The 72,089-nt window shown below is 43.5% G+C and overlaps 4 protein-coding genes, 3 long non-coding RNA genes and 2 pseudogenes across 13 annotated transcripts; 3 read left to right on the plus strand and 6 right to left on the minus strand.

The window, feature by feature from the left end:
• Positions 1-8,780: 8,780 nt before the first annotated feature.
• On the minus strand, positions 8,781-9,618 carry LOC117183517 (NADH-ubiquinone oxidoreductase chain 6-like; annotated as a pseudogene).
• Positions 9,619-21,702: 12,084 nt separating this feature from the next.
• LOC26532242 (NADH-ubiquinone oxidoreductase chain 5-like) lies at positions 21,703-23,484 on the plus strand. The gene is given in 3 exon segments (XM_033377507.1): positions 21,703-21,718; positions 22,268-22,986; positions 22,988-23,484. Coding segments are annotated over 3 exon segments (1,098 nt in total). The 3' UTR covers positions 23,351-23,484.
• Positions 23,485-26,532: 3,048 nt separating this feature from the next.
• LOC26533224 (cytochrome c oxidase subunit 2-like) lies at positions 26,533-27,234 on the minus strand (annotated as a pseudogene).
• Positions 27,235-27,291: 57 nt separating this feature from the next.
• LOC117183516 (cytochrome c oxidase subunit 1-like) lies at positions 27,292-29,029 on the minus strand. The gene is given in 2 exon segments (XM_033377501.1): positions 27,292-28,535; positions 28,537-29,029. Coding segments are annotated over 2 exon segments (1,338 nt in total). The 5' UTR covers positions 28,633-29,029; the 3' UTR covers positions 27,292-27,293.
• A 1,315-nt stretch (positions 29,030-30,344) lies between these two features.
• On the plus strand, positions 30,345-45,404 carry p120ctn (adherens junction protein p120). 6 transcript variants are annotated; one of them, XM_033377337.1, is made up of 4 exons: positions 30,346-30,559; positions 32,412-33,245; positions 43,641-44,197; positions 44,255-45,365. In XM_033377337.1, exons 2-4 carry the CDS (start codon positions 32,419-32,421, stop codon positions 45,190-45,192), a joined length of 2,322 nt encoding a protein of 773 aa, XP_033233228.1. In that variant the 5' UTR covers positions 30,346-30,559; positions 32,412-32,418; the 3' UTR covers positions 45,193-45,365. The 6 variants fall into 6 exon arrangements, with proteins under 6 accessions (XP_033233232.1, XP_033233228.1, XP_033233230.1 ...); XM_033377339.1 differs by lacking the exon at positions 30,346-30,559 and adding an exon at positions 30,585-30,691; XM_033377340.1 differs by lacking the exon at positions 30,346-30,559 and adding an exon at positions 30,635-30,658.
• LOC117183501 (uncharacterized) lies at positions 32,015-48,233 on the minus strand. Of its 2 annotated transcripts, XR_004468591.1 has the most exons (5): positions 48,162-48,233; positions 47,711-48,023; positions 42,925-43,172; positions 42,474-42,786; positions 32,015-32,112 (listed from the first exon to the last, which is right to left on the minus strand). It is a non-coding gene; the product is annotated as an uncharacterized lncRNA (long non-coding RNA). The 2 variants fall into 2 exon arrangements; XR_004468590.1 differs by lacking the exon at positions 32,015-32,112 and having other exon boundaries at positions 42,358-42,786.
• A 3,688-nt stretch (positions 48,234-51,921) lies between these two features.
• Positions 51,922-52,685, minus strand: LOC117183502 (uncharacterized). The gene is made up of 2 exons (XR_004468592.1): positions 52,489-52,685; positions 51,922-52,350 (listed from the first exon to the last, which is right to left on the minus strand). It is a non-coding gene; the product is annotated as an uncharacterized lncRNA (long non-coding RNA).
• A 337-nt stretch (positions 52,686-53,022) lies between these two features.
• Positions 53,023-54,921, plus strand: LOC26532209 (catenin delta-2-like). The gene is made up of 3 exons (XM_015179461.2): positions 53,023-53,048; positions 53,196-53,752; positions 53,810-54,921. Exons 1-3 carry the CDS (start codon positions 53,038-53,040, stop codon positions 54,715-54,717), a joined length of 1,476 nt encoding a protein of 491 aa, XP_015034947.2. The 5' UTR covers positions 53,023-53,037; the 3' UTR covers positions 54,718-54,921.
• A 2,198-nt stretch (positions 54,922-57,119) lies between these two features.
• Positions 57,120-58,071, minus strand: LOC26532141 (uncharacterized). Its single transcript, XR_001450743.2, has 2 exons — positions 57,686-58,071; positions 57,120-57,547 (listed from the first exon to the last, which is right to left on the minus strand). It is a non-coding gene; the product is annotated as an uncharacterized lncRNA (long non-coding RNA).
• Between the last annotated feature and the right edge of the window lie 14,018 nt (positions 58,072-72,089).

Genomic DNA, 72,089 nt, shown 5'->3' on the forward strand with positions numbered 1-72,089 from the left:
TTGTATTGCGCTTTGGCCTTCATCCCCTCCTTGGAACGCTTCGGCCCTTCCCTACGCAGGGAGCTGGTGCCTGGTTCCGGCGAGCGGAGAAGGCTCTCTTCGTCCGTCCTGCTTAGAGAGAGCACGCTCTCCAGATCCGTGTCTGTATCGACTACGGCATCTGTGCGGCTCAACTTGCAGGCCACGGAGTGAGTTGTTTTTGTTGTTGTTGTTGTGGCAGTAGCTTTACAACTGACCTGGCCTGCTCCCGCCAAGTCTGAGGTGTGACCGCTGGCGACACGCAGAGAGGACTGCTCCTCCCCGTGCCCGCCGGTGGTAGCAGTCACGCTTTCCACCGACGTTTGGGTTGACATCCCAACCCGTGCTTTCTCCTTCTTCGACTCCATAGTTGGCCCGAGGGTCCATACTGGTTAATATTTTTCGGGGGGACCACCCCCTAGCGTTTTAGGCCTGACCGCCAGGCACCTCTAGCCATGGCCCTGGTTCGGTTCCCCCGACTTTGAATCGGGAAGACGCCGGACCATAGCCTTAGCTAGACACTGCATTACCCCGGACAGAGCAAGCGACAGTGCATTACCCTTGTCCGGGGTAATGCAGTGTCCATTGCCCAGCCGGCACCCTCGTGGAGGGTTCAGCTAGAGGATTTTCGCCAGCCATTAGTGAGTGTAGCTTTTTTAACTTTATTAGAACGTATATTCAAATTCGTAAAGGTCCAAATAAAGTAGGTTTAATAGGAATTCCTCAACCTTTTTGTGATGCAATTAAATTATTTACAAAAGAACAAACTTATCCCCTTTTGTCTAATTATTTAAGATATTATATTTCTCCTATTTTTTCATTATTTTTATCTTTATTTGTTTGAATATGTATACCTTTTTTCGTTAAATTATATTCTTTTAACATAGTTGGGTTATTTTTTTTATGTTGTACTAGATTAGGAGTTTATACTGTAATAATTGCTGGTTGGTCTTCTAATTCAAATTATGCTTTATTAGGGGGATTACGAGCTGTTGCTCAAACCATTTCTTATGAAGTAAGTTTAGCATTGATTTTTTTGTCTTTTGTATTTTTAATTGGTAGTTATAATATAATATATTTTTTTCATTACCAAATTTATATTTGATTTCTAATTATTTTATTTCCTATAGCTTTAGTTTGGTTAACTATTTCTTTAGCTGAGACAAATCGAACTCCTTTTGATTTTGCTGAAGGTGAATCAGAGTTAGTTTCAGGGTTTAATGTAGAATATAGAAGAGGTGGGTTTGCTTTAATTTTTATAGCTGAATATGCAAAAATTTTATTTATAAGAATATTATTTTGTGTAATTTTTTAGCATGTGATGTTTTTAATTTATTATTTTATGTAAAGCTTACTTTTATTTCTTTTGTTTTTATTTGGGCCCGAGGGACTTTGCCTCGATTTCGGTATGATAAATTAATATATTTAGCTTGAAAATGTTTTTTATCTTTTTCTTTAAATTATTTATTATTTTTTATTGGGTTTAAAATTTTATTATTTTCTTTATTATAGTGAATTTAATTTAGTAAAGTTAATAGAAAATTAAATTCTATCTTATGTTTTCAAAACATATGCTTATTCAAGCTCATTAACTAATTAATTTAATAAATTATCTCATCATTTTCTAACTAAAGGATTAATTAAATAGTATAAAAAATAGATTACTGTTAAAATTTGTCCTAATAATACATAAGGTTCTTCAACTGGTCGGGCTCCAATTCAAGTTAATAAAATTACTGTTACGAATATAATTCACAGTCACAAAACTACTCTCATAGAGATCGAACGTGCCTACGCTAACTAAAAGCTCATCGCAAAACCTTGCACAAAGCAGAATCACCAACAACTACCAAATTGAAACCCTTCTACAAATACCTGGACCGAAATTCGTCAACATCTCGAGAACAGATCCCAACAAAGACCTCAACTTGGTATCCCCCTTTCTCATAAAAAAACAAGTTGACTACACCTGTGGAGGTGAAGTCGAAATGTGCAAAAAAATAAGAAACGGAACAATTTTGATAAAGACGAAAACAAACATACAAGCGAAAAAACTAATACACCTAAAATCTCTTGCAAGCGACATCAACGTCAACGTCACAATACACAACTCTCTTAACTACTCAAAGGGCGTCGTTTACTCTAACGATTTAAGAGGCATTGATGAAGACGAAATCCAATCAGAACTTGCGCACCAACAGGTCTCCGAAGTAAAGAAAATTTTGAAAAGAGAAAACGGATCTCTTAAAGAGACTGGCGTCTGCATATTAACATTCAACCTACTAACCCTACCGGAGTACATAATGATTGGATACCAAAGAGCCCAAGTCAGACAATATATACCACTTCCAATGAAATGCAACAATTGCTTCCAGTTTGGACACCTCCAAAAATTCTGCAAAAACAAAAAACTTTGCTTCAATTGCGGAGAGGACTTTCACATTGACACGACCACACAAGAGAAATGTAACAAAACCCAGCACTGCATTAACTGCAATAACGACCAGCACTCTTCGAACCCACATAACTCCACCAGCAAAAAATGCCCTATCTTTATCACTCAATACGAACTCCAAGCAATTAAAACCACGAACAAATGCGACAACAAAACAGCCCTCTCAATACTACGGACACGGAACACAGATAATACTTATTCTCTTCAGTCACCAAAACCACACAGGCCTCTACGCATTCCCAACAACAATACACAGCATCACAACAACAACACCACAACAACAACACACAGCATCACAAAAACAACAACACCCCCAGCAAGCATCCACATCCAAACGCCAAACTGTATCGTACTCTGATATCGACTCAGAAATAGACAGTAAGATAAACACCCTATCAAATTCCCATAAAAACAGCACAACCTCTAACATTGTAAAAATTCTACCACTAACTACCTCTAAGCGCAGACTAGCAGCAATTAAGGCTGCGGACAAATTAAAAAGCTCAAGCAGCAAAAAAACAAGACAGAAGAACCCCAATACTGACGCCTTGAGTAGCAACAACTGCTCAATGGAAATAGAATCCGACTAAAACTAACAGATCAAGTAAAAACAACCCAAATAACCAGCATTCAAGAGATAAAAACTCAAAAAAATGACTCTGACAATAATAAACAACTATAATGAACTACAAATTATTATTAAACAATACCAACCGCATATAATTGCGTTACAAGAAACGCATCTATTTAATATTCACAATATACCCATTCCTATCAACTTCTCACTTTACGCTAAAAACTACTCACCCAATTTTGGGGGAGCAGCAGTCCTCATACACAACTCAATCGAATCAAAGGAAATACATTTACAAACTGGCTTCGATGCAACTGCTATTGAAGTTGAATCGAAGAAAAAATTTAAAATAATTTCTGCATACATATCGCCAAGCCAAAATTTTAACGAAAGTAACCTACACAATGTTCTCAGCAATAACTCAAGCTCACTTATTTTAGGTGATTTCAACAGTTGGAGCAAACTTTGGGGCTCACCAAAAAATAACGCAAGAGGCAATACAGTAGCCAAATTCCTAAATAACACCAACTTTATACTCTTAAACGACAAATCCCCCACACACTTTACCACACACAATACATACACACATATTGACCTATCATTTTGCTCTCCAGACTTATTCCAATACGCTAACTGGAAAATCATCGACGACCTTCACGGAAGTGACCATTTCCCTATCCTCATTACACTCTTTAACAATAACAAACAGAATAAAACACAAAACAACCCAATCTTCAAAATAAACTCAGCCAACTGGGATGCATTTAAGGACAAAACTGACTACTTTAATACAAAAAGTTCGCCCTCAAACAATATCAATAAAGAATCATTATGTCTAAATAAAATGCTACTACAAAGCGCCCATCTTACCATCCCACAAACATCAATTAAAAACCATCCCAGAAACGTTCCCTGGTGGAACAATGGACTGCAAACTCTCAACAACGAAAGAAAACAAGCATGGAACAAACTAAAACGAGGGGGAACGTTGTGAGTTGCTGCGGACACCGCAACTCTACGGTTATACCCGATACTAAGTCAGTATGGCTCTCCTCCTCCAGACGCCGCTAATATTTAACGACACGACAAAGAGTGCGTGCGAGAGAGACAGAAAATCAGTCTGAGCGTGACGTCGGGCGCTGCGTAGCCACTGCAAATTGATTTGTTCCTTTTGGCTATAAAAATGATCTGATCTGATCTGATCCAGATTCAGCAATCTAATAGATATGGTCATTATCTATGATTCTGCGTTTTTAGTTTTCTCAAATCTGCAATATTGTGGATACAACAGATTTTCGTCCTTTGTGGGGGCGGATGGGGGTGGGGCGAAATTCTGAGATATACGTTTTATAGTGACATCTTAAAGGAGTGTGTGTACCAAATTTGGTTAATTAGTAGTCTTAATAGTCTCTGAATAGTCTCTTAATAGTAGTCTTAATAGTCTCTGAGATTTGTGGTTGCCTCAGATTTTCGTCCTTTGCGGGGGCGGAAGGGGGTGTGGCGAAATTTGGACATGAAACGGTCAAGGTCCGATATCACAGGAGTGTGGATACCAAATTTGGTTGCTCTGGCTTTTATAGGTTCTGAGATCCTTGAACTCATATTTTGCAATTGGCAAAACCGACCATGAAACCTGTGTGTTAGAGTGAGACAGAGCGAGAAAGAGTGAAATTGTTTTCGTGATTCTGGCTGTAATAATTATACGATCTGGTTCAGATTTTGCACTCTAGAAGATATAGTCATCTTCTACGATTCTGCATTTTTAGTTTTCTCGTATCGTCGAAATTGTGGATGCCACAGATTTTCGCCCTTTGTGGGGGCGGAAGTGGGCGGGGCAAAGTTTTGAAATATTTTTGGAGCAGTGACATATCACAGAAGTCTGGATCCAAAACATCGTTGCTCTAGCTCTTATAGTCTTTGAGCATTAGGCGCTGAAGGGGACGGACAGACGGACGGACGGACGGACGGACAGACAGACATGGCTCAATCGACTCGGCTATTGATGCTGATCAAGAATATATATACTTTATGGGGTCGGAAACGATTCCTTCTGGACGTTACACACATCCACTTTCACCACAAATCTAATATACCCCAATACTCATTTTGAGTATCGGGTATAAAAACACATTACAACTACAAACATCATTAGATTTCGAAAAGCAGCGGCAAAATTTAAAAAAGAAATTAAATCTGCAAAAATTAAGTCACTTTCCTCTTTTACTTCAGAAATCCAACCACAAACAAAGACAAGTCAAACCTGGTCAAATATAAGACGCTTTTGTGGACTGAATAATATGAAAAACATCCATACAATTATCCATCCGACCACTTTACAGCCAACTTCAGATAACCCCTCCATTGCCAATTCATTTGCCGAATACTGGTCTGATCAGTCCAAAGATTCCAACTTCTCATCCATGTTCACTAACAACAAATATTCAATTTCAACATATCAAAGCTCTCCTCCATCGCAATCTGCACAGAAAATAGAATCAGATATCACTTCCATAGAATTTTCCTCCGCACTCTCAAGCTTAAAGGGCCATACACCAGGTATTGATCGAATCTCCTACCCAATGATTGCAAATACATCCCCAGCAGTTAAGGATCGAATTTTAAAACACTACAATAATATACTTAATAACTATATACCCCAAGCTTACAAAATATGTCTTGTTATACCAATAGCTAAACCCGGCTACATCAAAACATCAATAACCTCATACCGCCCGATTTCTCTAAACTCTTGCTTCGCAAAAGTCCTAGACAAAATCATAGCCAAGAGGTTGTGGTAGTTTGTTACTACAAACAAACATATACACACAAATCAAGTTGGTTTCAAACGTGGAAAATCAGTTACAGACAATCTAGCGTACTTAGATCATCTGATAACTGATGCATTATCCCACAAACAACATTTGTCAATAGTATCATTAGATTTCAATAAAGCCTTTGAGAAAATTGGACTACATGCAATAACTAAGCAACTCCAAGAATGGAACATCGGCCCAAAAATACTTAACTATATTATTAATTTTATGAGCAAGAGAAAAATCAAATGTCGCGTAGCAAACAACCTATCGAGCACTTTTCCTCTGCATAACGGAATCCCCCAGGGATCACCGATATCCGTTATTATATTCTTAATAGCATATAATAAACTAGCAAACCTCATTACTATCCAACGAAATCTCACATTCACAGCCTATGCAGACGATTTTCATATTATTGTCAAATTTAAAAAAAACCAAACCCAAGAAAATTTCAATCTCGATGATCTATTCCAAAAAATCGACGAATGGTGTTCGTTTTCAGGCTCATCCTTATCATTTGATAAATGCAAACACTTACATATATGCCGTAAACATAACTGTAAATGCACAATAACAACGAGAAACCTAAACATTCCGAGCGTAGACCACTTAAAAATATTAGGACTCACATTCGATTCAAAATATAGATGGACTAGACACATAGAAGACTTAGCTAGCTCTCTCTCAAACAAAATTAATATAATAAAATGTCTCTCCAATAACAAGTTCAATTGCAATACGCATACACTAATATCAATCACAAAAGCAATAATAGTTTCTAAAATTGACTACGGACTAGTATTTTACGGCAATTCCTCAATAACTTGGCTTAAAAAAATTCAAACCATTCTAAACTGTGCAGTAAGGATAGCTTTGGGAGCATTCAGGACAACCCCGATTACAAATCTTTTAATGGCAGCTAACATAAACACAGTTGCAGATCGACGTGACTTTCTACAAGCCAAACTAATAAAAAACCTTTATTTTCCAAACAACTCACCTCTTCACAAAATCTCAAAGTCCCTCCAAAGCAGAATCCACTTCAACAACAAAATACCTTCAGCAATAACTTACTCTCTACAACATTGCAAAAAAAAAAACATAAGCCTTCTCATAAAACCCGAAATAAAAACTAAGCTACCTTTCTGGAAATTCCAACCAAATACCATAAATACCGAACTTGAAAAACTAGACAAAAATAATACACACGACTCTATATACCAACAACACTTTCTTACCATTAAAAACCAATTTAATGATCACACCTTTCTGTTTACGGATGGATCCAAAACCATAAGTACCACATCATTTGCAATCACAACTGAAAAAAACACCTTAAAAGTGGGCTTAATACAAAATTTTTCTTCAATTAACTCTGCCGAAATCATAGCCATATTCGAGGCAATACAAATTGTCAAATCTATGCGCGGGAAATATATGATATGCTCAGACTCTCTATCCTCTCTTCAAGCCATAGGCAACCCCGATAACTTCAACTATTATGAATCTAAAATTAGATCTCTTCTAATGCAACTACATCCAAAAATAAAACTACTCTGGATCCCAGGTCATAAAAACATAAAAGGAAATGAACTAGCAGACCAAAAAGCAAAATCAGCTTCAACAATGCCCCTTACATACACACACAATAACAATATATCAGACATTAATAAACACCTCAAGACAAAAATGATTAAAGACAAACTTATAAAACTAGAACAAACATCGAACTGGTATCAATTTATCAATCCCAACCAAATAACAGCCGACAAATTCACCAAAAGACTAGACCAAAACACCACATCAAGGATAAAACAAACAAAAATAATTAGACTAAGACTAGGACATACAAGAATAACTCACCAACATTACCTAGACCCAACCAAAATAAATACTTGTACGCATTGCCTGAACAACGTTCCAGTAACTATAGAACACCTACTCAAAGACTGCCCATCCTCACAACTCACAGACATACGTTTCAAAATCTTCGCTAACAATAATCCACTGACATTCCTCTCTAACCCAACTAAAACTGAAATAGACCTAATCATAAAATATCTAAAAGAAACCAACTTATATCCATTAATCTAACTCTAATATAAAACCTATGGAATACATCTCACATATAATAAACATAATATAATAAGCATAACATAATAACAACATAGCCGAAGGTCATAGTAACCAGTGCTATCATTAATAAGCTAGGTTAATAGTTTTAACTCTAAATTCGCTGTAAATAAATAAATAAATAAATAAAATATAATTCAAAATAAAATTTGATTTAAGGGATAAAATTGAATTCCTCGGAATTTTCTTAGATTAGAAAAAGGTAAAATTATTAAAATAGCAATTGATAATACTAACGCAATTACTCCACCTAATTTATTTGGAATTGAACGTAAAATTGCATAAGCAAATAAAAAATATCATTCACGTTGAATATGAGCTGGTGTAACTAATGGGTTAGCCGGAATGAAATTATCGGGGTCTCCTAATAAATTACGATTAATGAGAACAAGAGAAATTAATAAAAAGATTATTACAATGAAACCAACAATATCCTTAAAGGTAAAATAAGGGTGAAAAGGAATTTTATCAATATTAGAATTTAAACCAATAGGATTATTAGATCCTGTTTGGTGTAAAAATAATAAATGAATTATTGTTATTGCTCATACAATAAAAGGTAAAATAAAATGAAAAGTAAAAAATCGAGTTAAAGTTGCGTTATCAACAGCGAATCCTCCTCATACCTCCTCATCCTCCTCATTGCACTAAATCAATACCTAAATAAGGTACAGGTACCAAAATTTCATCATCTTGAAATATTAATAGGAGCTGGTAAATCTACTAATGCGTTATTAACAATTTTAAATAATGGATGGGAAGTTCGTAAAGGTTTCTTCATTAATTAATTTATTACGCGAAGAGGACCGCTAAATAATTTAGTAATTTTTACTACAATAACTAATGTAATTAATAAATAATTTATTAATAAAATTGTAATTAAATTTGTTGGGAAATTATATAATTTATTTAAAGTTAGGGAATTTTCTAAAAAATATGAATTAAAATTAAAAATTGATTCTATTTCATTATAGAGTTAAAAAAAATGAAATAGATGATTTATCAATTAAAAATCTTGATCTAATTGATAAATTAAATATTTCATTAGATGCTAATGATGTTACATAAATAAATAATACTAATATTCCTCCTAAAAAAATTAAAAATAAAATATAAGAATATCAAAAACTTTTTGTTATTAATCCTGAAATTAGGCAAATAAAAATTGTTTGGATTAATAAAGTTAATCCTATAGCTAAAGTGTGAATTATATTTTAAAAAATAATTGAAGTTGTTAAAATTAATGAATATAGAATTAATTGTATAATATAAAGAGGTAGTTTATTTAAAATATTAATTTTGGGGATTAATGAAAAATAAATTTTGTTTTTCTCTTACAAGACCAATGTTTTTATCAAACTATTAAAACTAATGATTATAATTTTATATTGAAGATTACCTATAATTTTATTTATTTTAGGTTTATTTTGTTTTGTTTCTAATCGAAAACATTTACTTTCTATATTATTAAGTTTAGAATTGTTTTAATATTATTTTTTATATTATTTATTTACCTAAATTTATTAAATTATGAAATTTATTTTAGAATAATATTTTTAACTTTTAGTGTATGTGAAGGTGCTCTCGGTCTATCTATTTTAGTTTCTATAATTCGTACTCATGGGAATGATTATTTTCAATCTTTTAGAATTATATAATGTTAAAGTTAGTATTTTTTTAGTATTTTTATCCCCAATTTGATTTATTAATAATATGTACTGGATGGTACAAAATTTGTTATTTTTTATTAGATTTATTTTTTCAGCTATAAATCATTTTATAAATTATTGATCTGAAATTTCTTATTTTTTAGGTAGTGATATGCTTTCTTATGGATTAATTTTGTTAAATTTTTGGTTTTTGTTCTTTAATATTATTAGCTAGAGAAAGTGTTAATAAATATAATAATTATAAACATTTGTTTTTATTAAATGTTATTTTATTACTGTTATTATTACTTTTAACATTTAGAAGAATAAATTTATTTGTATTTCATTTATTTTTTGAAAGAAGTTTAATTCCGACTTTATTTTTAATTTTATATTTGATAACTCCAACCTGAACGTTTACAGGCTGGTGTTTATTTATTATTTAACACTTTATTAGTTTCTTTACCTATATTAATTGGTATTTTTTATGTAGTAAATGAAGTAAATTCAATAAATTTTTATTTAATTAATAATTATATATTTAATTATGATTTATTATATTTTTGTATATTGTGTGGTTTTTTGGTAAAAAATACCTATATTTTTGGTCCATCTATTGTGAAGGCATAAGCCTCCACAACACTGACCACGACACCATCCCCTGAAGGGACCGCCCCGACGGCTTGTTATCTAATTTCATTATTACTAAGAGAACCAACACGAAAGAGATACGCTCTTACGCCCACGCAGCCAACGCAAAAAAGAGAACGGCTATACACAGATGAAAGAGAGCGAAGCGGCAGAGAAGCCGCCGATCGGCCTTACGCCCACGCAGCCGAGGACAGAGCCGACGGCGAAGCAGGCAATACACACACGCAGCCGATCGCCCACGCAGCCGAGGCCGATAGCCGAAAGCTGCGCAGCCACGAAGCGGCAGAGAAGCTGCAAAAGGTAAAGCAGAGGCCTGGCACGGTCCAGCGCGGGCCAGGCTCGGGAGTGATCTCCGAGGGCTGAGCGGCGGAAGCCAAAAAAAAAATGTGAAAAATAAGCCGCGACCGCGCCGTGTAAAAAAAAAACAAGCTGTGACCACGCCGTGTACAAGACAAGCCGAAGTGACGAGGAGCCGCCGCGGGATACCAGGACCCCAAAGGAGGGAAACAAGGGTGAGCCACCTCACGTATGTGAGCTCTGGGGGGGAACAGATCGGTGCAGTAGGCAGGTATAAGCAGAACATTCCCGCAGTTGTTTTACATATCTATGCCCACATGTTGTTTAATATAATTTTTTTGGCGTTTATTTCCCCGCTGCAGGCGCGGGATTTTAAGTAGGGAAATGATCCGAAAACAATAAAGACACCAACCTCAACCCACCTGTCTCAGAGCATTCGCCCGTAGGAGTCACTCACTCCCCCTCCCCCTCTCTTCCCTTTTCCCGGGAGGCCCGGCGAAGTGGATGTGAGTCGTGGATCATGCGCCATTCACCAAGCTGGCTTTTTCCTCTCCTGTACCTTTTCCCCCTGGGGACCCGGCGAAGTGGATGTGAGTCGTGGATCATGCGGCATTCACCAAGCTAGGTTTTCCCTCTCCTATACCTTTCTCCCCTGGGGACCCTGCGATGCTGGATGTGAGTCGTGGATTCACGCGGCATTCGCAAAGCTGGGTTCCCTCTCCTACACCCTCGCCCTGGGGACCTGGCGACGCAGATGTGAGTCGTGGATCATGCGGCATCTGCTAAGCTGGGCTCCCCTCTCCCATACCCTTCCGATCCCTGATCCAAACCTCTTCTCCCGCCACACATGACCCCCAACGCACGTCTCTGCAGCTCCCAAGCACGGCTTCACCCACGCCTCGTGGCCGGGCCAGGCCCGACCGTCCCACGATCCACCCCACGGGCGCGCTTTCGCCACGAGCGGCTCTCCCCTTAGGTCCTCACACAACAAATTTTGCTGTGGGGAAGGACCGGGCCCTGGACAGACTGAGAAGCTGTACCTCGGCCTGAGAACTTCCTTACAGATGGCGCCCGAGCAGGGACTCACGAGGGGAGAGTCGGTGAGCATAGGGAACAAGTGAAAAAGTGAAAAGGGAACCAAGCAGCAGCCCACAATTAAAAGGCAAAACCCACAAAAGCAAAACAGCAAACGATGCTTAGGACCCACGGATCAGGAAAAGCAGCAGGAGAAAGGAAAGGAAAACTTCAAATCAGTGATTAGCAGCCCCAAAATCAGAGTCCCGGGGAATAGCCAGCACCAATCTTTGATCCCTCGACTTATGTACAGCTGAGGCTGGTTTCTCTAATACCCCCCTAGCAACAGCCGCCGGCACGTGTCCCAGACGCGCCGGCAAAAACCACGCGAAAAAAAAAACCACGCAGCCAGCCACCGACGAGACAGAAAGAGACGGGGAGAGACGCGAAAAACCACTCAGCCAGCCACCTACGCGACAGAAAGAGACGGGGAGAGACGCCGAAGACACAGCACCGCGTGCCGGGAGAAAATGGCCACGGACGGCGCCTAAAACTTTGGCACGCGACGGCGACAAAGCGGCACCAGCGACAGAGTAGCCAAGCAGCGAAGCAGCGGTAGAACAACGGAGCAGCGAGGGACAGCCGGCGAACGCAGAGGAGCAGCTACATGGCAGAGGAGCAGCTACATGGCAGAGGAGCCCTCGGCCACAAAGCCATGGCCGCGGCCAATATAAGGCGGAGCAGGAACACCGGTCGAGACAGTTGTTACCGGGCAGTCACACAGTTGCCACCGCGCAGTCAGACAGAACCTTTCCCTGTACCGCGCCACGTATCCTTCGACAGGATCATCCAACCCAGTGCTGTGTATCCTAGTACAGGATCACCGATCTAGTACCGTGCCGCGTGTCCTTCGAACAGGATCCCTCACCCCAGTGCCGTGTATCCTAGTATAGGATCACCGATCCAGTACCGTGCCGCGTGTCCTTCGAACAAGACTCCCCACCCAGTGCCGTGTATCCTAGTACAGGAGCCCCAGACCGTGCTGATAAGGAATAGCACCGGTGCCACGATTAGTCTACCAGGATCAGCATGAACATCCGCTGGATAGCGTCCCGCAGGAAGGACGAGCTGCAGAGCCTAGCTAAGGAGTTTGGACTAGGAGAAACTGGGACTGTAGAGGACCTACGGAGCCGGATCACCGCATTCATCGCACGCCCAGGGCACCCCGAAGCCGTGCAAGCAAGGCTGGACGAATTGGCCACGCACTTTGGGAACATACCGAGCCCCAGGGACCACCGGAGTCCAGCCACGTCACCCGGGCCAGAGAGCCGGACGAAGATGGAAGACAGCAAGGAGGGACCAAAACTGCGATTAATCGTACCCGAGCTGCCCAGCACGAGCCAAGGATCCACCCACGGATACCGCGAGTCAGCAACCGAGCAACCACAACGAGCTGCCCAAGGACCACTCCAAGGCACCAGACCAAAGGCGTACAGCAAGAACCACGCGCCAATACCCACTACCGCTGGACCCCTGGCCACGCCTAGCCACCAGACAACCACGGAAGGAGAACAGCCACGTCTTCCTCAGGGACATCGGGTCTCACGCCCCGGAGGGGGTGAGATCTCGTACTCGTTACTGGCGGACAAACTCCGGAAATAGGGATTTACTTTCGGCGGCCACGCGGACCCACTAGCGGACCCAGAGCAGTTGCCGCGAGCCATCTCCGGTCTCCTTACAGATAAGGCCGAAGGATGGGTCCGAACTTTTCAGATGCAGGGACAGAATTGGACAGACTTTCGGAAAGAATTCCTGGAATTCTTCCTGCCCCCCAGATACTTCCAGCGGCTGGAAGACACCATACGATGTCGGGAACAGAAGCCCAAGGAATCCTTCCGGGATTACCTTATCGAGTTGCGTCTGATGATGCAACGAGCCCAGTATACTCGGGAACAGGAACTCGAGCGGATCTACGAAAATCTCCGTCCGGAGTATCAAATGCAGTCACGCGCAGAGAAGATTTCTGATCACTCACCGAATTGACCCAGCTCGTCTCGGCCTACGAAACCGCGCGGGACCGAGACGCACTCCGCAGCATCGGGACCACGCAGAACCATCGACCCCGTAACGCCTATACCGGCAATGGAATCAACCCACAACGAGGCAACACACACGAGACACCCGGGAAAACCGAGATCGCCAACCAAGGAATCGGCCAGGAGCAAGAGCAGGCGATCGATGTACAACGAGCCTGCCGGAACTGCGGGGAAAACGGCCATTTCAGTGGTGCACAAACCGACAGAAGCTGTTCTGTTGGGAATGTGGCCACCGAGGGGTCCGGACCATCAACTGCTGCCGGAAACCCGCGTCGGGAAACGGGTCGGGTCTCCGCCCAACTGGGACATGGACGGAGGCGCGCACCCAGGAACAGGAGAAACCCACCCATTAAGCATGACCGGAGGAAGGATCGCTGCCCTGGTGGACATCAATGGGAGATCATTTGCGGCCACCCTCGACACTGGAGCCACACGATCCTTCATCAGTGAGCAGCTGGCGAAGGAGATAGGGACGACCGAGAACAGGCGAGAGGTGAGGACCAGGATCCGCCTGGCAGATGGAACCAGGAAGGAGATCAACCAAGCGATAGCAGTCACAGTGCGCCTGGATCAGCAAGAAAAACAGGTATCTCTTCTTATACTCCCCACGGTATTAGACGACTTCATCTTGGGACTCGACTTCCTCAGTGGCATTCGCGCAAGGATCCACTGCGGACGGGCATATCTACAGCTGAAGTTGCAGCAGAAACCCGCCGGGACGATACCATCATGCACCGCCCAGCCACGCCCACGTTCTGTCACGTTTGCGGACTCCACTGCCCTCCGAGACCAGCCCCAGACCAACACCCCACAGCCAACCAAGAACCATCCAACCGCCGCGACAACAAGACCTTACCCGACAAGATTAAGCAACAACCCCAGGACTACGCCACCACAACAGGACACGAAGAAAGCTACGACGGAAAGAGCTGCGACACCGATGGATCCAACCATGGCCAGTTCCCCGGCACGAATCCCGCCACCAACAGGACAACGCAACAAAACAAAGACTTTGGCAGAGACAGCTCCGGCTCCACTGGATCAATCCAGGGCCAGCTCGTCGAACCAGGAGTCACCAACAGGACACAGCAGGAAACAAAGGACTTGGGCAGAGACAGCTCCGGCTCCACTGGATCAATCCAGGGCCAGCTCGTCGAACCAGGAGTCACCAACAGGACACAGCAGGAAACAAAGGACTTGGGCAGAGACAGCTCCGGCTCCACTGGATCAATCCAGGACCAGCTCGTCGAACCAGGAGTCACCAACAGGACCCAGCAGGAAGCAAGGGACTTGGGCAGAGACAGCTCCGGCTCCACTGGATCAATCCAGAGCCAGCTCGTCGAACCAGGAGTCACCAACAGGACACAGCAGGAAGCAAGGAACTTGGGCAGAGACAGCTCCAGCTTCACTGGATCAATACAGGGCCAGCTCATCGAACCGGGAGTCAGCAACAGGACACAGCAGGAAGCAAGGGACTTGGGCAGAGACAGCTCCAGCTTCACTGGATCAATACAGGGCCAGCTCATCGAACCGGGAGTCAGCAACAGGACCCAGGAATCACCAGAATACTCCAGCAAAGATAGCTGCGGCCCCGCGGGACCACTCCAGGGCCAGCTCATCAAACCGGGAGTCACCACGTAGTAACCCAGCACGACAGACATCACGCAAGCCACGAACCCCGATACCACAGGACGAGATCACAGGAGCCACGACGACGGACTACCAACTGGAGCCATTAGCCGACACCGAGATAGCTCGGGAACGCAACCCGTTTCGCCCAGCCGACTCGGATGACTACGAGACCGCGATCTTGGCCGCCATTACCGCTCTGGAACTGGAGGACCTATCGCCGTGGCAGCAAGACCCAGACCCCGAACCACCCCCCAAGCCGTGGGCAGGCAAGTTTCTGGAAGAAGAACTGGCAAAATTCGACGGACTAGGTGGAGTCTCCCACATCGCCGAACACACGATAACAATGCGAGACGACAGGCCCGTGAAGCAACGCTATTTCCCGAAGAACCCGGCCATGCAGAAGATCATCAACGCGCAGGTGGACGAGCTGCTACGGGACGGAAGGATCGAGCCATCCCACAGTCCCCACAGCGCCCCAATCGTCTTGGTAGGAAAGAAGACCGGAGAAATGCGAATGTGCGTGGATTATCGCCAGCTAAATGCCCGTTCGGTGCCGGACGCATATCCGCTGCCACGGATTAACCACATTCTCGAGAGACTTCGCCACGCTCGCTACATCTCCACGCTGGACCTCAAAAACGGATACTGGCAGATCCCGGTGGCCGAGGGCAGCAGAGAGGCAACAGCATTTACCGTCCCCGGCAGAGGACTCTTCCAGTGGAAGGTCATGCCTTTCGGCCTGCACTCAGCCCCAGCGACGTTCCAGCGAGCTTTGGACAGCGTCATCGGACCCACCATGGAGCCGTACGCGTTCGCGTATCTCGACGATATCATCGTCATCGGAGCCACGCTAGAAGAACACATCGACCACCTTCGCGAGGTTTTCAGGAGGCTGCGAGAGGCGAACCTCAGACTGAACAGAAACAAGTGTAGTTTCTTCAGGAAGAGTTTAGTCTACCTCGGCCATGTCATCAGCGAACAAGGCATCCACACGGACCCAGACAAGGTCAGCGCAGTCCAGAAACTAGCACCGCCCACCACACTGAAAGAACTGCGACGCTGCATCGGGATGGCATCCTGGTACCGACGTTTCGTCCCCAACTTCGCCACGGTGGTTCAGCCCATGACCAACCTGCTCAAAAAGGATCAAAAGTGGGAGTGGACAGACGAACAACATCAGGCATTCGAGACTCTCAAGGAAAGACTCACGCAAGCACCAGTCCTAGCATGCCCCGACTTCGCCGAGCGATTCGTACTCCAAACGGACGCCAGTTCGTATGGCCTCGGAGCAGTATTGACACAACAGATCGACGGAGCAGAAAGAGTCATCGCCTACGCAAGCCGTCGACTACTCAAGGCAGAGGAAAACTACTCGGCCACCGAGAAAGAGTGCCTTGCCATTGTCTGGGAAATCCGGAAGTTCCGATGCTTTCTGGAAGGATACCACTTCGATGTAATCACGGATCACCTCGCCTTGAAGTGGTTGAACTCCATCGATAATCCAACGGGACGCATCACCCGCTGGGCCTTGGAGCTCCAGCAATATCGGTTTGACATCCACTACCGCCGGGGAAGCCAGAACGTTGTGGCTGACGCCCTCTCACGACAACCAGTAGAAACCCTGCAGCGAGTGGACGAAGACCGGGACCCTTGCCCCTGCCCCTGGCTGCAGAGGCTCCGCAAGCGGATCCAGGAACAGCCGGAAGGACATCCGGAGTTCATCATCGAGAGCGACCAAATATACAAACGAGCCAGCAGCAGAACCAGCGAAGAAGACCCTATCAAATGGAAACTATGTGTCCACAAGGACCACCGCCGACGCGTGCTAAAAGAGTGCCACGACCATCCGACAGCAGGACCCCTCGGAATCAGGAAGACAGCGACCCGAATAGCCCAGAGGTACTACTGGCCCGGACTGCACCGAGATATCGCCCGATATATCCAGCAGTGCACCAAGTGCCAGCAGTACAAGGTGAGTCAAACCAAACCAGGAGGGAAGATGCACACCCGCCAAGCCCAGGAACCACTGGACATCGTCTGCGCCGACTTCATTGGACCATTGCCCCGATCCAAACACGGCAATACTATGTTGCTGGTGTTCTTCGACGCCTTCAGCAAGTGGGTGGAGTTGGTCCCACTCCGCAAGGCCACCACCGCACTACTGGAGACCGCTTTCCGGGAACGGATCCTAAGCCGCTTCGGGACACCACGGAAATTCGTATGCGACAACGGGACCCAATTCACAAGTCGCTCTTTCCGAAAGTTCTGCAAACTAGCAGGCATGGAACTGGAGTATACGGCGCCCTATACGCCACAACAAAACCCCACGGAACGAGCCAATAGGATGATCAAAACCATGATCGCCCAGTACATCGATGGAGACCAGCGGACATGGGACGAGCTGCTGCCCGAGCTCAGCCTAGCCATCAACAGCAGCACATCGGACACCACAGGCTTCAGCCCAGCATTCATCGTACTCGGCCGGGAACCTCGGTTGCCTGGAGCCTTGTACGAAGAGACGACCCCAGGACTAGGCGAAGTGACAGAGACCCTAACCGACAAGGCCAGGCGACTCAAGGAAATATTCGCCATCGTACAGGAAAATACCCAGCAGGCATCAAAGACGCAGAGCAGGAACTACAACCTACGTCGACGCGAATGGAGACCCACGATCGGGACGCTCGTGATGCTACGCCAACATCACCTGTCCAAAGCGGCGGACAACTTCGCTGCCAAACTGGCTCCCAAATATGAGGGGCCTTACAAAGTAATTAAATTTATTTCTCCCACCATAGCACGACTCCAGATACATCCGGGAAGACAACGACGAACGGCCGGACTAGCCGACCTCAAGGCCTACCACGACAACGAGCACACACTCACCAGCGAAGACAACGAAGACAACGATGACGACGACCCCAGCACCAGGAAAACCGCGAGTTCATGAGGGCCACTTATGGTGGTGCGCTGCCATAATGTCTTCGCCCCGCAAGGTGCAACCGCGTGCACACGCAGTAAGATAGCTTAACTCCCCTTAAGGGATTAGAGTAAGAAATAGCCAGAACTAGAAAATGCACCGATCAGGGAAAGGGAAACCCAGGGCACAGGACACATCAGTAGCACAGGGCAGGTTCTAACCAAACAAGGTTTCTTCCCCCCACCAGATCCGACATGGACAACCCAAGGACGAGCGACGCACAGCCTCTAGAGGCAGAGGATGGCACGGAGGGGCATCCTAGGGGTGCGTCGCCGCCCAGCTCAAGGCAACCACGGTCCACGACCAGCCAACCACAAGCAAGACACCACTCTCCGACCCCGCAAGCAGAACCGGGCAACACCACGCGAGCCAACCAAAGGAGGACAGCGACCTGTCATTGGGCTTGGAAGAGGCAGAGGCGGGCGGACTGCTCAAAGCATTCGAGGAGATGCCCGAGCTAAACACGCTGCAGGAGGGGCAGGAATGGCCAATCGCCCCAGTCGCCTAGCGCGTAAGCACGCCTGACCGCCGCATCCCGCAAAGCCTGCTGGAAGGCGCCAGCGCTCAGGCAAACGCGGCGCGTCACGGACGCAGCCGGATCCGCAGCCTAGAACACCACGACGGCCAACGCTTCCGCGTATGCATCAGCGGAAATTTGGTGCGCATTTCACCGCGCCCCACCCCGAAGTAGGAAGGGAGTGTGAAGGCATAAGCCTCCACAACACTGACCACGACACCATCCCCTGAAGGGACCGCCCCGACGGCTTGTTATCTAATTTCATTATTACTAAGAGAACCAACACGAAAGAGATACGCTCTTACGCCCACGCAGCCAACGCAAAGAAGAGAACGGCTATACGCAGATGAAAGAGAGCGAAGCGGCAGAGAAGCCGCCGATCGGCCTTACGCCCACGCGGCCGAGGAAAGAACCGACGGCGAAGCAGGCAATACACACACGCAGCCGATCGCCCACGCAGCCGAGGCCGACAGCCGAAAGCTGCGCAGCCACGAAGCGGCAGAGAAGCTGCAAAAGGTAAAGCAGAGGCCTGGCACGGTCCAGCGCGGGCCAGGCTCGGGAGTGATCTCCGAGGGCTGAGCAAGACCGGTTGTGCGGCGGAAGCCAAAAAAAAAATGTGAAAAATAAGCCGCGACCGCGCCGTGTAAAAAAAAAACAAGCTGTGACCACGCCGTGTACAAGACAAGCCGAAGTGACGAGGAGCCGCCGCGGGATACCAGGACCCCAAAGGAGGGAAACAAGGGTGAGCCACCTCACGTATGTGAGCTCTGGGGGGGAACAGATCGGTGCAGTAGGCAGGTATAAGCAGAACATTCCCGCAGTTGTTTTACATATCTATGCCCACATGTTGTTTAATATAATTTTTTTGGCGTTTATTTCCCCGCTGCAGGCGCGGGATTTTAAGTAGGGAAATGATCCGAAAACAATAAAGACACCAACCTCAACCCACCTGTCTCAGAGCATTCGCCCGTAGGAGTCACTCACTCCCCCTCCCCCTCTCTTCCCTTTTCCCGGGAGGCCCGGCGAAGTGGATGTGAGTCGTGGATCATGCGCCATTCACCAAGCTGGCTTTTTCCTCTCCTGTACCTTTTCCCCCTGGGGACCCGGCGAAGTGGATGTGAGTCGTGGATCATGCGGCATTCACCAAGCTAGGTTTTCCCTCTCCTATACCTTTCTCCCCTGGGGACCCTGCGATGCTGGATGTGAGTCGTGGATTCACGCGGCATTCGCAAAGCTGGGTTCCCTCTCCTACACCCTCGCCCTGGGGACCTGGCGACGCAGATGTGAGTCGTGGATCATGCGGCATCTGCTAAGCTGGGCTCCCCTCTCCCATACCCTTCCGATCCCTGATCCAAACCTCTTCTCCCGCCACACATGACCCCCAACGCACGTCTCTGCAGCTCCCAAGCACGGCTTCACCCACGCCTCGTGGCCGGGCCAGGCCCGACCGTCCCACGATCCACCCCACGGGCGCGCTTTCGCCACGAGCGGCTCTCCCCTTAGGTCCTCACACAGCAAATTGTGCTGTGGGTAAGGACCGGGCCCTGGACAGACTGAGAAGCTGTACCTCGTCCTGAGAACTTCCTTACACTATGATTGCCAAAAGCTCATGTTGAAGCTCCTGTTTCAGGTTCTATAATTTTGGCTGGAATTATATTAAAACGAGGGGGAACGTTGTGAGTTGCTTCGGAGACCGCAACTCTACGGTTATACCCGATACTAAGTCAGTATGGCTCTCCTCCAGCAGGCGGCGTCTAATATTAAACGACACGACAAAGAGTGCGTGCGAGAGAGACAGAAAATCAGTCTGAGCGTGACGTCGGGCGCTGCGTGGGGCGGGGTGGGGCGAAATTTTGAGATATACGTTTTATAGTGAGATCTAACAGGAGTGCGGATACTAAATTTGGTTACTCTAGCTTTAATAGTCTCTGAGATTTGTATTCTTTGCGGGGGCGGAAGGGGGTGTGGCGAAATTTTGAAACAAACTCGTCTCGGTCCGATATATTAGGAGTGTGGATACCAAATTTGGTTGCACTAGCTTTTATAGTCTCTGAGATCTAGGCGCTAATGTTTTACTCTAAGCAAAGCCGCCTATGCTACGTGTGTGTTAGAGAGAGACAGGGCGAGAAAAAATGAAATTGTTTTCTTGATGCTGGTTATAATAATAATACGATTCAGATGCTGCAGTCTAAAAGATATGGTCATTCTCTACGATTCTGCGTTCTTGGTTTTCTCGTATCTTTTAAATTGTGGATGCCACAGATTTTCGCCTTTTGTGGGGGCGGAAGTGGGCGGGGCAAAGTTTTGAAATATTTTTGTAGCAGTGACATATCACAGAAGTCTGGATCCAAAACATCGTTGCTCTAGCTCTTATAGTCTTTGAGCATTAGGCGCTGAAGGGGACGGACAGACGGACAGACGGACGGACGGACGGACGGACAGACAGACAGGGCTCAATCGACTCGGCTATTGATGCTGATCAAGAATATATATACTTTATAGGGTCGGAAACGATTCCTTCTGGACGTTACACACATCCACTTTTACCACAAATCTAATATACCCCAATACTCATTTTGAGTATCGGGTATAATTAGGAGGCTATGGTTTGTTACGGGTTATTTCGTTTCTTCAGATAATAAATTTAAAATATAGATTTATTTGAATTAGAATTAGTTTAGTAGGTGGTGTTTTAGTGAGATTAATTTGTTTACGACAAACTGATTTAAAAGCTTTAATTGCTTATTCTTCAGTTGCTCATATAGGAATTGTATTAACTGGTCTTTTAACAATAACTTATTGAGGTTTATGTGGTTCATATACATTAATAATTGCTCATGGGCTTTGTTCTTCTGGCTTATTTTGTTTAGCTAATGTATCTTATGAACGGTTAGGTAGACGAAGTTTATTGATTAATAAGGGGTTATTAAAATACCTGCTATAACATTATGATGATTTTTATTAAGTTCAGCTAATATAGCAGCTCCTCCTACATTAAATTTATTAGGAGAAATTTCTTTATTAAATAGAATTGTTTCTTGATCATGATTAACTATAATTATATTATCATTTTTATCATTTTTTAGAGCAGCTTACACTTTATACTTATATTCTTTTAGTCAACACGGAAAATTATTTTCTGGTGTGTTTTCTTTTAAAGGGGGGAAAATTTGTGAATATTTATTAATAATTTTACATTGATTACCTCTAAATTTATTGATTTTAAGAAGAGATTCATGTATATTATGATTATAAATTTAAATAGTTTAATAAAAATACTAATTTGTGGTGTTAGTGATATAAAATAATTCATTTTAGATCGTGAAATATTTATCAATTTGTAGAATTAGATTTGTAAATTTAATTTCTATTAGATTAAGTTGCTTTCTATTAAGTTTATATTTTTTATTAAATAATAATAAATAATAAAATAATTAAATAATATAGTTTATTTTATTGAATTTGAATTAGTTTCGTTAAATTCTTTGAGAATTGTTATAACTTTATTATTCGATTGGATAAGTTTATTATTTATATCTTTTGTTTTAATAATTGCTTCTTTAGTTATCTTTTACAGAAAAGAATATATAAGTAGAGATGAGAATATTAATCGATTTATTATATTAGTTTTGATATTTGTTTTATCAATAATAATATTAATTATTAGTCCTAATTTAATTAGAACTTTATTAGGTTGAGATGGTTTAGGATTAGTTTCTTATTGTTTAGTTATTTATTTTCAAAATGTAAAATCTTTTAATGCTGGTATATTAACAGCATTATCGAATCGTGTAGGAGATGTAGCTCTATTATTGGCTATTGCTTGAATATTAAATTATGGAGGTTGAAATTATATTTTTTATTTAGAAGTTATAAAAAATGATTATGAAATATTAATAATTGGGTTTTTAGTTATATTAGCTGCTATAACTAAAAGAGCTCAGATTCCTTTTTCATCTTGATTACCAGCTGCTATAGCTGCCCCTACCCCTGTTTCTGCGTTGGTTCACTCTTCTACTTTGGTTACAGCTGGGGTATATCTTTTAATTCGGTTTAATATTTTATTAAGAACTTCTTGATTAGGTCAATTATTATTATTATTATCTGGTTTAACTATATTTATAGCTGGTTTAGGAGCTAATTTTTAATTTGATTTGAAAAAAAATTATTGCTTTATCAACTCTTAGACAATTAGGATTAATAATAAGAATTCTTTCTATAGGATTTTATAAGTTAGCTATATTTAATTTATTAACTCATGCATTATTTAAAGCTTTATTATTTATATGTGCAGGTGCTATTATTCATAATATAAATAATTCTCAGGATATTCGTTTAATAGGAGGCTTAAGAATTCACATACCCTTGACTTCTGCTTGTTTTAATGTTTCTAATTTAGCTTTATGTGGTATACCTTTTTTAGCCGGGTTTTATTCAAAAGATATAATTTTAGAAATTGTCATAATTAGTAATATTAATTTATTTTCATTTTTTTTTTTTTTCTACCGGGTTAACTGTTAGTTATTCTTTTCAGTTAGTTTACTATTAAATAACTGGTGGTTTAAATTGTGGTAGTTTAAATATATTAAATGATGAAAGATTAATTATATTGCGTGGTATAATAGGGTTATTAATTATAAGAATTATTGGGGGTAGAATATTAAATTGATAAATTTTTCCTTATCCTTATATAATTTGTTTACCTTTATCAATAAAATTATTAACATTATTTGTTTGTATTTTGGGGGGATTATTAGGTTATTTAATTTCTTTAACTAAGTTTAAATAAATCTTTTATTTTTTATAATTTTTCAACATTTTTAGGATCGATATGGTTTATACCTTATATCAGAACTTATGGAATAATTTTTTATCCATTAAATTATGGTCAAATTGTTGTTAAAAGTTTTGATCAGGGGTGATCAGAATATTTTGGCGGTCAACATTTATATCAAAAATTAGTTAATTATTCTCAAATTTTTTTTTTAATACATAATAATAGTTTAAAAATTTATTTAATATTATTTGTATTTTGAATTTTAATTTTATTTAATTTTTTATTATTTATTTATTTAAATAGCTTATATTTAGAGTATGACACTGAAGATGTTATGGAGATAAATTTATCTTTGAATATAGTGAATTAATTTTAGTAATTTATAAAAAAAATTATTTTATTTTTACAATGAAAATGTAATGTTTTTATTTAACTATATAAACAGAAGTATAAATGGAATTTAACCATTAAAAGAAAAAAGTTAGCAGCTTTTACTTGATCACCATACTTCCTTAATTGGAGTGAATTCTCAATTGTATCATTAACAGTGATATGCCTCTTTTTGGCTACAATTAAAGAATAAGGGTAAAATTACCTAAGATTAGGTCGAAACTAATAGCAATAAATTGAATATTCAATACTTTTTGAATGAAAATCAAATGTTATAATTAACTACAACCCTAATTAATTTGATCAGTTTAATATGCCTTGGTTTCATTCATGATAAAGTCCAATTAATAAAATTAAAATAAAAATAATTGAAGTAAAAGTTCAGACGAAAATATTAGAAAATTTTAAAATAATAATTATAGGTAAAATTAAAGCAATTTCTACATCAAAAATTAACAAAATAATAGTAATTAAAAAAAATCGAAGAGAAAAAGGTAACCGTGAAGATGATTTAGAATCAAATCCACATTCAAATGGTGATCTTTTTTCTCGATCAATTAAAGCTTTTTTTGATAAAATTGAGGCTAAAAATATTACAATAGTAACAATTGTTAAAATTAATGAAGCAATTAGGTTAGGTTAGGTGAAGCAATTAAAATAATTGAAAAAATTATCTACAATGTTATTAACAGACTTTATGATTGGAAGTCAAATATACTTTTATATTATATAGATATTAATATTTAATTAACCTCCTCATCAGTAAATTGTGATGTATAAAAATAATCAAACTACATCAACAAAATGTCAATATCAAGCTGCTGCTTCAAATCCAAAATGGTGATTTTTTGAAAAATGATTATTTAAATGACTCAATAAACATACAAGTAAAAAAGTTGTTCCAATTAAAACATGAATTCCATGAAATCCTGTTGCTATATAAAATGTAGACCCATAAACTGAATCTGCAATTGTGAAAGGGGCTTCAATGTATTCATATGCTTGTAAAATAGTAAAATAAATACCTAATAATACAGTAAAGAATAATCCTTGAGTTGTTTGTGAATGGTTTCTTTCTATTAAACTATGATGAGCTCAAGTTACTGTAATTCCTGATGACAATAAAATTGCTGTATTTAATAAAGGAATTTGAAATGGATTAAAAGAAATAATTCCTATAGGAGGTCATGAGGCTCCAATTTCGATAGCTGGAGATAGACTTCTATGGAAAAAGCTCAAAAAAATCTTACAAAAAATAATACTTCTGACAAAATAAATAAAATTATTCCTCATCGTAATCCAATAGTTACGGCGTAAGTATGTAATCCTTGATATGTTCCTTCTCGTGATACATCTCGTCATCATTGATAAACGGTTAAGATAGTAATTACATTTCCTAAAAAAAGTAGAGAAATATCATATTGATGAAATCATTTTACTATTCCTGAAACAGTAGTTATAGAACCAATTGCTCCTGTTAAAGGTCATGGGCTATAATCAACTAAATGAAATGGGTGATTTGAATGTGTAGACATTATTAATTAATTTACTTCTCTAGAGTATTAAGTACTTAATACAGCAACAGCTGATTCAAGAACTAATAAAGCAATTTGAGCAATTAATAGAAATGTTACTAAAAAATATGATATAGAAGGACCAGTATTCCTAATAAAGTATTTCCTAATAAAGTTAATAATAAGTGTCCTGCAATTATATTAGCTGTTAATCGAACAGCTAAAGTTCCAGGTCGAATCACATTTCTAATAGTTTCAATGCATACTATAAATGGCATTAAAACAGATGGTGTTCCTTGGGGTACTAAGTGAGCAAATATATGTTGTGTATGATTAATTCAACCGTAAAGTATAAAACATAATCATAAAGGTAAAGCTAAAGAAAGAGTTAAAGTTTAGTGACTTGTTCTTGTAAAAATATACGGGAATAAACCTATAAAATTATTAAATAAAATTAGAGAAAATAATGAAATAAAAATAAATGTTGAACCATTATGACCTGAAGGTCCTAATAATGTTTTAAATTCTTTATGTAAAGTTTGTAAAATTGAATTTCAAAAAATATTAAATCGAGATGGTATTAATCAGTAAATTGAGGGAATTATTAAAAGTCCTAAAAATGTTCTTAATCAATTTAGTGATAGTCCAAAAATTGCTGATGGGTCGAATACAGAAAATATTTTGTTATCATTTTCAATTTATTGAATTTAAATTAATATTTTTTAATTCGTTAGATTTAGGTGCAGAAGGTATCAATGAATAATAATTAATTGAACAAAATAATATAAATGTAATAGAAAATACAATAAATAAAAGTAATCATCTAATTGGTGCTATTTGTGGAATCAAAAAATATTAAAAATGTAATAATTTTAGTTTGACATACTAATGTTATGAATTTAACTAATTTTTTTATAATTTAAAAGAAAATTCATTAATAATAATATTATCTCATTAGAAATAATTGCTAATTTACTATAAAATGGTTTAAGAGACCAGTACTTGCTTTCAGTCATCTAATGAAGATTTTACTCTATTAGAAATTCATTTAATAAAATAATTTACTGGAACATTTTCAATTACAATAGGTATAAAACTATGATTAGCTCCACAAATTTCTGAACATTGTCCATAAAATAAACCAGGTCGGCTGATTAAAAAAATTAGTTTGATTTAATCGTCCAGGTGTTCCGTCTACCTTAACTCCTAAAGCTGGGACTGTTCATGAATGAATAACATCAGCGGCTGTCACTAAAATTCGAACTTGAGAATTTATAGGTAAAACAATTCGATTATCAACATCTAGTAGTCGAAATCCATCATTTGATAATTCATTTGTTGGAATTATATAAGAATCAAATTCTACATTATTAAAATCTGAATATTCATAACTTCAATATCATTGATGTCCAATTCTTTTTAGTGTAATTGAAGGCTCATTGATTTCATCTAGTAAGTAAATAATCGAAGAGAAGGTATAGCAATAAATAAAAGAATAATTGCTGGTAAAATTGTTCAAATTATTTCAATTAATTGTCCATGTAAAAGAAATCGATTTACATAACTATTAAAAAATAATATAAATATTAAGTATCCAACTAATACTGTAATTATTACTAAAATTAATAATGCGTGGTCATGAAAAAAAATTAATTGTTCCATTGATGGAGAGGCTCTATCTTGTAAACCTAAGTTAGCTCATGTAGACATTAATTTTCTTATAAAAGTAAAATACTTTATATATGGAGCTTAAATCCATTGCACTCTTCTGCCATATTAGAAATTAATTAGTTAAAAGAGGTAATTCAGAATAGCTATGTTCAGCGGGTGGAGTATTTTGGTATCATTCAATAGATGAACATAATTGAATTGGGTAAATTACTTGTCGTTGTGATACTAAACTTTCTCAAATAATATAAAAAAGGAATAAAATTCCTAAAAGTGAAATTGAAGAACCAATTGTAGATACTACATTTCAAGTTGTATAAGCATCTGGATAATCTGAATATCGTCTGGGCATTCCTGCTAACCCTAAAAAATGATGAGGGAAGAAAGTTAAATTTACCCCAATAAATATAATAACAAATTGACTTTTTAATAATTTATTATTTATTGTTAAACCAGTAAATAACGGGAATCAATGAATAAATCCTGCTATAATTGCAAATACGGCTCCCATTGATAAAACATAGTGAAAGTGAGCTACTACATAATATGTATCATGTAAAATAATATCTACAGATGAATTAGCTAAAACTACTCCTGTTAATCCACCAACTGTAAATAAAAATACAAATCCTAATGCTCATAAAATAGCTGGAGAATAAGAAAGTTGAGCTCCATGAAGAGTTGCTAATCACCTAAAAATTTTAATTCCTGTCGGCACAGCAATAATTATAGTCGCAGATGTAAAATAAGCTCGTGTATCAACATCTATACCTACCGTGAATATATGATGAGCTCAAACAATAAATCCTAATAATCCAATAGCTAATATAGCATAAATTATTCCTAAAGATGCAAAAGTTTCCTTTTTTCCCGATTCTTGACTAATAATATGAGAAATTATTCCGAATCCAGGTAAAATTAAAATATAAACTTCTGGGTGGCCAAAAAATCAAAATAAGTGTTGGTATAAAATTGGATCTCCACCTCCAGCAGGGTCAAAAAAATAAGTATTTAAATTCCGATCAGTTAATAGTATAGTAATTGCCCCTGCTAAAACTGGTAAAGATAATAATAATAAAGCTGTAATTACAACTGATCACATAAATAATGGTATACGATCAAGAGTAATTCCTGAATATCGTATATGAATTACAGTTGTAATAAAATGTACTGCCCCTAAAATAGAAGAAATTCCGGCTAAATGAAGAGAACAAATTGCTAAATCAACAGATGCACCTCCATGTGCAATTCCTGATGATAGGGGAGGGTAAACTGTTCACCCAGTACCAGCTCCATTTTCAACTATTCTTCTTACTAATAAAAGAGAAAGAGCAGGAGGTAGTAGTCACTCTCTTATTATTTTTTATTCGTGGAAAAGCTATTTCAGGAGCTCCTAGTATTAAAGGAACTTATCAATTTCCAATTATAATAGGTATTACTATAAAAAAAATCATAATAAATGCATGAGCTGTAACAATTACGTTATAAATTTGATCATCTCCAATTAAAGCTCCTGGATGTCCTAATTCAGCTCGAATTAAAATTCTTAGAGATGTTGCTACTATACCGGCTCATGCTCCAAAAATAAAATATAATGTTCCAATATCTTTATGATTTGTAGAAAATAATCATTGTCACGATTAAGTGGCTGAAATTTAGGCGATAGATTGTAAATTTATTTATAAGAGTTTTTCTTCTTAATCAAACAGTCTTATAGTCAATAATGATATCAAACTGCAATTTTGAAGGAGTAAAAATTTACTAAGGCTTAAAGGATTACCTCTATTTACAGCTTTGAAGGCTATTAGTTTATTTAACTTAAAGCCTTAAAGTATAAAAAAGAATAAAGAAATTAAAAATAATCCAAAAATTGAAAAAAAAAGTACAAATTAAATATAAATTTGTATTTATATTATTAAATTGAGTACTAATTGTTCAATTATTTTCATAATAATTTAGCAAAAATGCTGAGTAACAAATTCGTAAATAAAAAAATAATGTAATTAATGTTGATATTATTATAATTGTTAATGTAAAATATTGACTACAAAATGTTAATTCTTGAATTACTAATCATTTAGGTAAAAATGGAGGTGGAGGTAATCCACCTAAAGATAGAAAATTCATACATAAAGTAAATTTAAAAACTTTTCTATTTATAAATCAAGAAAATAATTGAAATGAAATAATTAAAAAATATTAAATATAAAAGTTAAAATAAATGATAAAAAAGAATAAAATTAATAAATAATCATAATAAATTAATCATACAGATTCTCTAATTATTAAACTTATTAATATTCATCCTAAATGATTAATTGAAGAAAATGCTATTAATTTACGTAAAGATGTTTGGTTTAATCCACCAATAGCTCCCACAATTACTGACAAAATTACTCTAATAAGTAATAAATTTTTAATATCTAAATAAGAAATTAATATTAGTGGGGCAATTTTTTGTCAAGTTATTAATATTAATGCATTTATTCAAGTTAAACCATCCATTATATTAGGAAATCAGAAATGAAAAGGAGCATTACCGCACATGCATATGCAGCAGAATTCTTTCGTCTCCCTATATCTCAATCTCTCGTACTCGGCTTAGCAGCGGCCCCGAGTAGCTCTAATGATCTCGGCCTATCCTACTCTCTCGCTCGCGTCTAAGCTAGCTGCATAGGGCCCGACCATTTGTCCCGTCAGCCCTTGCCTTTTCAGTCTTGAGCTAATCGTCGCAGCTATTGATTAACATCCTCGCATCAATCGTTCGCCCACCCCCATATGTACATACGTGATAAGTTGGTTTACATATGCAAATAAATTGTGAATTATATACAACTTCTCGACTTTCATTAAATTCAAAATTGCAACAGTTATTAAAAACGCTTAATAGCTTAACATCCATTTTTCTTAACGCTCAAGATTTGGTTGTCGGAAAAGGTCAACCTACTGTAGAATTTGTATATTGTCTGGTAATCTGGCAAATATCGTTAAAAAATAAAGGGAAAAAGCGTAATCGGTAGAACTGATCCGTAGTGCACACTCTACCACCAGCGAAATATATGTTTATTTCGATAGTAAAAAATGTATCTTTTCAGAATACTATGTTTAAAGCCGTGTATTTTCGGCCGGAAATGGTATATTTTAGTATAATTTTGAAATTAATATGGTATATTTTAGCTGATGATGACTCGGTCAGACTACTTGCAATAGCTATTGAATCCCTGGTTATTCAAAAAAAGAATAACATTGCAAAATAGTTTTTCATCTGCTCAGTGATAAATATATAACTTGTTAGTTTCGCAGAAAATGCATAATTTATAATTTAGTGGTATCGAAAATGTGAATTCACGTAAATAACTATAATAAATTAAAAGATACCTGGTGAGCACAAAAATGTATACATACATATGTATGTACAATTGTGGTATGCATTTCGATAATTTATGGAAGACTACATATGTATACGACTCCATAAACATAGTATGTACACACGTACTTGTCTTAAAAAAAAATGTAAATTGTTTATCTTGTATTATATCTATGTTACTTTATATCAGTAAAAAAAAAGGACCATAACGAAGGTTTTTCAGATCTTATATGTAGGTACCATTACAGGAAGTTTGAAAAATCAATAATTAATTTTACCCAATTCATCGCTTTTAATATGTGGTGCTGAGCTGAAGAGATATTAACTGTATTCAATATGTTTATGGATGCTGATAACAATCAAACGTGTATCATGTAACTACCTCCATATTTTATATTTCGCATAGCTACATAAATATGTACATATGCAGACACATAAGGGGGCGTGGCATCTTAGACGTCTTATACATACATACATTTGTGCATATGTATGTTTTTTTACAGTGCACAGTAAAATAGGAATAGTATTTACAAGACTTATGTGTGCATGTATGTACCGTATGTATTCACATACAAATATGTATTGCGATTCAAAGAAGTAATGGAAAACGAATATTTTAATATCTCCTTCGTTATACTAGATTTGTAAGATTATCCTTTTTTCGGTACTTTTTTATGCAATCGAGAAAAAAATATAAAAAAGCATAACAGTTTGTTTTTAAAGTTGTTTTTTTTTTTTTTTTGCTTAAAGGAAATACATTTATTTTTTTAATATTTCTATTGCTACAAACTTAAATACATGTATGTACATGCTACATGTATTTAAGTTTGTAGCAACAGGAATATTAAAAAAATAAAAAAATTCTTTCCTTTAAGCCAAAAAAAAAACAACTTTAAAAACAATCTGTTACGCTTTTTTATATTTTTGTCTCGATTGCATAAAAAAGTACCGAAAAAAGGATAATGTTACAAAACTAGTATAACGAAGGAGATATTAAAATATTCGTTTTACATAATAAAATGTTTTTTATATGTACATATGTATGTATCTCCAGAAAATGCTTTAAAAATCGAGATATTTTGAAAAGGAAACGGCGTTTTGGTCTGAGTTAGTTTTGGAAATGTACAATGTTTTCCACATGTGCTAGAAAACTTAAAGCTGACAAATTTCAGTTTCAAAACGACGATATTCTCCTAATAACTCTCTTCACAGGATGTACACGATGTTCCATGGTTAAGCTTCCAGAAAAAGCACATTAGTTTTAAAATGTAACGTTTTTATTGATATTAAAACAAGAAAATGTCCTAAGACATGTACAATTTCTTATATGATTATGAATTGACAACAACGAAAAGCACAACAGAAAATTTTTGAAATCGCCACAAACAGTAAAGCCTTCGTAACGGATACTTGGTATTCAGTTTCTATATATGTAAATACATACTATGGTTAATGATAGAAACGACAGATCAATTCTTATCTTGGTTTGTTCATTTCGGCTACATTAAAGATCCAATAGCGACGAGTTTCTGCAATCCAGTTCATATGACCGTTTGCCATGCAACTTCTAAATTTGAGAGGCGTGACAGAAATGTAAAGTAAACTTTAATTACACTTTAAATAAACTGTGATAAAAGTCTGCACTGTTAATCTAGTTATTATAGTCTCTTAAAAACTACGCGACAAAGACAGATGGACAGACAGATTTGGATATATCGACTCAGCTAATGACGTAGCTCAATATACTTTAAGGGGTCGGAGAGGCTTTTTTATTTTTTACGTGTTTTTTTTTTTTAATTTGTATGGATTAGCGAAATATGTATTTAAATGGTATCATTCAATATTATCGTTTTTAAATTGATATAGTAAAATCATGAATCCAGCACATAGTTTGAATATGGATCCATCGTTGGTGCAGGAGGCAAACAGTATGCAAACCCAGTATGCATCATTTCAAAATTTTGAACAATTTTCGGCGTCTGGATATACAAATTCACCAATATACATCACAAAGCCGCCAGGAATTGGTGCCATATCACATATTACGCCTCATTGTTCAGTACTTGGTCCTCAGAATAAGATCGAAACAGGTTCTCCAGAAGTTGCCCTTGCAGGTATGGAGAATAATTCTTTAGGTCCAACTGTTAGATATATACAAGCCGCCCAGTTTGATGAGACACCAGAATATGGGATCTCAGGTATACCATGTGGTGTAGAGTCCCACTATACAGATGAATCCGTGGTACCTTACGGCTACACAACAGAACCTGGTTATGGAATGCAAGGCACAAGCTCTAATCTCAAACAATTCACTGCAAGTCCTTTTGATGATAACCTCAATGGGTCTGAAACTGTTGGCGAGTCTCAATGTCGACCTTTTGACGGTGCAGCTGATTTTAAATTACCTCAGTTCGCCATGAGTTCAATAAATGCTGCCCCCCCCAGAGGAGTAGGGGAGAAAGAAGATTACATCGGCGGATCTGACAACGACCTTTGTTCAACCATGAGGTGGCGTGATCCAAATCTTTCAGAAGTGATAAGTTTTCTTAGCAACCCGAACAATGCTATAAAAGCAAATGCAGCAGCATATTTGCAACATTTATGTTACATGGACGACCCAAACAAGCAACGTACACGATCATTGGGAGGAATACCACCATTAATTCGATTGTTGTCGTATGATTCTCCAGAAATACATAAGTAAGTAAAGAACTTCAGCCTTAATTATGAATATTAAATATAAAATTTAAAATCATGTAAAATAGATTTTTTCAGTCGCATGTACAGTTTCGGTCAAAATAATTGTAGTGCCTTCTACTATAGGTTATAAATATTGTTAATATACTCTTCAACAATCGAATTGATTTCTTTATCTCGGCAACTATCGCAGAATTTATGTAATTGAAAATACAGTTATGTTTGCGTCCTATTTTAAGCTTTTTTTCAAAACATTACTATTTCGATGCGGTCGAAATAATAATAGTGCTAAATAGTGTTAAATAATAGTTGAATGGTTTATTTAACAGTCGTAAGCTTGTATAGTTTATTTTTGCTCGAGGTGCAAAATACCATTGATTGTCTTGCTACTATGATCCGAAATGCTAATCAATAAAAACCATAAAGTAAAACCCGTGAACGACGAAGCTATTTACCAAATTATCAGTCAAATACTACGACAGTTGCAGTCTTAAAAAATTTTTAATTTGGAACTAGTGTGGAAAGCATTGGAAGAAGCCTGTGAGATTATAATTGAATAGTACAAAGAACAAAATTATTACTGGCAAAAAAACATGAATTCACAAGGTTGAAGATTGAAAGGGAACTTAAATTGACCATTGGAAAAGTAAAGAAATATTTTTTTGTCGGACGAGTCCTAAATTGTTTTAGATCCGTAAATCCTGTGCCATATATAAGACAACCACAGCAAGATGAATTTTCGACAAGATATACTTGCAAAACTGTTAAATACGGCGCGTCTTCAATATTGGCTTGGACGAGTTCTTCCTACTAGGGAATTTAGGTGGTATATGTGTTAAAAAGAGTATGGATCGTCATTTATATGTTGGGATATTGGCTAATATGAAGGTACCTTTTGGGTCGAAGGACATAACTCTGTTTTGGAGGACCCAGGAGGATAACCATTCGAAGGACACTCACAAAGTTGCCACTTCTATGCACTTCTATTATTTTTAACGGGACATTTTTGAATTTTTAAATGTTGACTTGAAAAATTGTACATAAAAAAGTTAAAATGGACCTATTATAATCACTTTCAATAGACTAGTCGATTGCGCCATGTCTGTCTGTTCATCTCTCCGTCCCTATGAGCGCCTAGTGCTCAAAGTCTATAAGAGCTAGAGCAGTGAAATTTCGTATCCAGCCTTCTGTGATATGTTACTGTTACAAGTGTATTTCAAAATTTCGGCCCACCCCCTTCGGCCCCCACAAAGGACCAAAATCTGTGTCCTCAACAATATTGAGGAAATGAGAAAACTAAAAACGCACAGTAATAAAGAATGGCCATATCTACCAGCTTATTTATTTATTTAATTAGAAATTATCTTCTAATAATGGTACTTATGTAGTTACAAAAGGAGGAAAGAAGAGAAGTTACAAATTTGTTCAATTTAGGTGTTTTTAAATATTACATGCTGTTTGAGATGCCAAGCTTTTTTGGCACCTATGTGTTTCAAAAATGAAAAGAGATTTTGGGTTAAACTTTATAATTCGTATTTAATCTTGGTGGCTTAGCGGAAGCCGATTGCTTGCTATTGCCAGATAAACTTTATGCGAGATCGATATGCAACCAATGCGCAGAGGGGTTAGCATAGAACAAAACTATAGACGACGGCGTTAGATCAAAGTGACTGCCGAAGTGGCGGCAGCAGATCAAAGTAGTTGCCGAAGTGGCGGCGGCAGAGAGCCCCTTTAGCGGGAGAGCGCAGCAGCTCTGCAGAAAGTCAACGCTTTACAACATACATATGTAGGCGGCTCTCTATGCTCATACAATAATAATGTTAAAGTTACGGTTATTCTTCAGCGGCTGGCCCGAACATACTCCCCCGTTGGGAGCTAGTCTCTCAACAGATTCCTTAAGGGGCAGCAAACATAGCCGAGTGACGGCCCTCCTGATGTTTCCTGAGGATGTCTTCAGGTCAGCGACGCGACACACTCCGTCCTTGCCGAAAACGACATCGACCACTCTAGCCAGTGGCCAACGCATTGGAGGAAGATTTTCGTCCTTCACCAGAACGAGGTCGTTCTTGCAGATGTTTTGCGCGGGGGTGCGCCACTTCGCGCGCTCTTGCAAAAGAGTGAGATACTCTTCGCGCCAACGGCTCCAAAATATTTGTTGTAGTTGGGTGACCCGCTGCCAGCCATCCAGACGATTGTAGTTCAGCTTCGTTAGGTCAGGATCGAGGATTTGCTCATGGGGGCCGCCTAAAAGCAGATGAGCAGGAGTCAAAACGTCTAAATCATCAGGATTTTCTGAAAGCGAGAGCAAAGGGCGAGAGTTAACAATTGCAGTGATCTGACAGATCAGAGTGCGCAGTTCGAAGCTAAGCACAGATGGTCCAACTGAGCGGTACAGGTGATATTTTGCGGTCTTCACGGCCGCTTCCCACAACCCGCCAAAATGCGGAGAGCGAGGTGGGATGAAACGCCAGTCGATCGAGTCAGCCAAGCAGGATTCGTGGACCTCCTTCATATGCGGTTCGCTCAGACAAAGCTTCTTTAGCTCCAGAAGCTCGTTCTTGGCCCCAACGAAGTTTGTCGCATTGTCCGACCAAATTTGACTTGGCCTTCCTCGAGTGGAAGTAAAACGCTTTAGTGCGCCTAGAAACGATGCAGTGGTCAAATCCTTTACGAGCTCCATGTGTATAGCCTTAGAAGTGAAGCAGATGAATATGCTAATGTAGCACTTGATCGGATTTGGTCGGAGCCTTGTGCGGATTTCTGATCGGTAGAAAAAAGGTCCACAGTAATCTACTCCAGTGGCTTCAAAAGCTCGAGATCCTTCCAAACGTTCCTTAGGTAGGTCTCCCATGATGTGTTCGGCCTAGTCCTGAAGCATCTCACACATCTGCTGACGACCCTTGACACTGCCTTAACACCTCCAATGGGCCAATATTCCAGCCGAATTTTGGATAGCAAGGCGCGAGGTCCGGCATGGAGGTTTCTTTCATGATAATATCTTATCAGCGCAAAGGTAATGGAATGTCCCTTTGGCAGAATGAGCGGGTGCTGAGCGTCAAATCCTAGCGATGAGTTGCCAAGACGACCTCCAACTCTAAGTAGTCCAGAATGATCGATGAACGGGTTGAGCGAACTAATAGAACTGGATTTCATGACTTGACCATTGCGCCGAATCTCCTTTATGTCCATCCTCAAATTTGCCAGCTGAATGTGTCGAATTAGAAGATGCGTTCCTTGCCGAATATCAGAAACGGTGAGTCCTGGATGCCTAAGACGATGTATAAATTTATGCATGTAGGCGAATGTGCGCTGCATGCGAAAGAATGAATTCGCAAATTTGCATCCGGACGTGAGATCGGCATGTGGAGACGTGATTAGCAATCCTCTCTTGCGAAGCTCCAAAGTTGCTATGTTGTTAGTAGGAGATACAGGCCACTTATCCTTGGATCATAGCAAAAAGGATGGGCCGTGAAACCATAGCTCTGACTGGATAAGATGGTTGGGAAGCGAGCCTCTCGAGAGAATATCAGCAGGATTTAAAGATGTGGGAACATAGCGCCATTCCATGTCTGCCGTCAACTCCTGAATTGATGCCACTCGATTTGCCACGAAAACTTGAAATTTAGCTGGCTCGTCCCTAATCCAAGATAATGCTGTTGACGAATCCGACCAGCAATAGAACCGACCTGTAAGGATTCCCATGTCCTTTACATTCTGCATGATTTTTGCAAGCAAATGGGCTCCACTTAATTCCAGCTTAGGAATCGATATAGTCTTTAGCGGCGCCACTCGCGACTTTGAGTACAAAACGTGGCTCGAAGACTGGGCTTCCCTGGACACGACATACACGCAAGCGCCATATGCTTCTAAGCTGGCATCACAGAATCCGTGAACTTCTGTAGCCACACTAGAACGAAGAACCAAGCGAGGAAATGAGATCCGAGAAATGCTTGCCAAACTATTTCTCAAGTCCATCCAATTTGAATGCAACGCTGAGGGTAGGCTTTCATCCCAATCCAAATTTTCTCTCCAAAGCTGCTGAAGGAAGATTTTGCACCTGACAATGACTGGATTTATCAATCCAAGAGGGTCGTAGAACCGCGCAATCGTAGATAAAACCGACCGCTTTGATGGCTTTGAGGTTGTGTCCAGTGCGGACAAGGCAAAAAGCAGCTGATCCGAAGCAGGGTCCCACGCTAAGCCGAGAGTTTTGGCTATGTCGCTTCCATCATTAAACTTTAGGAACTTCTCTATGTCATCTTCAGGGGTTCCCTCAAGTACTTCCTGGTGACTGGAGCACCATTTCCTAAGTCTAAAGTTACCACGGGACAGTAAAGCTGATGTTTGGTGCATCTTTTCCATGACCTGTGCGACCGAATTACCGCCCGAAATAAGGTCATCCACGTAAAACTCCTGCCGCAGAGCAGCTGAGCCAAGAGGGTAGGATTCACCCTCGTCGATGGCCAGCTGGTGCATTGCGCGGACCGCTAGAAATGATGCAGCCCTCGTCCCGTATGTGACGGTGTCTAATGTGTAGACTTAAACCTCGGACTAGATGGAATATCGCCATAGGATGCATTAATACAAATTGTCGGGTGGAGACACTCGTACGCAGCGGTACATTTTACAAATGTCCCCAGTGAGAGCGACTGGATATGTTCGAAAGCGAATCAATATGTTGAACAATGCAGGCTGAATAACAGGGCCTGTCATCATCACATCATTTAGAGAATATCCAGTTGATGTAGCTGCGGATCCATCGAAAACGACACGGAGTTTTGTCGTCGTACTGTCCTCCTTTAGGACACCGTGATGAGGCAAGAAATATTTGCAGAGGCTACGGGAATCAGGGTTGACTTGGTGCATATGATGCAAATCAATGTACTCCCTCATAAAGGCGGAATACCGCTCCTTGAGTGTAGGATTACGCTCCAGTTTTCGCTCCAGACTGATGAACCGTCAATAAGCCTGAGCATAAGATTCTCCTAAACGATCAGTATTGTTATTTAGCGGCAGACGAACTGCATACTCCCCGGATGGCAACCGTGAAAGGTGGCTTACGAAATGTGCTTCACAATCGTCTTCTTCTTTGGTATTCAACCCAACCTCCACACAATTCTCGACTTCCCAAAACATACGAAGAGTTTTATCCAACCTTGCTTCCATCTCAGCTATCGAATCTGGACAATTGTGCGTGGCCAAAAGCGCCGAGCTTGATACCTTCTGTCCACCACCAGATACGATCCACCCAAGCCGGGTCCACCCAAGCAGAAGAGGCAGTCCATCGGTGAGTTTGATTTGCCCTACGCAGAGGAGATCATAAAAAACGCTCGCACCAATGAGAAGATCAACCCGTTGAGGATTGAAAAATGCAGGATCAGCGAGCTGAATGTTAGATGGAATACGCCAATCGGATACATTTACTGCCATACTTGGTTGAGAATCGGTAATCGTGGGGGCGATGAGAGCAGTAAGCGTAGTTGTGTAAGCAGAGGTGCGAGAATGCATACAAATGCTTATGGTGGATCCCTCAGTAGAAACGCTGGTATCGCCCAGCCCAGACACAAGTGCAGACGATTGAGTTCTCCTAAGCTGAAGCTGCTGGGCGAACCTGGATGTGACGAGATGCAGCTGCGATCCTGAATCTAAGATGACACGACAAGGAACTAAAACGCCAGACCGATTCTTCACGAGAACCACGGCTGTAGCCAGAAGCACGACATCAGAGTGAAGACCTTGGGCAGCAAGAGGGGTAGACGAAGGTAGAGACGAGCTGCTAGCAGAATTTTGAGCAACGGAAAGAGTGTCCGGTTGAACGGCCAGATCGGGAGGAGTAATACCTGGGCAGCCTTGTGTTGTGGGCTGCATACTAACGAAGTGCAACAAACTATGATGCCTACCGCCGCATACTCGACATTTTCCACTATTGCATGCGCGGGTCCGGTGTCCCGGTTTTAGGCAATTGAAGCATAGGGAAAGCTTCTTCACTTCTTTGTGGCGCAGCAACGGTGAGAGATTTCCGAATATCTTGCATGAGTATATTCCATGGCCCGCTGAGTGGCAAAAGACGCATACAGACGGGTCGGCGGAAGAGTTGGAAGCTACAAACGTTTTCTTAACATGCGTATAGGAATGGGTTTTTCCCACCTGATCGCTACTAGCGTGTGTCGCTGTAGCATATTCCAATCGCTCCATTTTCTGGCAGCGTTGCTGCAAGAATTCGAAGAATTCCTCTGCGGTAGGTATAGCATCCGACGATGTGTGCTCCTCCCATTTGGTTTGCGTCTTCGAATCCAACTTCTGCAGCAGCATGTTGATAACCATGAATCCCGAAATCTCCTCAGCAGTTCCCAATATCTGCAACGCTCGCATGTGTAAATTGACTGCATCCGAAAACTCCCGAAGCCTTTTAGCAGAAGGCGAGTCCACCCTCTTTAGCCCAAGAATCTTCTTGATGTGTGCCTGGAAAACAAGTCTTTTGTTATTAAAGCGTTTATTAAGTATATCCAGAGCCGCACGATAATTGGCACTGAAGAGCTCCAACGATCGAACCGAATCCAAAGCCGCATCAGCGAGGCAAGAGCGAAGGTGCTGGAATTTCTCGATGTCACTGAGATCCGCATCCGCTTCAATCACCGATTTGAACATTGCCATAAAATCCGAGAACTCGACGTATCCACCAGAAAACTTCGGCACCTTCAGCTTAGGAAGTCGCTGCTTGTGAGCCATGATGATGGTACTATGTCCGGAATGGCTTGGCAGAGTCGTAGAATGGGCAGCGGCGTGTGACTGGCTTACTTCAACAGCAGCCAGCAACTCAGCTTTCAACGATATGAAACGAGTATCGAAGATTTCGCGCAGCTCACTCCCAATCTCGTTTTGATCGAGAGCCTCCAACTCATTATGGGCCTTATTAAATTCCTCTCGAATTTCTGCCAACATATCAAGGCGCACCTCGACTTCCGCGGCGGTCAGCTTATCGATTTTATTCCCCGCGAAGGATTCGCCAAGCCTGTGCAATCGATCATATAATGACTGACTTTTACGTTTATACAGACTCAGTCTGGAATTAGCCACCACAATATTTCCGCCCGCGCCTGTATTTGGATCGTTGTCCATGTTAACCGTTGTGCAATCGACACAACGGAAAATGAAATACCGCTTAAGCGACGATGTATAGACGCGAGAGCGAGAATGCAAGACACGAAAAGTCAAGAACCGCGGCTGCAGCTGCGCAGAGAATGAGAGATTCGACGCTTAAAGTTCCGGAATTTGTCTATAAATATTCCAGCCGCACTCTCACTAAATTTGCACTTTAAACTGTTTTTAATGTGCACACAAATGTATTTGTTGGTAGTTAAACTACCCAACAACACAATATTGTATAATTAATAAGTGTTTTAACGGAACGCGATTAAGCAATGGTTTTATATCACGTCGGGGGGTCACCAATGTTTGAGATGCCAAGCTTTTTTGGCACCTATGTGTTTCAAAAATGAAAAGAGATTTTGGGTTAAACTTTATAATTCGTATTTAATCTTGGTGGCTTAGCGGAAGCCGATTGCTTGCTATTGCCAGATAAACTTTATGCGAGATCGATATGCAAATAATGCGCAGAGGGGTTAGCATAGAACTAAACTATAGACGACGGCGTTAGATCAAAGTGACTGCCGAAGTGGCGGCAGCAGATCAAAGTAGTTGCCGAAGTGGCGGCGGCAGAGAGCCCCTTTAGCGGCAGAGCGCAGCAGCTCTGCAGAAAGTCAACGCTTTACAACATATGTAGGCGGCTCTCTATGCTCATACAATAATAATGTTAAAGTTACGGTTATTCTTCAGCGGCTGGCCCGAACACATGCTATTAGCTTAAGGGATAGTTCAGGGGATAAGGTATGACAGAGGGAGCTATAGTTGTGAAATATAACACTAAAAGGTTCATTTGGGCATAATTATACCTACATATGGGTAAGCGGATTGGCCGAAAAGTACGGGTAGGTCTAGATGGAACAGCAAAGTCAATCTTACCCAAGATAGTTTGGGAGTCAACAATACCGAGAAGGAGCTTGTGCACGAACATTACCCCATTACGACGGCAGGTCAATAAGATTTTTGTCTACATCGGTAGGGTGTCAAGATTCTACCCGAGTCCCAGTTTAAGTTACGCAGGGCAAAAGATAAAAATTGCTTTTGCACCGATCCAATAACAACCTGCTGTTCTTTATACTGCGGGCTCCACACAAAGGAACAATACTCCAATATCGGACGTACTAACAAGATATACAGTTGTTTCGTCACGTAGGAGTCGTCAAACTTATTAAACCAAAGCTTGATGATCGCTAAAACACCCTTAGCTTTATTTACTGTTGCGGCTATATGGCTGTTAGAACACATCTATCGAAACCAGCTCAACATCCTTGAAAATCATGACCTCAGCTCCGACTACCTGCCTCTCATTTCTACATTATCGACAACTCTGCAGACGATCCCAGCCTTGACGAAGCTGCTGAAGCCTAACTCAAACGTTCCCATGTTCAAGGAAATTCTACGCAGCTCGCTAGACTTACACACATATTTAAGGACCGCTCATGAAGTAGATTTTGCGATCGACACTCCTATAGCCAAAGCCTATGACGCTTCTGCAGCTGCTGCCACTTGCGGCCCTCGAGGTATTCGAACGTCGCAGATTGGAAGTCATAGAGACGGCACTTAAAGTGATTTTGAAGGACTGCTTCTACACAAGAAACGACTCAGGCGCGAGTATACACGCACCAGCGACCCACAAGTTGACAGTGTTTTCAGGAGAAGGGCGCCACATGGGCGAGATCAGCAGGTCAACAACATGGCAACATCTCAACCGAAATTCGCTATACCTAGTTTTGATGGCACAACAAAATTTGGCGTTTTCATGATACATTGAAGAATAATTGGACGGAAGCTAACCGCGCGAACGCTTTGGTGCTTTCCTTGAATGGTCTGGCATGTGAGGTGCTACGAAGTGAGGTGAATGATGGTAAACGATTGACAATAAACCATGCACATTGGACTTGAGATTTGGAAATCTCACTATCAGAGGCGTAATGTATGTAAGTGAATGTGTAATGACTTTGGACACAGGTGCTTCTCATTTAACATTTAGAAGTTTAGTTAAAATAAATGTGGAGTCTCTGAATGAGATAGGACTACAAACAGCTACAGGTGGAGACGCGTGGTTACAAAGAAGCTTAGAAGACGAACCTAGGACAGGATTTCATTGTCGCCGACATCATTAAAGGCGTAGATTTTTTGAGTTATAGTTTTACGCAGGACTTGAAAGATACATTTCTGACCATGGGAATGTGAAAACGGTATCATGGCTACGCATCGCACAAGGAAATAGAAAGATAAAGATCGACGCTGCAGCTCAGACCGAAACTACATCCAAATTCAGGCTGTTCGGCTGCCTCGACTTTACATGAAAAATGGTGTCCATGTTGAGAAAGCATACGAATCTTCTTTTACGCAGAAGAGTAGTGAAACGGGCGACGGCATCAAATCAGACGTGAAATCACTGCAACGAATAATTACAATTAAGGAGAAGCTTATAGAAGCACTTATCAACGACGTTAAGTCTTCGGAGATCCAGTTAGAGGTTGAGGCCCGAGAGAATCGGAATAGACTACCAGATACGTTAGATCACTATTCTCACCGGCAGTAAGAGGTTGCAACCCCTCTCGTCAACCCAACGGTCGACGCACTGTTTCCGTTTCTCAATTTAAAATACGAACTGTAGAAACGTTAAAGCTCATTCTGCAGCTCAGTGCGGTTAGGCTTTTAGAACGATTGAAGTTCGGTTTTTATTTAAGTTAAGTTAAAGTTGAGAAATAACACAAAATTTTTTCATGTCAGACATGTCAAATCCCAAAACTATGTAATTCATCGCATTCACTCTGTATTCTGTGGGTATCGGGTAAAACAAATATAAATTAAATGCGAAAGCGCTCATAAATACAGCAATAACACAAAAACACACTTAAATCGACGTTTGCACTATTAAAAGTTATGCACTATCGATTAAGAAAAATTTGTAATTCGGTGTAATTCGGGAGTTCTTGAAAAGTTTATTTTGTTAAAATACCGGCTGTGTACTCTGCTTAGAGCCCTTGGGCACCAAAGATCCTTTGTAATTTTTACCAACTGCACCTATTGAACATAATTCTTCCCAACACAATCTATGTTCTTATATACATATATGAAAGTATAAAACATGTATCAAATGTATGTATATGTATGTGTATTAAGGGCAGACAATACAAAAACTATCGTAATGTAGGCAATAACATCTCCCAATAATTAATTTCCATAAGAACCTAAACTATTATATCTTAAAAATGTTCTAACAGGTTATTTTGTTTTTGTTTTTAGAAATGCTTGTGGAGCCCTTCGAAATTTATCTTACGGTAGACAAAATGATGAAAACAAGCGTGGAATTAAAAATTCTGGCGGAATAGAAGCGTTGGTTCATTTACTTTGTCGTTCTCAAGAGACAGAAGTAAAAGAATTGGTAACTGGAGTTTTATGGAATATGTCTTCTTGTGAAGATATCAAGCGGTCAATTATTGATGAAGCACTAGCTGCAATAGTCTGCAACGTTATAAAACCTCATTCCGGATGGGATCCCGTTTGTTGTGGTGACACTTGTTTTTCTACAGTATTTCGAAATGCTTCGGGAGTGCTGCGAAACGTCAGTTCAGCTGGAGAACATGCAAGAGGATGTCTTCGCAATTGCGAGCATTTAGTGGAATGTCTTCTCTACGTAGTTCGAGCTGCAATAGAGAAAAACAATATTGGAAACAAAACTGTAGAAAATTGCGTGTGTATACTTCGTAATCTTTCGTATAGATGTCAGGAAGTGGAAGATCCCAACTATGATAAGCATCCCTTCATAACGCAAGATAGGGCTATCCCATCTTCGTCAAAAGGTAAAATAAAAAAAAAACATGAAATGTCCATTGTTAAATCTATATTTTTATTTCTAGGAGAAAATTTAGGATGCTTTGGAACAAGTAAAAAAAAGAAGGAAGTGTCTGCTACTGAAGCTCTTCAGGACTATAGCATATCCACAGAGTATTCTAAAAGTTCAGTAACTAATAGCCAGATGAATAAGGGCTACGAACAATTATGGCAACCGGAAGTAGTTCAATATTACTTATCATTATTGCAAAGTTGTTCTAATCCAGAAACACTTGAAGCTGCGGCAGGAGCAATTCAGAATTTATCTGCATGTTATTGGCAACCCAGCATTGATATTCGTGCAACAGTGCGTAAAGAAAAAGGTCTACCTATTCTAGTAGAGCTCCTTCGGATGGAAGTGGATCGCGTAGTCTGTGCAGTTGCTACTGCCCTACGCAATCTAGCTATTGATCAGCGAAATAAAGAACTAATTGGAAAGTACGCTATGCGCGATTTAGTCCAAAAACTTCCATCTGGAAATGTACAGCATGACCAAAACACATCGGATGATACAATAACAGCTGTATTGGCTACAATTAATGAGGTCATAAAAAAGAATCCAGAATTTTCTCGTTCACTTTTAGATGCAGGTGGTATAGACCGGCTTATGAATATATCGAGACGAAAAGAAAAATATACTTCTTGTGTAATAAAGTTTGCTAGTCAAGTTTTGTATACGATGTGGCAACATCACGAACTGCGAGACGTCTACAAAAAAAACGGTTGGAAAGAGCAAGATTTCATTAGTAAAAATTTCACTGCGCACAGCACTCCACCAAGTTCACCAAACAATGCCAATAACACCCTTAACCGACCAATGGCATCTCAGGGACGTACGCGCTATGAAGACAGAACAATTCAGCGTGCACCTAGTTCTTCGTATAGGAATAATGACTCTAGTGGAGCTGTTATGTCGAATAATGAATCAGCCTTGCTTTCGGAAATGGTTAGAAAACAATTATAGAATGTATATTTGTTCGTTAATTATTTAATTAGTATTAGATACACGTGAAGTATTTAAATCTTAAATTATTCTTAAAATATACAGCGTTTCTTTTACATTTACATATAAGTTTTTACAGCATATGCCAATACATATTGTAAAGGATTATATTCATTAAACATCTGGTACGCTAATCTGATTACTTAATAAATACACTAAGATATATCCATGTATCCTGCAAGTATTTTTATTGCTACATATTTATATCCTTGAAGGGTACTGTCGGGTTTCCTAGCCCTATATTTAGTTATTCAGTATCATAGCCAAATTATTGTGGTGGAGCCTAACGACCTGCAAAGCTGCGTAGACTACACATGCTAAATCGGTGCCCATACTTGCAGAATTTTCCGTGTTCAGAATTTTTTCACATCACAATATATTAAGGAAAAAGAGATCAAATTGAAGATCGATCTCACTTATATGTCCTTAGACGTCACTTTTAAGTTTAGTGTAGTTAGAATTGTCAATCGATGCAGGCGGGGCGGTTGGGGGTGCGATCTACTTCAACTGGATTTCACTGTTGTATCGGATGTCTGCCTTTGTCATGGATTTCAATGCAGTTTTTCCTAGGGATTTGTAATATTTTTTCTAATGGTACAATGTCGTCGCGTCTAAAAAACGTTTTTTAACAGTTACTACCACGGCTGAAACGCGAAGTGGGTCGAAATGAGGTATAGAGTCAAAGAATTTAATAATCGCTTTCAATAATAATTATTATTATTATATAGACGCTTATAGTATATGTATGTCGCTGAAAGAGAATGCAGAGCTTTCAAAAATCCAAACATCAAGAAAAAATTCATTTCAGTTTATGAGATACAGTGGCGGGCAGTGAAATGTGGACACTCATTTGAACTAACTTTAAACCGATAGCGCGTATTTAAAATCTTAAAAATCAATGGGAAAACATTTGTATTGTATAGATACATTCATTAGCTGTTGATAAAAATCTCTTTTTCATAAAAAAAGCCAGAAGTTATAACAAAAAAATACAAATGTTAAAAATTACAGAAGCCAATATGGCAGGCATATTGGCTTTGCAGTTAACGTCCAAGATTAATATCCTGAACCGCAGATGGATACAAACTCCATAGCTCAGCCTCTTATGGAACTGCCTCACCTCAACATGCCTCACCACGGCAGTAGCAGGTAGCAGGTATCCTGCAATCTCTCGACCAACTACCTACCCAGGAAAAAACTACACGCTCCATTGATACGAGTGTTACAGAGCCGACCACCCGAGCAGCAGGGCGAGAGGAGGAGCAGCTATGCTAATTCGGAAGGATATTTCCCATTACCTCCGTCACGCTGTGCAGTTGGGGCCGATTCAGCTTGCGGCGGTCATGGTCATAACACTGCGCGGAGAGATCCTCATTGCCGCAGCCTCGATCGATTTCCTGGTCAAGCACAGGTTTCGACAATCTTGTGGCACAACTGGGTAACAAATTTATCATTGGAGGAGACTTTAATGCGAAGCACAGTCTTTGGGACAGTCACAGAGGAGACCGCATGTTGATGGCGCTGCATGATGCCCTAACCGTTGGCTCTGCACAAATAGTGGCGACAGGAAGTCCCACCTACTACGCACCAATTCGGAGATCCATGCCCTCCTGCTTAGACTTCTTTGTTTATCGATCTATGGAAACCAGCTCAACATCCTTGAAAATCATGACCTCAGCTCCGACTACCTGCCTCTCATTTCTACATTATCGACAACTCTGCAGACGATCCCAGCCATGACGAAGCTGCTGAAGCCTAACTCAAACGTTCCCATGTTCAAGGAAATTCTACGCAGCTCGCTAGACTTACACACATATTTAAGGACCGCTCATGAAGTAGATTTTGCGATCGACACTCCTATAGCCAAAGCCTATGACGCTTCTGCAGCTGCTGCCACTTGCGGCCCTCGAGGTATTCGAACGTCGCAGATTGGAAGTCATAGAGACGGCACTTAAAGTGATTTTGAAGGACTGCTTCTACACAAGAAACGACTCAGGCGCGAGTATACACGCACCAGCGACCCACAAGTTGACAGTGTTTTCAGGAGAAGGGCGCCACATGGGCGAGATCAGCAGGTCAACAACATGGCAACATCTCAACCGAAATTCGCTATACCTAGTTTTGATGGCACAACAAAATTTGGCGTTTTCATGATACATTAAAGAATAATTGGACGGAAGCTAACCGCGCGAACGCTTTGGTGCTTTCCTTGAATGGTCTGGCATGTGAGGTGCTACGAAGTGAGGTGAATGATGGTAAACGATTGACAATAAACCAGGCACATTGGACTTGAGACTTGGAAATCTCACTATCAGAGGCGTAATGTATGTAAGTGAATGTGTAATGACTTTGGACACAGGTGCTTCTCATTTAACATTTAGAAGTTTAGTTAAAATAAATGTGGAGTCTCTGAATGAGATAGGACTACAAACAGCTACAGGTGGAGACGCGTGGTTACAAAGAAGCTTAGAAGACGAACCTAGGACAGGATTTCATTGTGGCCGACATCATTAAAGGCGTAGATTTTTTGAGTTATAGTTTTACGCAGGACTTGAAGGATACATTTCTGACCATGGGAATTTGAAAACGGTATCATGGCTACGCATCGCACAAGGAAATAGAAAGATAAAGATCGACGCTGCAGCTCAGACCGAAACTACATCCAAATTCAGGCTGTTCGGCTGCCTCGACTTTACATGAAAAATGGTGTCCATGTTGAGAAAGCATACGAATCTTCTTTTACGCAGAAGAGTAGTGAAACGGGCGACGGCATCAAATCAGACGTGAAATCACTGCAACGAATAATTACAATTAAGGAGAAGCTTATAGAAGCACTTATCAACGACGTTAAGTCTTCGGAGATCCAGTTAGAGGTTGAGGCCCGAGAGAATCGGAATAGACTACCAGATACGTTAGATCACTATTCTCACCGGCAGTAAGAGGTTGCAACCCCTCTCGTCAACCCAACGGTCGACGCACTGTTTCCGTTTCTCAATTTAAATTTCCAGTTTAAACTCCTAGCAGTCGTCACAGAAAGGAAAGGCCGATGGGTTTCGTTGTGTTGTAAAGGCACAAGCCTCCACAAAACCTAACCACAAAACCATCCCCTGGAGGGACAGCCCCGGGGGCTTATTATCTCATTTTATTACTACTACTATTACTATTATAACAAAGACAACCATGAACCCTTAGTTTCCCCAATTAAAATAAGAAATAGGCTAAGAAAACCCCTCAAATAGTGAGGCGTTCCAGCAAAGAGAGCCGACATGGAAGAGACGGAAACGAAGAGAGTCGCCGTTCGCTCTTATGGCCAAACGCAAAGGAACAGCATGCAAGAGAGCGAAGAGGCAGGGAAGCCGCCGATCGCCCACGCAGCCGAGGGAGAAAAACACCCCCGAGCCGAGGCCGACAGCCGAAAGCTGCGCAGCCACGAAGCGACAGAGAAGCTGCAAAAAGTAAAGCAGAGGCCGTGCACGGTCCAGCGCGGGCCAGGCTCGGGAGTGATCTCCAAGTGCTGAACCAGAACAGTTGGAGAAAATCAACAGTGCCCCGACCCCGCGAGGAAAAAGACAAAAATATATAAGTCGTGACCACCGTGACGAGGACCGGCCGCCGGACCCAAGGAAGGGAAAGCAAGGGTGAGCCACCTCACGTATGTGAGCTCTGGGGGGGACAGATCGGTGCAGTAGGCAGGGTGTACGCACAGAAGCAGAAGTTTCTCAAAATGTTTGTAAATTTTTGTCGTTTATTACCCCACAATAAAGACACCCACCTCAACCCACCGGTTTCAGAACTTTCGCCCGTAGGAGTCCCTCAGCCCCTCCCCCTCTCTTCCCTATTCCCTGGGGACCCGGCGACGCAGATGTGTGTCGTGGATCATGCGGCATCTGCTAAGCTGGGCTCCCCTCTCCCCTACCCTTCCGACCCCTGACCCAAACCCCCTCCTCCCGCCACGCATGACCCCCAACGCACGTCTCTGCAGCTCCCCAAGCACGGGTTCACCCACGCCTCGATCCACCGCACGGGTGCGCTTTCGCTGCGAACGGCTCTCCCCTTAGGTCCTCACACAACAAATTTTGCTGTGGGGAAGGACCGTGCCCTGGACAGACTGAGAAGCTGTACCTCGGCCTGAGAACTTCCTTACAGATGGCGCCCGAGCAGGGACTTACGAGGGGAGAGTCGGTGAGCATAGGGAATAAGTTAAAAGCAGTTAAAAGTGAAAAGGGAATCAAGCAGCAGCCAACAATTAAAAGGCAAGACCCACAAAAGCAAAACGGCAAACGATGATTAGGAGCCACGGATCAGGAAAAGCAGCAGGAGAAAAGAAAGGAAAACTTAAAATCAGTGATTAGCAGCCAAAAATCAGAGTCCCGGCGAATAGCCAGCACGAATCTTTGATCCCTCGACTTAAGTACAGCGCGAAGATTTCGCGCAGCTCACTCCCAATCTCGTTTTGATCGAGAGCCTCCAACTCATTATGGGCCTTATTAAATTCCTCTCGAATTTCTGACAACATATCAAGGCGCACCTCGACTTCCGCGGCGGTCAGCTTATCGATTTTATTCCCCGCGAAGGATTCGCCAAGCCTGTGCAATCGATCATATAATGACTGACTTTTACGTTTATACAGACTCAGTCTGGAATTAGCCACCACAATATTTCCGCCCGCGCCTGTATTTGGATCGTTGTCCATGTTAACCGTTGTGCAATCGACACAACGGAAAATGAAATACCGCTTAAGCGACGATGTATAGACGCGAGAGCGAGAATGCAAGACACGAAAAGTCAAGAACCGCGGCTGCAGCTGCGCAGAGAATGAGAGATTCGACGCTTAAAGTTCCGGAATTTGTCTATAAATATTCCAGCCGCACTCTCACTGAATTTGCACTTTAAACTGTTTTTAATGTGCACACAAATGTATTTGTTGGTAGTTAAACTACCCAACAACACAATATTGTATAATTAATAAGTGTTTTAACGGAACGCGATTAAGCAATGGTTTTATATCACGTCGGGGGGTCACCAATGTTTGAGATGCCAAGCTTTTTTGGCACCTATGTGTTTCAAAAATGAAAAGAGATTTTGGGTTAAACTTTATAATTCGTATTTAATCTTGGTGGCTTAGCGGAAGCCGATTGCTTGCTATTGCCAGATAAACTTTATGCGAGATCGATATGCAACCAATGCGCAGAGGGGTTAGCATAGAACTAAACTATAGACGACGGCGTTAGATCAAAGTGACTGCCGAAGTGGCGGCAGCAGATCAAAGTAGTTGCCGAAGTGGCGGCGGCAGAGAGCCCCTTTAGCGGGAGAGCGCAGCAGCTCTGCAGAAAGTCAACGCTTTACAACATATGTAGGCGGCTCTCTATGCTCATACAATAATAATGTTAAAGTTACGGTTATTCTTCAGCGGCTGGCCCGAACACATGCTATTAGCTTAAGGGATAGTTCAGGGGATAAGGTATGACAGAGGGAGCTATAGTTGTGAAATATAACACTAAAAGGTTCATTTGGGCATAATTATACCTACATATGGGTAAGCGGATTGGCCGAAAAGTACGGGTAGGTCTAGATGGAACAGCAAAGTCAATCTTACCCAAGATAGTTTGGGAGTCAACAATACCGAGAAGGAGCTTGTGCACGAACATTACCCCATTACGACGGCAGGTCAATAAGATTTTTGTCTACATCGGTAGGGTGTCAAGATTCTACCCGAGTCCCAGTTTAAGTTACGCAGGGCAAAAGATAAAAATTGCTTTTGCACCGATCCAATAACAACCTGCTGTTCTTTATACTGCGGGCTCCACACAAAGGAACAATACTCCAATATCGGACGTACTAACAAGATATACAGTTGTTTCGTCACGTAGGAGTCCGTCAAACTTATTAAACCAAAGCTTGATGATCGCTAAAACACCCTTAGCTTTATTTACTGTTGCGGCTATATGGCTGTTAGAACACATCTATCGAAACCAGCTCAACATCCTTGAAAATCATGACCTCAGCTCCGACTACCTGCCTCTCATTTCTACATTATCGACAACTCTGCAGACGATCCCAGCCATGACGAAGCTGCTGAAGCCTAACTCAAACGTTCCCATGTTCAAGGAAATTCTACGCAGCTCGCTAGACTTACACACATATTTAAGGACCGCTCATGAAGTAGATTTTGCGATCGACACTCCTATAGCCAAAGCCTATGACGCTTCTGCAGCTGCTGCCACTTGCGGCCCTCGAGGTATTCGAACGTCGCAGATTGGAAGTCATAGAGACGGCACTTAAAGTGATTTTGAAGGACTGCTTCTACACAAGAAACGACTCAGGCGCGAGTATACACGCACCAGCGACCCACAAGTTGACAGTGTTTTCAGGAGAAGGGCGCCACATGGGCGAGATCAGCAGGTCAACAACATGGCAACATCTCAACCGAAATTCGCTATACCTAGTTTTGATGGCACAACAAAATTTGGCGTTTTCATGATACATTAAAGAATAATTGGACGGAAGCTAACCGCGCGAACGCTTTGGTGCTTTCCTTGAATGGTCTGGCATGTGAGGTGCTACGAAGTGAGGTGAATGATGGTAAACGATTGACAATAAACCAGGCACATTGGACTTGAGACTTGGAAATCTCACTATCAGAGGCGTAATGTATGTAAGTGAATGTGTAATGACTTTGGACACAGGTGCTTCTCATTTAACATTTAGAAGTTTAGTTAAAATAAATGTGGAGTCTCTGAATGAGATAGGACTACAAACAGCTACAGGTGGAGACGCGTGGTTACAAAGAAGCTTAGAAGACGAACCTAGGACAGGATTTCATTGTGGCCGACATCATTAAAGGCGTAGATTTTTTGAGTTATAGTTTTACGCAGGACTTGAAGGATACATTTCTGACCATGGGAATGTGAAAACGGTATCATGGCTACGCATCGCACAAGGAAATAGAAAGATAAAGATCGACGCTGCAGCTCAGACCGAAACTACATCCAAATTCAGGCTGTTCGGCTGCCTCGACTTTACATGAAAAATGGTGTCCATGTTGAGAAAGCATACGAATCTTCTTTTACGCAGAAGAGTAGTGAAACGGGCGACGGCATCAAATCAGACGTGAAATCACTGCAACGAATAATTACAATTAAGGAGAAGCTTATAGAAGCACTTATCAACGACGTTAAGTCTTCGGAGATCCAGTTAGAGGTTGAGGCCCGAGAGAATCGGAATAGACTACCAGATACGTTAGATCACTATTCTCACCGGCAGTAAGAGGTTGCAACCCCTCTCGTCAACCCAACGGTCGACGCACTGTTTCCGTTTCTCAATTTAAAATACGAACTGTAGAAACGTTAAAGCTCATTCTGCAGCTCAGTGCGGTTAGGCTTTTAGAACGATTGAAGTTCGGTTTTTATTTAAGTTAAGTTAAAGTTGAGAAATAACACAAAATTTTTTCATGTCAAATCCCAAAACTATGTAATTCATCGCATTCACTCTGTATTCTGTGGGTATCGGGTAAAACAAATATAAATTAAATGCGAAAGCGCTCATAAATACAGCAATAACACAAAAACACACTTAAATCGACGTTTGCACTATTAAAAGTTATGCACTATCGATTAAGAAAAATTTGTAATTCGGTGTAATTCGGGAGTTCTTGAAAAGTTTATTTTGTTAAAATACCGGCTGTGTACTCTGCTTAGAGCCCTTGGGCACCAAAGATCCTTTGTAATTTTTACCAACTGCACCTATTGAACATAATTCTTCCCAACACAATCTATGTTCTTATATACATATATGAAAGTATAAAACATGTATCAAATGTATGTATATGTATGTGTATTAAGGGCAGACAATACAAAAACTATCGTAATGTAGGCAATAACATCTCCCAATAATTAATTTCCATAAGAACCTAAACTATTATATCTTAAAAATGTTCTAACAGGTTATTTTGTTTTTGTTTTTAGAAATGCTTGTGGAGCCCTTCGAAATTTATCTTACGGTAGACAAAATGATGAAAACAAGCGTGGAATTAAAAATTCTGGCGGAATAGAAGCGTTGGTTCATTTACTTTGTCGTTCTCAAGAGACAGAAGTAAAAGAATTGGTAACTGGAGTTTTATGGAATATGTCTTCTTGTGAAGATATCAAGCGGTCAATTATTGATGAAGCACTAGCTGCAATAGTCTGCAACGTTATAAAACCTCATTCCGGATGGGATCCCGTTTGTTGTGGTGACACTTGTTTTTCTACAGTATTTCGAAATGCTTCGGGAGTGCTGCGAAACGTCAGTTCAGCTGGAGAACATGCAAGAGGATGTCTTCGCAATTGCGAGCATTTAGTGGAATGTCTTCTCTACGTAGTTCGAGCTGCAATAGAGAAAAACAATATTGGAAACAAAACTGTAGAAAATTGCGTGTGTATACTTCGTAATCTTTCGTATAGATGTCAGGAAGTGGAAGATCCCAACTATGATAAGCATCCCTTCATAACGCAAGATAGGGCTATCCCATCTTCGTCAAAAGGTAAAATAAAAAAAAAACATGAAATGTCCATTGTTAAATCTATATTTTTATTTCTAGGAGAAAATTTAGGATGCTTTGGAACAAGTAAAAAAAAGAAGGAAGTGTCTGCTACTGAAGCTCTTCAGGACTATAGCATATCCACAGAGTATTCTAAAAGTTCAGTAACTAATAGCCAGATGAATAAGGGCTACGAACAATTATGGCAACCGGAAGTAGTTCAATATTACTTATCATTATTGCAAAGTTGTTCTAATCCAGAAACACTTGAAGCATGTTATTGGCAACCCAGCATTGATATTCGTGCAACAGTGCGTAAAGAAAAAGGTCTACCTATTCTAGTAGAGCTCCTTCGGATGGAAGTGGATCGCGTAGTCTGTGCAGTTGCTACTGCCCTACGCAATCTAGCTATTGATCAGCGAAATAAAGAACTAATTGGAAAGTACGCTATGCGCGATTTAGTCCAAAAACTTCCATCTGGAAATGTACAGCATGACCAAAACACATCGGATGATACAATAACAGCTGTATTGGCTACAATTAATGAGGTCATAAAAAAGAATCCAGAATTTTCTCGTTCACTTTTAGATGCAGGTGGTATAGACCGGCTTATGAATATATCGAGACGAAAAGAAAAATATACTTCTTGTGTAATAAAGTTTGCTAGTCAAGTTTTGTATACGATGTGGCAACATCACGAACTGCGAGACGTCTACAAAAAAAACGGTTGGAAAGAGCAAGATTTCATTAGTAAAAATTTCACTGCGCACAGCACTCCACCAAGTTCACCAAACAATGCCAATAACACCCTTAACCGACCAATGGCATCTCAGGGACGTACGCGCTATGAAGACAGAACAATTCAGCGTGCACCTAGTTCTTCGTATAGGAATAATGACTCTAGTGGAGCTGTTATGTCGAATAATGAATCAGCCTTGCTTTCGGAAATGGTTAGAAAACAATTATAGAATGTATATTTGTTCGTTAATTATTTAATTAGTATTAGATACACGTGAAGTATTTAAATCTTAAATTATTCTTAAAATATACAGCGTTTCTTTTACATTTACATATAAGTTTTTACAGCATATGCCAATACATATTGTAAAGGATTATATTCATTAAACATCTGGTACGCTAATCTGATTACTTAATAAATACACTAAGATATATCCATGTATCCTGCAAGTATTTTTATTGCTACATATTTATATCCTTGAAGGGTACTGTCGGGTTTCCTAGCCCTATATTTAGTTATTCAGTATCATAGCCAAATTATTGTGGTGGAGCCTAACGACCTGCAAAGCTGCGTAGACTACACATGCTAAATCGGTGCCCATACTTGCAGAATTTTCCGTGTTCAGAATTTTTTCACATCACAATATATTAAGGAAAAAGAGATCAAATTGAAGATCGATCTCACTTATATGTCCTTAGACGTCACTTTTAAGTTTAGTGTAGTTAGAATTGTCAATCGATGCAGGCGGGGCGGTTGGGGGTGCGATCTACTTCAACTGGATTTCACTGTTGTATCGGATGTCTGCCTTTGTCATGGATTTCAATGCAGTTTTTCCTAGGGATTTGTAATATTTTTTCTAATGGTACAATGTCGTCGCGTCTAAAAAACGTTTTTTAACAGTTACTACCACGGCTGAAACGCGAAGTGGGTCGAAATGAGGTATAGAGTCAAAGAATTTAATAATCGCTTTCAATAATAATTATTATTATTATATAGACGCTTATAGTATATGTATGTCGCTGAAAGAGAATGCAGAGCTTTCAAAAATCCAAACATCAAGAAAAAATTCATTTCAGTTTATGAGATACAGTGGCGGGCAGTGAAATGTGGACACTCATTTGAACTAACTTTAAACCGATAGCGCGTATTTAAAATCTTAAAAATCAATGGGAAAACATTTGTATTGTATAGATACATTCATTAGCTGTTGATAAAAATCTCTTTTTCATAAAAAAAGCCAGAAGTTATAACAAAAAAATACAAATGTTAAAAATTACAGAAGCCAATATGGCAGGCATATTGGCTTTGCAGTTAACGTCCAAGATTAATATCCTGAACCGCAGATGGATACAAACTCCATAGCTCAGCCTCTTATGGAACTGCCTCACCTCAACATGCCTCACCACGGCAGTAGCAGGTAGCAGGTATCCTGCAATCTCTCGACCAACTACCTACCCAGGAAAAAACTACACGCTCCATTGATACGAGTGTTACAGAGCCGACCACCCGAGCAGCAGGGCGAGAGGAGGAGCAGCTATGCTAATTCGGAAGGATATTTCCCATTACCTCCGTCACGCTGTGCAGTTGGGGCCGATTCAGCTTGCGGCGGTCATGGTCATAACACTGCGCGGAGAGATCCTCATTGCCGCAGTCTCGATCGATTTCCTGGTCAAGCACAGGTTTCGACAATCTTGTGGCACAACTGGGTAACAAATTTATCATTGGAGGAGACTTTAATGCGAAGCACAGTCTTTGGGACAGTCACAGAGGAGACCGCATGTTGATGGCGCTGCATGATGCCCTAACCGTTGGCTCTGCACAAATAGTGGCGACAGGAAGTCCCACCTACTACGCACCAATTCGGAGATCCATGCCCTCCTGCTTAGACTTCTTTGTTTATCGATCTATGGAAACCAGCTCAACATCCTTGAAAATCATGACCTCAGCTCCGACTACCTGCCTCTCATTTCTACATTATCGACAACTCTGCAGACGATCCCAGCCATGACGAAGCTGCTGAAGCCTAACTCAAACGTTCCCATGTTCAAGGAAATTCTACGCAGCTCGCTAGACTTACACACATATTTAAGGACCGCTCATGAAGTAGATTTTGCGATCGACACTCCTATAGCCAAAGCCTATGACGCTTCTGCAGCTGCTGCCACTTGCGGCCCTCGAGGTATTCGAACGTCGCAGATTGGAAGTCATAGAGACGGCACTTAAAGTGATTTTGAAGGACTGCTTCTACACAAGAAACGACTCAGGCGCGAGTATACACGCACCAGCGACCCACAAGTTGACAGTGTTTTCAGGAGAAGGGCGCCACATGGGCGAGATCAGCAGGTCAACAACATGGCAACATCTCAACCGAAATTCGCTATACCTAGTTTTGATGGCACAACAAAATTTGGCGTTTTCATGATACATTGAAGAATAATTGGACGGAAGCTAACCGCGCGAACGCTTTGGTGCTTTCCTTGAATGGTCTGGCATGTGAGGTGCTACGAAGTGAGGTGAATGATGGTAAACGATTGACAATAAACCAGGCACATTGGACTTGAGATTTGGAAATCTCACTATCAGAGGCGTAATGTATGTAAGTGAATGTGTAATGACTTTGGACACAGGTGCTTCTCATTTAACATTTAGAAGTTTAGTTAAAAAAATGTGGAGTCTCTGAATGAGATAGGACTACAAACAGCTACAGGTGGAGACGCGTGGTTACAAAGAAGCTTAGAAGACGAACCTAGGACAGGATTTCATTGTCGCCGACATCATTAAAGGCGTAGATTTTTTGAGTTATAGTTTTACGCAGGACTTGAAGGATACATTTCTGACCATGGGAATGTGAAAACGGTATCATGGCTACGCATCGCACAAGGAAATAGAAAGATAAAGATCGACGCTGCAGCTCAGACCGAAACTACATCCAAATTCAGGCTGTTCGGCTGCCTCGACTTTACATGAAAAATGGTGTCCATGTTGAGAAAGCCTACGAATCTTCTTTTACGCAGAAGAGTAGTGAAACGGGCGACGGCATCAAATCAGACGTGAAATCACTGCAACGAATAATTACAATTAAGGAGAAGCTTATAGAAGCACTTATCAACGACGTTAAGTCTTCGGAGATCCAGTTAGAGGTTGAGGCCCGAGAGAATCGGAATAGACTACCAGATACGTTAGATCACTATTCTCACCGGCAGTAAGAGGTTGCAACCCCTCTCGTCAACCCAACGGTCGACGCACTGTTTCCGTTTCTCAATTTAAAATACGAACTGTAGAAACGTTAAAGCTCATTCTGCAGCTCAGTGCGGTTAGGCTTTTAGAACGATTGAAGTTCGGTTTTTATTTAAGTTAAGTTAAAGTTGAGAAATAACACAAAATTTTTTCATGTCAGACATGTCAAATCCCAAAAATATGTAATTCATCGCATTCACTCTGTATTCTGTGGGTATCGGGTAAAACAAATATAAATTAAATGCGAAAGCGCTCATAAATACAGCAATAACACAAAAACACACTTAAATCGACGTTTGCACTATTAAAAGTTATGCACTATCGATTAAGGAAAGATTTGTAATATTTGTAATTCGGTGTAATTCGGGAGTTCTTGAAAAGTTTATTTTGTTAAAATACCGGCTGTGTAGTCTGCTTAGAGCCCTTAGGCACTGTTTGTAGGGGGCCGGATCGAGGTTCAATTATCCACCGGCGAGGTGTATGTTCCAGTTTAAACTCCTAGCAGTCGTCACAGAAAGGAAAGTCCGATGGGTTTCGTTGCGTTGTGAAGGCACAAGCCTCCACAAAACCTGACCACAAAACCATCCCCTGGAGGGACAGCCCCGGGGGCTTATTATCTCATTTTATTACTACTACTATTACTATTATAACAAAGACAACCATGAACCCTTAGTTTCCCCAATTAAAATAAGAAATAGGCTAAGAAAACCCCTCAAATAGTGAGGCGTTTTACTTATTAGCAGCGAAGAGACAACACGAAAGAGAGACGCCTACTACGGCCACGCAGCAAAGAGAGCCGACATGGAAGAGACGGAAACGAAGAGAGTCGCCGTTCGCTCTTATGGCCAAACGCAAAGGAACAGCATGCAAGAGAGCGAAGAGGCAGAGAAGCCGCCGATCGCCCACGCAGCCGAGGGAGAAAAACACCCCCGAGCCGAGGCCGACAGCCGAAAGCTGCGCAGCCACGAAGCGACAGAGAAGCTGCAAAAAGTAAAGCAGAGGCCTGGCACGGTCCAGCGCGGGCCAGGCTCGGGAGTGATCTCCAAGTGCTGAACCAGAACAGTTGGAGAAAATCAACAGTGCCCCGACCCCGCGAGGAAAAAGACAAAAATATATAAGTCGTGACCACCGTGACGAGGACCGGCCGCCGGACCCAAGGAAGGGAAAGCAAGGGTGAGCCACCTCACGTATGTGAGCTCTGGGGGGGACAGATCGGTGCAGTAGGCAGGGTGTACGCACAGAAGCAGAAGTTTCTCAAAATGTTTGTAAATTTTTGTCGTTTATTACCCCACAATAAAGACACCCACCTCAACCCACCGGTCTCAGAACTTTCGCCCGTAGGAGTCCCTCAGCCCCTCCCCCTCTCTTCCCTATTCCCTGGGGACCCGGCGACGCAGATGTGAGTCGTGGATCATGCGGCATCTGCTAAGCTGGGCTCCCCTCTCCCCTACCCTTCCGACCCCTGACCCAAACCCCCTCCTCACGCCACGCATGACCCCCAACGCACGTCTCTGCAGCTCCCCAAGCACGGGTTCACCCACGCCTCGATCCACCCCACGGGTGCGCTTTCGCTGCGAACGGCTCTCCCCTTAGGTCCTCACACAACAAATTTTGCTGTGGGGAAGGACCGGGCCCTGGACAGACTGAGAAGCTGTACCTCGGCCTGAGAACTTCCTTACAGATGGCGCCCGAGCAGGGACTTACGAGGGGAGAGTCGGTGAGCATAGGGAATAAGTGAAAAGCAGTTAAAAGTGAAAAGGGAATCAAGCAGCAGCCAACAATTAAAAGGCAAGACCCACAAAAGCAAAACGGCAAACGATGATTAGGAGCCACGGATCAGGAAAAGCAGCAGGAGAAAAGAAAGGAAAACTTAAAATCAGTGATTAGCAGCCCCAAAATCAGAGTCCCGGGGAATAGCCAGCACCAATCTTTGATCCCTCGACTTATGTACAGCTGAGGCTGGTTTCTCTAATACCCCCCAAGCAACAGCCGCCGGCACGTGTCCCAGACGCGCCGGCGAAAACCACGCGAAAAAAAAACCACGCAGCCAGCCACCGACGAGACTGAAAAGAGACGGGGAGAGACGCCGAAGACACAGCACCGCGTGCCGGGAGAAAATGGCACGCGACGGCGACAGAGCAGCAAAGCAGCAGTGACAGGGCAACGAGGCAGCGGCAGAGCGGAGAAGCAGCAGCGAAAGAGTTGTTACCGAGCAGTCAGACAGAATGAATGAATCTGATCTCTCAGCTTTATTTTACGTGGCGGTTCCTCAGGGAGGGATTTCAACCACGGCGTCTAATGTTTATCTGCAGCTTAGCCTCGATTAGTGCGATATATTTACATATATCACGCCATCACGCACCACCGCTACATACGCAGGAACCTGGTACAATGCGCCAGTTAGCGCCCCTAAAAAGAAGCTATAGCTATGTACATAGCGACTCTTCTGGTACCAATTGAAAGTATCCTGGTCGGGCATACAATCCCCCTTGGTGAGGGGCGAGGTGTATCTAACACGTCTTCCGATCTATGGGTCTCGGCACCCGGTTGAGAGCGCAACTCCACGAGGAGCCTAGCGGCTCTCCCCGCGTAACGTTTGGGTATCAACCACAGCCACCACGATACTCCCACTAGGCGGCCGACCTCAGTGTGCAGCCTTGGAACTGCACAACCCGTGGTACCGATCTTAAGGACTCAGCTCGATCCTCCTTTTTAGCCCCGACCGGCCTGGATAGGGAATCCACCCAGCCCGTGCGCCGCTTGCGCATTCAGCAGCTGCTGTCGCCTGGAGAACGCCAGTCCGGCGAACCTGTCGAGAGTCCGCATTCTCTCCTGAGAAGCCGTCACATCGGAGAAGGTCCAGTCGCCATCCGTGTACTGCACTCCAAGTCCATCGAGGTCTCGCAAGTCTGTATAGAGGGGACAAGCACATAGGAAGTGCTGCCAATCCTCGCGTTCTGCGCCGCATAGACATGCTGGCGTGTCGCTAAGGCTTCTTCCATGCAGAAATGCATTGAGCGATCCGTGGCCCGTCAGCAGGAACCCAGCGCGCAGCGTAAAGCCAAACCTTCGTTCGCTGTAGACGAAGCCTGCGTTCGCGATGAAGCGGTGCGTCACTCGTCCTGGGGAGTCACCATCATCCCATCTGCGTTGCCACTCGCACAACAGGTCTTCGTCTAGTCGAGCCATCTTCTGCTTCCAGCTAAGATTTGCCAAATCTTCGCCGTACAGCCAATCGCTCTCCTCCAGCGGGTAGTCACGCTTTAGTTTGAAGCTGATTGCCAGGCGTCTGGCAACCAGATCAAACGGGGGGGCTCCAGCTAGTACTTGCAGCGCCATGGTGGACACTGTTCGGCATACCGGTAGGCATCCAATCAGGACGATCCTTTGGCACGCAAGCAGATGCCTCCTGGCAACCACTTGCGTCGTCGTCACGACAGACCAAACCGAGGCACCAAATAGTGCACAGGGCACCATGAGTCCGGCATATATTGTCCGCTTTGCGCGGGGACTGAGTCCCCAGTCGACCCGCAGTACGCGCGACAATGCCCCTACGACTCCGGTCAGCTTATCACGCAAGCCCGTGATGTGCGGGAGAAAGCTCAACCGCTCGCCGACCGTGATGCCTAGGTACTAATACTTGCGCTTATATGGCAGGCTTGCTCCAGCAAACCGTACCACTGGCGGCCGTCTAAGTATGCCTTTGAGCAGCATGATCGCCGTCTTGCTAGTTGAAACGGCAACGCCGACTTCAACTCCCCAAGCGCCTACGATGGACATTAACTCACCTCCTTTTTGTTCGAGCTCTGATCGGGCATTCCCTTCGATGAGGAGGAGCAAGTCGTCAGCATACGCGCTGAGCGCACCAAGGGGCTCTAAGCGCTGGAGCAACACGTCCATTAAGATGTTCCATATAAATGGACCACTTATGGACCCCTGCGGGCAACCACTTGTCACCGGAACAGTGGCTACTCCATGCCTACTGACGATGCTCGTACTCCGGCCGGAGAAGAAGCTTCGCCACTAGCTTGCTTCTCGGCATCCCAGCTCAAGGAGGCGGCGTAGTGCAGCATTCCACTCAACGTTGTCGAAGGCTCCCTTGAAATCCACGAAGACTCCGAGCACGTATTTCGACCGGCTGGCCGAAACAGTACTCACGACGTGTTTCCAAGCATCCTCCACACAACGTCCTTGGCGAAAGCCAAATTGCCATCTGCAGCCATCCGGAATGGTGTCCTTCAGACGATTCACCATGATGCCCTCAAGCACTTTGCCCAGCACTGGCAACAGACAGATACCCCGATATGAGGTAGGATCGGTCCGGTCCTTATCGGGTCCCTTCAGGAGTGGAACCACCCTGGGATGCTTCCATTCCGTTGGGAAATACCCTGTCTCCAGGCAGCGGGAATACATCGCTGTCATGTGCTGAGGGATGGCACGCCAGAATGCCTTGCAAATGGCACCTGTGATGCCGTCCATGGCGGGAGAGCGTCTGCTCTTCAACCTGGCGACGCATGCATCAACCTCGAAAGCTTCGAGGGCCGGTGGAGCCTCGATCGGGATGGCAATGTGTGCATTCGTCTCCGCAACAGGAAAGAAGTTGCGAAGGAGCACACCCGCACAGTCGCGCCATGTTGCGACCAGCCTACCATCCGTTCGAAGGCATCCAATCTCCGTGCTCTTTTTGCGGCCTCGGCAAGTCCTGGAGACGTGCCCCCATGGATCATCTCTGTTCTCTCCCACGAAGCGTCGCCAGTTGTTTTCCTTCGATCTCAGGATGATCTTCTTGTACTGCGCTGAGGAGATCCTCAACGCGAGCACAAGTTCTGCTGCGTCGGTCTCATGCCGACGAGCGTCCTGGAGCCTTCGCCTCAGTCTCCTGACCTCTCGGCGTTTGGAGTGTAGTTCGGCAGTCCACTAAACTACTTTTCTCGCGGCTCTCGGTGTGTTGCGTCCCAGCACTCTGTCGCACACACTGTGCACTACAGAGCGCAGTGCAGACACTTGGTTGTCCAACGGCGATTCGGCGATGTCTTCCGGTAATTCGGCAATCTCCCTTACCACTTCCTCCTCGAACAATCGCCAGCGCGCATTGGAAAGCTTCCATGACGGCACAGGAGCAATGGGCTCAACTGTGTCGTTCGGGTCAGTCCTCACCACAACATGGATCATGTTGTGATCGCTGGTGTCCCATTCCTTCACTTTCCAATCGTATGTGGCCCACATAGTCGCAGCTTGGTGGACGATTGTCACATCGATATCGCTTTGGCCTCTACGGTTATCGAATGTAAATGCGACACCCGACTGGCTTCATTGAGCACGCCGGCTCTCATCTCGGTTATCCACTCAGACAGCAGCTCACCCCGTGCATAGTTAGCTTGCCCCCGATTGTGTCCGGAGAGCTTGCTAAACCACGCTGGGGATACTGCGTTCGCGTCGAGCCCAAAGATGACAGGAGTGCGGCTGCCCAGCAGCAGCACCGCATCTAAGTACCTGAGGTACGGCGCCAAGTCGGTGTCGAATTGGCAGTACACGGAGCATAAGAAGATTGAGCCGAATCTTCCCGTAACTCTGACGCATACTCCAAAATCCGTGGTAAGGGTCTCCATTGGCATGCAGATGGCGTCCGGTTCGTCGACGATAATAGCAGCTTTTCCTCGGCGGTCCTGGAAAACTCGCATTCCAGAAGGAAGGCCGGTAGTCCGCCCTGCTCCATCGACGTACGGCTCCTGGACCAGTGCGAACTGACGGCCAGAGCTGCGCATGATGGCTCCGAGTTCCATCACAGCCGCTCGGCCACGGCCACAATTAGCTTGGATGAAGCTAAACATTAATGTCTAGCTTGCACCCTCGCCAGTACCGCTCCGTAGATCGGGCACGCCGCTGACAGCAGGGTACCCCTTGAAGCGGCAGTTGCGGCAGTCCACGGGGTTGGGACACCGTGAAACGTTGTGGCCGTTCTGTCCACACCGGTGGCACACGTTCTCCTTTAGGCGACATTGCGACACCTTGTGGTCGAAGCCTGCACATCTGTGGCAGGCGTATGTTCTGACCAAGGAGCGGCAGCGGCATCTAAACCACTTGATGTATACGCATTCGCGCAACGCCTCCTGTGCCTTTGCGTCGACCTCTAGCGTCACGTTGATCGTGGCGCCGTCGGTGACCGACCAGGGTTTACTGCCCAGGTGAACCGACTTTTTAAACTCCGCGGCAGTCATGGTCTCCTCCAGGTTCTTTGTGAAGAGCTCCTCCATGAACTCTTCCGGTGTTATGGACGTGTCCACGTCATACACCACGACCTGAGGTTTGGTCTCCGGCCTCCAAGAGTCGGCACCACGGTCTTCTTTACTCGCTCCACAAGCTCCTTGCTGGTCTCCTCCGGGTTTTTGCTCTTTATTAGAGCAGACCAGGTATCCCTAGGCTTTGCGATCGGTGCAGCGACGGCGCTCGGTGCGGGCAGGTCTGGAAAGGCTGTCGCATACGCAGCGGTTGTGACGGCCGTGGTGCCCGTGTGGGCAGCAGCAGTGGGTCTCGGTGGAGGTGGCATCCTTGCCCTCTCCTCCAGGTGCACCTTTTCCCCAGGCAGGGCCATGACCAACTCGTCGTACCGGTTGGTCGCGACGAGGATTTCCATTGAGGCCTCTGGCGGCATCAGCCCCTTAAGGACAGCCTCGCTCACCGCCATCCTTATCGCAGACATTTCTGCGATGATGGCCGATGATGGCAGCGGTGGTGGCAGCGGTGGTGGCAGCTGTGGCGGCAGCGGTGGCGGCAGCGGTAGTGGCAGCGGCGGCAGAAGTACTGGCAGCGGCAGCGGCAGAGGTGCATGGAGCCTGCTCAAAGGGGAGCGACGTTGGCGGCGATCTCTCGGCTGGAATCGGCCGCTCTCCAGCTAGCCCAATCCCAAGCCCGATCTTCTTGGCTCCCTGTTTGGCGGCTGAGGACTTCGGCCGACCCCGCCTGCGGGCGGGAACGCTCGACGACGAGCTCGCCCCTACACTAGCCAGGCTAGTGTCGCTGGCGTCGGCCTCCGTCTCTATTTCCATTGCCCGGCACATAGTGGAGACTCGAACCAATGTCTCAGCGGAGACACGAACCGAACGCTCCGAACTCGAGCCAAAGCTTCGAACCAAAGCTTCGAACTCGAACGTGCTGTCGAACTATTCCGACTTGTTGTCGAACTATTAGCACTTGTTTACGAACTAGGGTTCCGCACGTTGTTTTAGCGTTTATTTTGCAAATATTAATTTGCAAATATCTGCTCTGTTTTTTCACCAAATTAACACCTGATTTCACTCACGAACAGCGCGTGATCTCGCGGCAATTTTGATATATTTTCCACATGGCAAAATCACTTTTTACTTTATTCGAACGACGGTATAGCGGACCGCTTGAAAAACACGTCTGCTTCGAGTGGCAGTCAAAATATGGGCAGGTTAGACTTTAAATTTAATTCAAAAAGACATGCTTTTGTTAAACAGGCGAACATTATTTTTGCCGAATTCTTTGCTTAAGTTAGGTTAGGTTAGGTTCAAGCGGTAGTCTGGGAGAGTGATGAAACCCTCCCAAGCTCACTCGGACCTGTAGAAGGTCCGTTGTGGTGCCGCATGGGCGTGTGCCCCTTCCCAGTGCCTAGAAACCGTGGAGAAACAGGCTGTTGCAAATTAAGGGCAGTCCCATCCGGAGGCTTGGATGAATCTGGACAAGGTCCCCGGTTTGATTTCGGACAGGTCCGAAATGTCTGTGAGGAAAGCAGCCCCGAGAAAACGAAGACGACGATTTCCAAGGGCTGGGCAGTGGCAGAAGAAGTGGGGGACCGATTCCTCTTCTTCCTCGTCGCGACAACTCCTGCAGAAGTCGTTATGAGGGATTGACAGTCTAGAGGCATGAGTGCCAATCTGCCAGTGTCCCGTAATGGCTCGAGTAACTGCAGAGCACTGAGCTCTGCTGAGCCTATACAGCTCGGCTGAGCGCTTCTTCGATCGATATGGCCATATCAATCTTGAGATTTTACAGGAAGCTGTTTGCTGCCATCTCCTATTGGCATTTTGCTCAAACAATTCGTGCGTGAGGAGCCTGCACGTAGCCAGAGGCATCGCTACCTGCTCCCTCTCCATAAGGAGAGGAATTGTAGTACCCTGCCTTGCTAGCTCGTCGGCGGCGTCGTTCCCCTCGATGTCCCTATGGCCTGGGACCCATATAAGGAAGAGGTCTAACTGCTCTGCGATCTCGTGCAGAGACCTGCGGCAGTCATTTACAGTCGCTGAGTTCGACGATATTGAGCCTAGAGCTTTAATAGCTGCTTGGCTGTCCGAGAAAACGCACACTAAGTGCGTGTCTAGAAATAGTTTGGAGACGATGGAAATGGCCTCCTTGATGGCTACAACCTCCGCTTGGAACACACTGCAGTGGTCCGGGAGCCTGAAGCAATGACTGATGTTCAGCTCGCTGCAGTAGACTCCGCCTCCCACGCGGCCGTCTAACTTTGAGCCATCAGTGTAGAAGTGAACCGCATTTGCGGGTCCTGGTTCGCCCATCTCCCAGTCCTCGCTAAGTGGGATTGATACCTGGAAAGGCGTCGAGAGGTGATCACTAGGGACACAATAATCTGTCCTCTCTGGTAATTGCGGGTGTCTCGTCAGGATTCCCGAGTGCCCGACCGCGGACGCTTTCCACAGTCTGGCTTCTCTCATTCTGAGTGCGGAAAGTGTTGCTACTTTCTTTCCCATGAGATCTATGGGGAGGAGGTCCAGCACAGTATCCAGGGCTTCCCCTGGAGTAGTGCGTAGCCCGCCAGTTATGCATAGCTCTGCCATGCGTTGAACTCTGCTGAGTTTGTTGAGGCATGTCCTTTTGTCTAAGGCTGGCCACCATACTACCGCTCCATAGAGCATGATCGGTCGTATGATGGTGGTGTAAAGCCACCGGACTATATAGGGGGTCATTCCCCATTTTAGTCCGATGGCTTTCCTGCAAGTATAGAGGGCCACTGTAGCTTTCTTTAGTCTATCCTCTATGCTCAATTTCCAGTCGAGCTTTCTATCGAGGATTAGACCAAGATACTTGGCGTTGTTGCTGAAGATTAGCGCTTCTCCACATAGTCTTGGGGGAATCAGTGCCGGGACTTTGTACTTCCTAGTGAAGACGGGTTGACGCCTAACCCGCATTTGTCTGCCCATTTTGACATCTTCATGAGAGTGCTTGTAAGGCACTCACACAGCGTCTGCGGGAATTTACCCGAGAATGCTATAGCAACATCGTCCGCATACGCCACCACGCGGCAGCAACCCCCCCCTATCTACCGCAGCAGTTCGTTCACTGCCGTTCCATAGGAGGGGCGAGAGGACTCCGCCCTGCGGTGTGCCTCTGCTGACAAATCTGGTGGACGTTGACGTCCCCAGTGATGCCTCAACCGTCCTGCATTGTAGCATCTGATCGATCAGGCTCGATCAGGTCCGGGAGTCAACCCCCAGTTCCGTGAGTGCACCCGTGATGGCGGTCGGTAGGATGTTATTAAAGGCGCCTTCTATGTCCAGGAAGGCTACCAGGGTGTACTCCTTACAGTTGAGGGACGCTTCTATGATCGATGTGATCGTGTGTAGGGCCGTTTCGATGGATCTTCCTTTCCGATAGGCATGCTGGGAGTCTGAGAATAGACTAGGCGGAATATTTACCGTGAGATGCATCCCCAAAAGCCGTTCCATCGTCTTCAGAAGGAAGGACGATAGACTTATGGGTCTGAAATCTTTTGGGGCAGTGTGCGAGGGCTTGCCTGCCTTGGGGATGAAGACGACTTTGGTATGAAGCCAGGTTTCCGGGATATATCCATGGGAGAAGATTCCCTCATATATCCTTTTGAGCCAATTAGTGCCTTTTTGTCCAGCGTGAATCAGTTGGGCAGGGATGATGCCATCTGGTCCCGCGGATTTGTATGGTTTGAAGCTTTTTATTGCCCAGGAAATGTTCTCCTGGCTTAGCAGGTTCATGATACCACTTGAGGCAACGGAGGGAGCCGCGATGTAGTGTGGTCTGTTTTCATCGCAGCCGGGAAAGTGGGTGTTAAGGAGAAGATTTAGCGACTCATTGCTGGACGTTGTCCATGATTGGTCGGCGTTCTTCAGGTAGCCCAGAGTGGGTGTAGTCTTCGAGAGAACTTTGCGCAAGCGCGAGGCTTCCGAGTTATTCTCAATGTCGCTACAGAACTTACGCCATGAGGCGCGTTTGGCTTTCCTCAGTTCTTTATTGTAAGCTGACAGACTGGCCTTGTAATCGGCCCAGTTCTGCTCAGCGTTTTCGGCCTTAGCTTTATTGAAGAGTCTTCGGGAGGCTTTCCGGAGTTCCCTCAGTTTCGGATTCCACCATTCAGGTTTCTTCCGGCCTCTGCTCTTGCTAGAGGGGCAGGATTTATCGAGCGCCTCATTGCAGGCGTCGGTAAATGGTTTAACAAGATGAGTCGTGGCTGCCCTGGAGATCTCCTCCTCAGGTGGAGTCTCAGGGAGAACACGACAGAGATGGTCTGAGTACCGAGCCCAGTTTGTCTGCCTAAGGTTCCGAAATTGAGCTGGTCTCGGTAGTGAAAAAGAGAATACGGTTTCCACGTACCTGTGGTCCGAGAAGGAGTGCTCTTCCAGGACCCTCCAGGATACGATGTTCCCGTGTAACTCATGAGAGGCAAGTGTGAGGTCCAGGACCTCCTTGCTGTTTTTAATAATGAAGGTGGGATCACTCCCCCTATTTAAAAGGACCATCTGAGTGGTCAGTAAATAGTTGAAAAGGTACTCACCCCTTTCGTTGGTGTCAGTGCTTCCCCACTGGCAGTGGTGTGCGTTGGCGTCGCACCCTACGATTAGGCCGGTGTCCTTGGCCTCGCAGTCTGTGATTAGCGCCCTGAGCGCCTGTAGAGGGGGGTCTGGTTGGTCGTGACCCATGTACGTTGAGCAGATTCTCAGTGAGCACCCCTGGCCTTCGAGGCTCACTGTTGTTTGGTCTTCATTGCTGAAATTTGGGAGCAAAAATAAGTGCAAATCTCTTTTCGCAAGGATGCAGGTGCGAGGCTTGGCTAGGTGGAGCAGGAGCGCAGCGCATGCTGCCTTACAATGGTGGAGGTTTATCTGCAGGAGTATCAGTGACATTCCTGAGGTCCACCTCCACCATTGTCCTGTCGTGGTCGCTCTCCGAAGAGCCCAACTCCTCCGCGACCCCGATGTGTTTGAGATCCCTATTGAGATCGCTCACGTCTGACACGTAACCATCTAAGATCCATCTAAGTGTCATCCGACACCACTGATGCCACGTCTGACACCGCAGGCTTGATCTCCATACTAGGGATCTCCGGGGGCTCCAGGTCTCCAGATCATGCGCCATTCACCAAGCTGGCTTTTTCCTCTCCTGTACCTTTTCCCCCTGGGGACCCGGCGAAGTGGATGTGAGTCGTGGATCATGCGGCATTCACCAAGCTAGGTTTTCCCTCTCCTATACCCTTCTCCCCTGGGGACCCTGCGATGCTGGATGTGAGTCGTGGATTCACGCGGCATTCGCAAAGCTGGGTTCCCTCTCCTACACCCTCGCCCTGGGGACCTGGCGACGCAGATGTGAGTCGTGGATCATGCGGCATCTGCTAAGCTCCAAACCTCTTCTCCCGCCACACATGACCCCCAACGCCCGTCTCTGCAGCTCCCAAGCACGGCTTCACCCACGCCTCGTGGCCGGGCCAGGCCCGACCGTCCCACGATCCACCCCACGGGCGCGCTTTCGCCACGAACGGCTCTCCCCTTAGGTCCTCACACAACAAATTTTGCTGTGGGGAAGGACCGGGCCCTGGACAGACTGAGAAGCTGTACCTCGGCCTGAGAACTTCCTTACAGATGGCGCCCGAGCAGGGACTTACGAGGGGAGAGTCGGTGAGCATAGGGAATAAGTGAAAAGCAGTTAAAAGTGAAAAGGGAATCAAGCAGCAGCCAACAATTAAAAGGCAAGACCCACAAAAGCAAAACGGCAAACGATGATTAGGAGCCACGGATCAGGAAAAGCAGCAGGAGAAAAGAAAGGAAAACTTAAAATCAGTGATTAGCAGCCCCAAAATCAGAGTCCCGGGGAATAGCCAGCACCAATCTTTGATCCCTCGACTTATGTACAGCTGAGGCTGGTTTCTCTAATACCCCCCAAGCAACAGCCGCCGGCACGTGTCCCAGACGCGCCGGCGAAAACCACGCGAAAAAAAAACCACGCAGCCAGCCACCGACGAGACTGAAAAGAGACGGGGAGAGACGCCGAAGACACAGCACCGCGTGCCGGGAGAAAATGGCACGCGACGGCGACAGAGCAGCAAAGCAGCAGTGACAGGGCAACGAGGCAGCGGCAGAGCGGAGAAGCAGCAGCGACAGAGTTGTTACCGAGCAGTCAGACAGTCATTACCGAGCAGTCAGGCAGTTGTTACCGATCAGTCACACAGTTACCATCGAGCAGTCAGACAGAACCTTTCCCTGCACCGCGCCACGTGTCCTTCGACAGGATCATCCAACCCAGTGCTGTGTATCCTAGTACAGGATCACCGATCTAGTACAGTGCCACGTATCCTTCGACAGGATCATCCAACCCAGTGCTGTGTATCCCAGTACAGGATCACCGATCTAGTACCGTGCCGCGTGTCCTTCGAACAGGATCCCTCACCCCAGTGCCGTGTATCCTAGTATAGGATCACCGATCCAGTACCTCGCCACGTATCCTTCGACAGGACCCCCCACCTCAGTGCCGTGTATCCTAGTATAGGATCACCGAGCCAGTACCTTGCACGTATTCTTCGACAGGACCCCCCACCTCAGTGCTGTGTATCCTAGTACAGGAGCCCTGACCCAGTACCGTGCTGATAACGACTCACACCGGTGCCCCGATAAGTGGAACAGGATCAGGATGCACATCCGCTGGATAGCGTCCCGCAGGAAGGACGAGCTGCAGAGCCTGGCTAAGGAGTTTGGACTAGGAGAAACCGGGACGGTGGAGGATCTACGGAGCCGGATCACCGCATTCATCGCACGCCCTGGGCACCCCGAAGCCGTGCAGGCAAGGCTGGATGAATTGGCTACGCACTTTGGGAACATACCTAGCCCCAGGGACCACCGGAGCCTAGCCACGTCACCCGGGCCAGTGTGCCGGACGAAGATGGAAGACAGCAAGGAGGGACCAAAACTGCGATTGATTATACCCGAGCTGCCCAGCACGAGCCAAGGATCCACCCACGGATACCGCGAGACAGCAACCGAGACATTGGCCGCCCAGGACGAGCAACCACAACGAGCTGCCCAAGGACCACTCCAAGGCACCAGACCAGAGGCGTCCAGCAAGCACCACGAGCCAGGACCCACTACCACTGGACCCCTGGCCACGCCTAGACACCAGACAACCACGGAAGGAGAACAGCCACGTTTTCCTTAGGGACATCGGGTCTCACGCCCCGGAGGGGGGGAGATCTCGTACTCGTTACTGGCGGACAAGGCCGTCAGCCATCGGGTGCTACAGGGGACAAACGGATGACGGGTCGGCTCGCACAACTGTGAACTCGGAACTGAGGCGCAGCCGCTCCGGTTAGTAATACCCGGTGCGGTCTGCGTCTCACACCCCCCCTTAGGACACAGAGGGTTGCGAACGAACCGTCACCCGCCGTAACTCCCCGTGAGGGCGGCTGGAAACAGGTCCTAGCACGGTCATGTCTCTGCTAGGATGCTGGCGAATGGTAGTCGGGCGGAGAGAAGAAAACTCTCAGTGAAATTACCCCAATCCAAGGTGACACTGTTATATGCCGAGGGATGCATGGCCGGGGGGGGGGTGCCCGGTGGCTAATATGCGGACTCTGGATACCTGCCGACCTCCAGTTTAAATCAGGCTTCCCGGGGCAAGCGGGCAATGCCTCGGGTGACCATCCCTTTCCCGCCTACTCGTGGGAATTACTATTTCAAACACTCAAAATATAAAAACAAACAGAACCGCAAAGGAGCTCGGTACTCCTCTTAAAGTACCGGAGGGACAAGCCAATCCCTCTGCACCAGCGCGTGGGAAACCGGGTCCAAAGAAGACGGGGAAGGAGACTGAGTCGGTCCACCGTCTTCAGGCAGCAGCCGCAGCGAGGGGGGGCCCGAAAAGCCAATCGGGTCCTTCCAAGTCGGGTGGCTCCAAGGGCGAATCGGATACCGGGGTGGCTGCCAAGCAGAGCGTAATCGCAGTTGGTAAACGCACCGGGACCGAGGAACCCATGGGGGCCCCGGCGAGCAGCGTCTCTGCACCACGGGGAGGAAAGCCGTCGTACCAGGACAGGAGTGAACCTGGTGATGAACGAGCTCCAGGACCGGTTCCTACAGGAACTGGAGGAGA

Source organism: Drosophila pseudoobscura, chromosome 3 (genome assembly GCF_009870125.1).
Source record: "Drosophila pseudoobscura strain MV-25-SWS-2005 chromosome 3, UCI_Dpse_MV25, whole genome shotgun sequence".
NCBI lineage: Eukaryota > Metazoa > Arthropoda > Insecta > Diptera > Drosophilidae > Drosophila > Drosophila pseudoobscura.

Bases quoted from the DNA above. Each gene is read 5' to 3' on its own strand.
- p120ctn (XM_033377336.1), top strand. From the start codon at position 30,882: ATGTTTATGGATGCTGATAACAATCAAACGTGTATCAT. The intron at 33,246-43,640 runs GTAAGTAAAGAA...TTTTGTTTTTAG, and splicing joins GATTCTCCAGAAATACATAA to AAATGCTTGTGGAGCCCTTC. The intron at 44,198-44,254 runs GTAAAATAAAAA...TTTTATTTCTAG, and splicing joins TATCCCATCTTCGTCAAAAG to GAGAAAATTTAGGATGCTTT.
- LOC26532209 (XM_015179461.2), top strand. The intron at 53,753-53,809 runs GTAAAATAAAAA...TTTTATTTCTAG, and splicing joins TATCCCATCTTCGTCAAAAG to GAGAAAATTTAGGATGCTTT.